The sequence below is a fragment of the Monodon monoceros genome, unplaced genomic scaffold, assembly GCF_005190385.1.
Source record: "Monodon monoceros isolate NGI ecotype Baffin Bay Population unplaced genomic scaffold, NGI_Narwhal_1 Super_Scaffold_14, whole genome shotgun sequence".
NCBI classification, from domain to species: domain Eukaryota; kingdom Metazoa; phylum Chordata; class Mammalia; order Artiodactyla; family Monodontidae; genus Monodon; species Monodon monoceros.
This window is the reverse complement of record NW_021703770.1, coordinates 42094753-42166841: the sequence shown is the minus strand read 5'-3', so window position 1 is coordinate 42166841 and position 72089 is coordinate 42094753.

The window sequence follows — 72089 nt, the reverse complement described above, 5'->3', positions numbered from 1 at the left end:
AAATGCAGTGACGATCATTCTGCCAAAGATAAATAGACATCAAGGCTACAAGGTAGTAAAAGTGAGAAACAAAGAAGAAAATAGAGAGCAGAAACAGATTTCAGATATTAGAATTATCCAAAGATTATAAAACATCTATAGTTTCTATGTTAAAAGAAAATAATTATCAGACTTCTTTCGATTATGAGAGATTAATTTCTACAGGACTTAAACCTTATCATTATATATCACTATAAAACTGGAAAAAATGTATGAAACAACTGTTTTCAGACACTGAACAATGGTGAGTTCAGAACTGTGTGATCTGAGAGAAGGGAAACAAAAATAGTGAGCCCTACAATTACAACAACTGTAGGTCTGGTGGCAATTTCTGAATTGATACAGAGGTAGGGAACCCAAACAGAGTGCAGCAATTTTACGGAGTTGAGGAGACAGAATTTACAGGTAGGGTATCCTAGAGGAAGGAGCTATGCAGAGAAAGAGCTACAGAAATCTGCATAGAGATTTCCCTGAGTCTTTGTTTTAATACCCATCTGTGTATACGTAAGGTGAAGCTCCAAAGAATATGCAAAAGAAAAGCTTAAAAATAATAATTATTAAGGAACAGTAAACTGAACACAAAGATTTGGAATCATTTGTGTTTGCACTAGCCAGAGTGGAGAGACCTTGTTGAATATACAACCTCTAAGTAGAGATATAAAAGGGGCACATATTAGCAGTGGGACTAAACAAAGGCCAGAGCAAAGCTTCTCTGACCTGGCCTTACAAAAGCTTAAAAAGAGTCCTAGAAAAGATCAAGCTGATTCACAAGTACCCTAAGTCCCTGCCAGAACAAAGCCCATATATCTAAAGAGAAAGAACAAAACCCAATATTCAAAAATAAGATTTATGATGTCTGGTATCTAATATAAGTTACTAGAAATGTGAAGAAGCAGGAAAAAAAAAAAGACCCATAACTGGTAGAAAAAGCGGTCAATGAAAACAGGCCCAGAAATTACAGAAATGATTAAAGTAGCTAATAAAGATTTTAAAAGACCTCTTATAAATATGCTCAATGATTTAATGGAAAAAACAAAAAAAGCACCAGAGTAAAAGATATTATAAAACAGTAGGAAATTTAACTCTGGATACTTGGTGACAGTAAAGACTTTTCACATTTAATTTGTGATAATATTACTGTGATTATTTTGAAAACAATTATTTCTGTTGGAAAACACATTGAAATATTTACAGATGAAGTGAAATGCTACCTGGGAATAGCTTCAAAATGTTATGGGTATAAAAAAATGTTATGGGTATGAGAGAAGTGAGAAAAGGTATAAATGAAGCAAGATTGGCTGCGAGCTAATAATTGTTGAAGCTGTGTGAGTATTATGTTTGTTGTATTACTGTATCTACTTCTGAATTAATAGTTAAACAAAGAAAACTTAATGGAAGTGTTTAGCAGCAGATAGAATAAAGAAATAGGGAATGTGTAAACTGAAAAATTGATCAGAGAAATTTACTCAATATATACACCAAGAGGGAAAAAGATGGAAATAAGGGGCAAGAAATGTGGGGGGAACTCTAAGGAGGTTAACAAACATTTGATGAGTCACAGAAGGAGGAGCAGATATAATAATGAGAAATAAGAAATTCTTCCATGTACAGGGTGAAGTGTCCCAGAGGATTCCAACTACAATAAAATTAAAAACTCCACACCTAGTCATACCATAATAAAATTACATAAAACTAAAAAGAGAAAAAAATCTTTAAAAATTTGAAGAGACCAAACCTAACCCAAATTCTGTTTAAGCTACTGACATCTGACTGAACCATAAAAATGGAAGGTGGAAGTAAGTGTAATGATATTTTCTATTTGCTGTGGAAAGGAATTGACCACTTAGAATTCCAAAACCATCAAAAATATTTTTCAAAATAAAGATATTTTCAAAGAAATGAAACTAAAAGAATTTATTAATAGCATTATTTCAATAGGATATTCAAAAGATGCTTAAGGAAGAATTAAAGTGATCCCAGATGGAAGGTGTGAGATGCAAAAGCAAATTAAGAGGGAAAAAGTGTAAATATGTGGGCAAATGTAAATGAACAATGATATACAAAACAGTTAGAATAATCTCTAAGAGAGTTAAAAATTATTGATTCAAAATAAGTGGAAAACTGTGAAATATCAGTCAAGAGTAAGAGTAAATTGCAGGTGAAATATTCTCAGGCCCTTGTGTTATCTGAGAGGAAGGTAAATGTTGATTATACATGTTTTAATGTTGATATTTTTAGTATGCATATTTTAATTCCTAGGATAAACATTAAAATATTGAAACCAGAAAGGAAAATGCTACAAATATTCAGCAATATAAAAGTAAGCAATATAGAAGAGAAAAAAGAATATTTATTAAGCAGGACAAATAGATAATAGATTTAAACCCAAATATACCAGTATTTATACATATGCAAGTAGAATAAAAGGAAGGTAAAGATTTTCTGAATGAATTTTTAAAAATACAATTACACTATTTAAAAGAGAAACACCCCAAACCTAAGAATATGGAAAGGTTGAAAATCTGAGGAAGGGAAAAGATACACTAGGCAAATACAGAGAAAGCTTTTATAGCTGCACTAATAATAGACAAATTAGATTTTAGACAAAACATTAAGGGAGGTAAAGAGATCCTCTTCATACTGATAAAAGGATTAAATTCATCAGAAAAATATATTAATTTAAAATTTGTATGAACCTAATAATATCACCTCAAGAAATAGAAAATAAGAATTTCCTATATATTGAGACATAAAAGTGTCAACAATTTCAAAGAACTGACATCATATAGGGACTGTTAACTGATAAAAAGGGAAATGAAATCTAAAAGTTAATACCAAAAAGAGAACTAGAATATTCCCAAATGTTTGAAAATTAAATCTTCCATGAGTTAAAAATAAATTAAAATGGGAATAACATATTTTAGACTGAATGATAGCAAAATCTTAGAAACATGCATGTTGGAACTATAGTAGTACTTAGAAAGCAGTATATAGCTTTAAATACCTATACTAGAAAATAAGATTAAAACAAATAAAATGAGCATCCATCTCAGACGTTAGTAAAGGAAAGTAAAGTAGAAGAAAAGATAAAGATAAGATCAGAAGATAAAGATCAGAAATTAGTGATATAGAACAGGAATATACAAAGATGAAGATCACCAAAACCAAGAGTTCGTTCTTTGAAAAAAAATTAATACAATTAAGAAATATTTGCATGTATGAAATATATCAGTCAGAGTCCAGGCAGGAGACAGAAACCATATCACTAATTTCAAAATCTAATAAAAGAGATAATTAATAGCAGAGGATAAACTACTAAGAGAGGGAAAGAGAATTCTAACCAATATAGAAAAAGCAGATACAGGGATAGCCTAGAGCTGAGAGAAAGTACCTAAGGAAGGAAGAAGCTTGAAGAAGGGTCCCTACAAGGATGAGGTTCACACCTCAAGGGGAGGGTGAGGCTGTGTCCTACTGCATGTCAGAGAAATTTGCTGAGGTGCAACAGGCCAGGGTTGGTATACAGGAAACCATGAACTGGGATGCCAGTGCAACTCACTAGGAACCTGCCTGCAGGGGTGCTGTGAAACTCCCTGAACAGTCATCCACTGAGGTGTCACTGAAATGCATGACATGAGTGTCACCAGGTGTCCCCGATGAAGCTGGCAGCTATGAACCACAAAAACAAGAAGAAAACACGCTAGGACCAGGAAGATAAAGCCTCTTCTTCCTATAGATCCTCTCCAGCGTGCTCTACTAACAAATCTCAATATTGTGTGAGTTGGCAGAAAAGAAATATGTGCAAGATTTAGCTCCAGTATCACAAAGCTAAGGCAAGGAAGGGTAAGAGAAAAAAATAAATCAATAATTGGCACACATGGAATATTATATGATAATGAAAGTGAACAAATTGCAGCTGGCTGCAACAAATATAATGTTACTTTAAAGGAGCAAATCACAAAGAAATGTATATACTATGATTCTGTTTCACATAGAGTTGAAAAACAATGATGGTAAAAATATAATGTATAGCAAGAACATTCTTGCCATAAAGTTACTGTTGTATCTCAAGGAGGGAAGGAAAGCATTGTGCTTAGTAAGACACGCACAGTGGTTTCAGGTGGGGGCCAGTCCTGCCAATAACCCTCCCTTTCTTGATCTGTGTGGTGGGTACAAGGTGTGCACTTTATAACAATTTGTTAAATTATGTTATGTTTAATAATGTTCTTAATGTACCTATACAAGCTTATTGTTATTGTTTGCCTAACATATCTTTCCATTCTTTATTTTCAACCATCTTGAATATTTAGATGTGTTATATCTCTGTCTAGAGAGCTCAGGGGATTCACTAAAGTGGTGACATGGGCTGAGTAACTGAAGAAACAATAGTCTTAAGGGACAACTCTAATTCCTTATTCTGAGGTGTTATATTTTGAATAATGAATCTCTGACTTTTAGTGCTAGAGCCTTTGAAGTTTAAATTGCTTGTTGAATAGATGAATAAACTAGAACTCAGCTAAATGATAAGCCTAAGTTACGTGACAACTTGGGGCTAACAACTCATCTACAGGAGGTCTCCTGGCTCTCAGTTCAGTGTTATTTCTATTACCTCATATATTACATATTACGTACCTTCATAGAATGCATCCTAGCATCAGCTGGAGTCTAACTGGGGAAAATGTGTTGATCCTATGTAGTCCTATACATAACATATATTCTAAAAAGTCCTAGTAGAACAGGCTATAGAAGTGAGCTACTTTGATCACTTTTCTTTTAGGTTTTAGTTAAGCAACAGGAAATATGCATGTATCAATTTTGTCAAACTAGGTTAGTAACTCTTTGAAACGAGGGCCATGTTTTCTACTCATTGTATTCTTCCCTCTTCAGTGACTATCATGACATGGGATATGAGTTGGAGCTTTCTTATTTCATATTTATAGGAAAAAAAGCACATAGTGTGTAAGAATTAATGAATAGGGGCTTCTCTGGTCGTCCAGTGGTAAAGAATCCACCTTACAATGCAGGGACGCGGATTCGATCCCTGGTCGGGGAATTAAGATCCCACATGCTGCAGGGCAAGTAAGCCCACGTGCCACAACTGCTGAGCTCTCATGCCTCAACTAGAGAGGCTGTGTGCCGCAAACTACAGAGCCAACACACTGTGGAATCTGTGTGCCACAACTACAGAGCCCACATATCCTGGAGCCTGCACGCCACAACTAAAGAGAAAACCCGTACACCACAACTAGAGAGAAGCCCGTACGCCACAAGGAAAGATCCCGCATGCCTCAGTGAAGATCCTGCATGATGCAACTAAGATGTGAGGCAGCCAAAATTAATTAAATAAATAAATTAATAAATAAATCTTTTTTAAGAAAAGAACTAATGAATACATTTCTTTCTTTCTTTTTTTTTTTTTGCAGTACGCGGGCCTCTCACTGTTGTGGCCTCTCCCGTTGTGCAGCACAGGCTCCGGACGCGCAGGCTCAGCGGCCATGGCTCACAGGCCCAGCCGCTCCACGGCATGTGGGGTCTTCCCAGACCGGGGCACGAACCCATGTCCCCCGCATTGGCAGGCGGGCTCTCAACCACTGTGCCACCAGGGAAGCCCCATGAATACATTTCTAAATGCCCTTTCAATTTATTTAACCTGAGAATTGGTTCCATTCTTTAGATATGTAGTTCTGATCAAACTGATAAATTCTTCCACCAGTCCTCCGAACCTCATTCTAGTCAATGTGGCTCAGACTTGGCCTTAGATTTTATATATCCTATAGCTCTGTGGGATAGTTTGGAGTTGTATGTTCAAATAGGTTTTGTTTTTTCAGTGTTTTTGGTTTGAAAGTATCAAAAAAATCTACAGCCAGTCTGAGCTAAATAGTAATTACTGTCTCATGAAACTTAGAATTCTAGGAACAAAGCCAACTTCAGATATAGCTACAACCTGGAAATCAGAGATTATCATTAGGGTTCTCTTTTACTGTTTTGCTTGTCTCTCTACTTGATTTCATTCTGCAGGCAGGGGCTCTCCTTGTGGCCGTCAGAATGGCTTCTTGTACATCTTCCTAGACTCCTTGTTAGTTCAAGTAAAAAGCCTTAGGAAATACTATGACTGGCTCTAGGAGAATCATGTGACCATATTGGAATGGCCAGCCTTGGGTCATATCCCCTATGACCTTGTCACTAGCTATGCTACAATGACAATATAACTAACTCCATCCCACAGAGCTCAGTGCGACAGAGAACAGCTAAGAACCACTCAGACATCAAGGGGTACACGTGTGTTGGTAAACAAGCAGGGAGAAAGCCACTTGGACTCCTAAATGGTGCCAAAGGATGTCAGCTTCCCGAAGGCAGGGTCAGTGTCCACTGTCCCCAGCACAGTGGCTGACACATACTAGATGCTCACGAAATGCTCATCAAACGCATCATTTTCTCACCCATGTAAAATGACAACTCAACTAACTACACCTGTTAGCTATGAAAACAACTCACTGGTCACCTCTGTCTTTGAAATCTTTAAATGCTGGCACATATGAAGAGAGGCTTGTCAGTGAGCATTTATGGAGAAAAGGATTATACAATATGAGGTCTGGAGGTTCTCCTGGTGATTCCCACCTTTTCTGTTGCTGTGAAATGATTGTTATTCAAACGGCACTGGAACAATAACTGAACCATGCTAACATCAAACAAAAGCAGCCCCTGGATTTCCTGACAAACCAGAAATAATTTGCCAGGTGCAGGCAGCATACTTATGCTGGCATTTGTAAGTTCTTACCTGTGGCAATAAATATTGGGAGGGAGACATGTCAGTGGTCTTGGGGGTGGTTGAACCATAGTTATTTGATTTATGGTGTTCCAAACCCAAGCAGAAACTACCTCATTGCCTCAAGTACATGCAGGGATTCTTGGCAATATGTATGGACAGAATGGAGCTTACCTAAACCTGCTTTCCATTGACTTTTACTCTCATATTTGCTTCTGCTAAGAAATTGAAAATGACTAAAGGCAACAAATAAAACCTGTGGCCAGATCATAGTTCTGCAGTTGTTTGGCAAAGGTTAGGCGCAGTGAGTGAATAGCCAAAGGAAAACAACTTAAGAATCCACAGTCGAAAAGATTTAAACGCATTTGTTTCAGCATGTACCCTCATATGCCTCCTAGTAGACAGTTGCTGTTCAAGGGTGCATGCCATAGGGATATTTGGTATATATGACAATTAAGGGAAATGTCACCAAACCCTTCTTGGACTAAAGCCCAATACTCATTCTCTGTATTTAACATTCTCAGTGGGCATAGCAGAGCTGAGACGTCTCAACCATCGTGTGTCAGGGAAGCATTATCTAGGGGTTTGGAACAAAATTGAGAATGGGATCATTAGAAATAAACAGGGTATAAGGAAAGCAGAGCAGCCTAGATCCCAGGGGTGCACTATGCGTTGCATGACCTATATTTAAACCACAGCATCCTGCTGGTCAGGCCATAAAGGGGATGCCTGGAGGAATCCTGAACAGGAAGGGGAGGGGAGGTGTGAATGACATGAATGCAAATGTCCAAAGTCAACAAAATTAATTTTCTCACAAGGCTCATGATCATGAGGTAGGGCAAAGAAGACAGAAGGCAAAGGTGGAAGTTACTTTGGCAGGTAATGGATCATGGGGAGAAAAGCATCATGCCTCTTCTATAGGAATGCTGCTTCCTAAAGGAAACCCCTAAGAACAACTGATGGACACTGTGGTCCCTGTGGCTTTTGCCACACAGGGGATGCTAATTCAATGACAGCCAAGCAGGCAGGGGAAAAAGTGAGTATACTCAGCCTAGAGTTTTCCATGAGCTGTCCTTGCCTTGCTCAGAATCACTCTATCATCTCTTTTGAGAGGTTCCCACCTTGGAAAATTTGAGTGGTTCCTTTATACCAGTGGTTCTCAAACTGAAGTGCTTCAGAGTGACCTGGGTGACTTGTTAAAACACCCATTTCTGGGCCCTCCCCTTAAAGTTTTTGATTAAATAGCTCTGGAGTGGGACTTGAGAATTTGCTTTTTTTTTTTTTTTTTTTTTTGCGGTACGCAGGCCTCTCACTGTTGTGGCCTCTCCCATTGCAGAGCACAAGCTCCGGACGCGCAGGCCCAGCAGCCATGGCTCACGGGCCCAGCTGCTCCATGGCATGTGGGATCTTCCCGGACCGGGGCACGAACCCGTGTCCCCTGCATCGGCAGGCGGACTCTCAACCACTGCGCCACCAGGAAAGCCCAAGAATTTGCATTTCTAAATTGCCAGCTGATACTGGTCCTGCTTGTCCCTGCAGCAAACTTTAAGACCCACTGCCTTACAGTACACAGCCATATATATGTGGCTTTGATTCAGTAGAGATTTGTTTTTTGCCTCAGCTTCCCTGATTTCATGAAAAGGCTAGTAGGAAAAAGTAAGTAAAAAGTAAACATGTTAATGTTCACTAATTCCCTGGAGTATGACTACTGGCAGCTTTGCCTGTGATATATTTTTTTTTTCTGTTTCATTTGTCCATAGGGAATATGAACTTAGGTATTCTGCATGTCTCCCCTCTCTATCATGACAGTTTTCCTTGCCTCCCAACTCAAATGGCAGAACCAGGTTACAAGCCTTTGGTTGTCATGTCAAGCCTCCAATCTTCCCTGTAGTGCTACTGTTATACCACCAGGGCAACAAGGCAAATTCATAGTGAATGACTGGCAAAGATTATACATTTCTCAAGAGACTCTGATGCCTTTTTTGTACAACCAGCTTAATTAAGAATCCTTGACAGTATATTAACCACAAGCTTATGGATCTCAATATGCCAGTCAAACATAATGAGATAAATGCAAATGTCAAAGTACAGACTCTTTGCCTAGGAGCATCTAAAGGCTTAAAGCTGTACCTTCAGTCAGTTGTCAGAAAGCAATGGGAATAGCTGGGCCTGGGGAGGCCAGGGTTTGCACGTTAAAATGTAAATATCTATGGCAAGACCTCCAGGACTGAGCTATGCTATATCCACGTGGGATTTCAGGGTATGAAAATGAAGATAAAAATCTTTGGCTTACAAACTCACATTAAGATAACAACAGCAACAACAGCAATAATAATATATTCCAAGACACTTCTAAAGAATAGGGCTTGAAGTCAGGAGCCAAAATCAAAACTTGTATTCAGGGCTTCCCTGGTGGCGCAGTGGTTGAGAGTCCGCCTGCCGATGCAGGGTACACGGGTTCATGCCCGGGTTCAGGAAGATCCCACATGCTGCGGAGCGGCTAGGCCCGTGAGCCATGGCCGCTGAGCCTGAGCGTCTGGAGCCTGTGCTCTGCAACGGGAGAGGTCACAACAGTGAGAGGCCCGCGTACCGCAAAAGAAAAAAAACTTGTATCCAGGTCTGTCACTATAACAGACAAGCCAAATGACGGCTCAGTGTCTGAATAGCTAATGAAGTAGGAATGATAGTAGCTGCTTGTATTTGTTTCATATTTAATGACTGGGATAATAAAATGGCTAAAATATAGGACTGTTACCTACTTGGTCTATCTGGCTCTGGGCCAGATTCGATGATATTGTAACAGTTGAACAAGTTGTAACTTAAAGCTGACTAACAGATGGTTGGGAACCTGAAACACGTGTTGCAGTGGCTGAAGGGCTCTGTCTTGCTAGGTTTGGTGGTGTTTGCCATTTTTACTCAAGACCTGAATTGAAAGTACAGCTATCACATATATGTGACACAAATTTGGAAGAGATAGCTAATATCGTCTATGAATAGATCAAGAGCCAAATATATTTTCTTTTCAGTTTGACGATAAGGTGACTTTAATAAGTCACACATTAACAGAGGTAAATATAAGGCTCTCTACCAAGACAAAAAAAAGAAAGATCTACACAGCAAATTCTACCCGTAGGATAGGTGACTTAAAAATAATATGTGCAGAAGAGACTTTAAGATTTCACTATGAAGCATTAATGTGTTTTGGATTCTAAGATAGTTAATGTGATCTTTGTTGCCTTTAATGGATTATAATGTACAGAATGAAAGAAGTGATAATGTTGCTGTAAATTAGCCAGACTTATCTCCAGAGTGTCTTCCTCAGCTCCAGATACCTCTCCATTGAGTACAGAGAAAAGCAATCAAGTCAGGGAAGCAAATGGTTTCACATAAAGTGCGGTTGAATGAAACAGGAGATTTTAGCCCTTATAAATGCAAACTGAAGGAAGAATAAGAGCTCTGGTTTAAAGTACTTGAAGGATAGTCATGGTGAAGAGAAAGTCTTAATTTTTTTATATGTTGAGTCACAGAGAGTGTAATTAGGACCAGAAGGTAGAGAGACAGATATTAGGTCAGAACAAGAAAGAAATTTTATTTTAAATGTTTATTTTTTAAAAAATGTTTATCAAAGTAATTCATACACACACAGTTTACAGAGACAAATAACACTGCAAAGCATGTAATTTAAAACAACAGTTATCTTCTCTCTTCCCACCATAATCTATACTCCCAGAGCAACCTTTAGGGACTATTTTCACTTATGTTTCCAGTATTTCCTTCTCTTTTCTAAATATCATGCATATTCTGCTTTAAAAACATTAAATCTAATGACTTCTACTATAGAAAATGGGAATTTATTTCTCTATCACCTTGTCCCTCTTCTCCCCTTCTCTCAGCTAGTTAAATAACTGTTTCTGGTTAAATCAATATTCAGAATGTACTTTATATAAATAGCTCATGATTGAGTCACATAAAGTATTAAGATGATATTTTCTGTCTTATACAATGTTTTGTTTTCCTTAGAATTAATGATTATCCTATTTTTGCTATTTCTCCTGGGTGCTTTTATTAATTCATCCTCAAACTCTCCATCAGAGATGCAAGGCTTCAATCAATGCAGTAAAATATGTTGGTCAATCTTTCAGTGCCCTTTTCTCTTAGCAAAATTCTCTTTGGGGTCTTCAGCTCACTGGCTCCTATCTTGATGCACCTGTGGTCCTTTCAATACCCTTTACCTATTTCCTGAATTTTACAGTTTCCTCTTTCTTGTTCTATTTCCCTATTTTAATGGAACATTTTTTCCAGTAAGCTTCCTCATGTATAATAAATAAAATTTTTGAAACTTGACCAGCTGAAAATGTCCCTATTCTTTCCTAAATTTGATCCAGGGTATTCCTGGGCCTAGAATTCTGGATTGGAAATTACACTCCCTCAAATTTTAAAGACATGGGTTTCATCATTGTTTTCTAACTTTCAGGATTGTTGGTAAGAAGCCGAAGACTATCCTTTGCATATATGTTGCATTTATTTGTTTATTCTCCTTCTGGAAAGTTTTCAGTAAATTCTCTTTATACTTTCTAGTCTGAAATTTCTCAGCGATTTGCATTAATGTGGAATTTTTTATTGATTGTGTGGATACTTTAGAAACTCTTGGCCTTCAGTTCTGAGAGATTTTCTCATGTTCTCTATTAGTTTTTTAAAGAACTTTTCTATTTTTAAAATTACTTTTCTAGTAAAATGTTGTGCCTCCCAGATCGAAGTTTCTCATGCTGTCTTTCTTATTCTCCATCTCTCTGTATTTTGTTCTATATTCTGAAGAGTTCCACAATTCTATCTTTCAGTCTATCAAAATTTTTATTTCTGTTACTGTATTTTTAATTCTCAAGAGCTTGTCTTTGTTCTCTGAAAGTTCTGTTCTTAGAGCAACCTGCTTTTCATTTTATGAATGAAGTATTATCTCTTTGAGAATAATTTAGTATTAATATTCTCTGTATTGCCTTTCTCCTTCAAGTTCCTTTTTTTCCTCCTCACTGTGCATTGATTTGTACTCAGTGTTTCATGTTAGAGTCTTTCCTAAAAACTAAAGGCTGGGACATCCTTTCATATTCTAGAGTGAGTCTGTTAGATTAGGTTCCCTGGAAAATAGATTGTGCAGCAGGTTTACTCAGGATTTTCTTGGGATCAACACCTGAAGGGGAGAGAGAGAAATTGGGTGGGAATATGGTTTCAATCAGTTATCAGGCAAACACAAGGAAAGCTCTGGTATTGGGATAACACATGAGAGATGGACTGAATTGAGGCAAGAGGGCCAGACCTCTTTGCCTCACATCTACAAATTGTTGGATTTGGGATGTGCTCCGGGAAAGACTGTAATCATCTACAAATCAATGGATTTGGGCTAGTCCTCTGGGCAAGGCAACTCTCTTCATTTGGGGTGATTTCCTAAGAGGAAATCAGCTATGATCCATAAGCCACTGATACAGCCAGCAACTAGGAGCATCACCTCAGTCCTAAAGAAAGAATCTAGATAATACACTACAGAATCCACAACAGCAAGGCAATTAAATTCTGTGATGTGCGTGAGGTTAGGCAAATGGTAGACCTTACCACAAGGTGATTATTTGGGGAGAGTGATCACTTAGGGAGATCCTTAAGTATCAGTATCAGAGATATTTCTCTTGGGCTGGTAACTTTCCACAGATGAAATTGGGGAAGGAGTTGGGTGGTGACTACTGTGCTGGAAGGCCCTTTGAGAGGCTCAGTGTTCAATATACAGAACCACACTTAATCCCCTTGTTTTCAGAAGGTGCTTCACCTCCACCATCCCCTCTGCCTGGTGTCCAGGTGTTGACAATCTTTATGGTTCAACATCTTCAGAAAGGAATTCAATATGCCTGGGTGAGAGGGAGGGCAGTTCTCTGGCTTTATGAGGTGAGGGAGAGAATCTGGGTGTCTGACTCTTTTTAAACAGCCTTTCAATAAGTTCTCATTTTCAGCCCCACATCACACTTCAGATGTACCTGAGCCTTTCCATGGTTTGTCTTCCGCCTTGCAGACTTGAGTTTCTCATTTCTCTATTCTGCCAAATCAGCTTCCAAAGTTTAATTAACATCCCTGGCTCTTTGCTCTTGTGGAATTTTAAAAAAAGCAATTCTTTACTTGTTTTACTTGGATTTTGGAGATGAAGAAAGGAGATAAATGGGTTGCTCAATATTTCATGTTTGACTTTAGTTACAGTAATTACTTTCTAAAAGGCATAATGTGATATCTCAAGAGGTGATGGTTCTCAGTCACAGGAGGTGTTCAAGCAGAGAACGGACAATCACTCAAGAGGAATGTTGACAGGATTCCTGCCTCAGATTGGAATTAGGAGCTCGTTTCACCCAATCCTGAGCTTCTACTTTTCCACGTGATATAGGAGAAAGGGCTTTATGTCCATTACAGGAAACGCTACATGAAAGACACAGAACAAGAGTCTATGCATTACAACTTTCCCATTTGATAGATAAGCTTAATACTCAAGGCCATTTTTGATTTGGCTTCTATTTACCATCTAGGTCCAACTCACAATACTACCCCAATGCAATTTCTTCCTGTCAGCCAGAGATATCCAGTGATGTCTGAATCCCAACAGTGAGCATAATTTAGGCCCAAGGTGAGATCATATATACATAAGAAGGAAAAATCAATTACACATTTCAGTTGAGTCATATACTCATCAATGGGTAAGCAAGCTGAAGTGATCAGTGGCAGTGGCCACGGAATTCTCTTCTGGGCTATTTGTACTTTAGGAGTCAAATTTAGATCAACTTCTCCACTCTCATCCACTGAAATTATTTGGAATAGTAGACCAAGTGTTCTCTTTGTTTCCTGTGTTATTACATTTTAGATAATGCAATACTAAGAGGTAATATTTATAAAGCTCTTACCTTCTGCCAGGCAGTGCTCTAAAGCTTCACATGCATAAACACATTTAATCCTCACAATAAGTTCTCATAATAAAACTGTATGAGGTAAGATAAAGTTTTATCCTCATTTTATAACTGATGAAACTGGGTCACTGAAAAATTAAGTAACTTTCCCAAGACCACACAGTAAATGACAGAGCCAACATTTGAACCACATTCTGATTTTGCTCTAGACTCCAAGCTCTCAAGTGCTGTGTAGCTCTGACCTTTGTACTTAAGGTCAGAAATTTTTACACAAAAATAAATATGTGACACAACATACTGTGTTACACCATGTGTTATACAACGTGTGACATAGAAAGGGAGTAATAAGAGTAATCATAACTGTTACAAATAAGCATTATTTTCCAGTCACTCTGCTAAAGTGTTTTACATATATTTTTCCATTCATACTTACAACAACTCAGTTGCACTTTTGTCCCCATTTTACTAATGGGGATACATAGAAATTAAATGACTTAATCAATTTGAAACCAGGATTCTAACCCAGTTCTGTGGGAATCCAAGTCTAAGATCTAAACTACCTCTTAAGAACCATGTAACCTAGACGAGATCTTTGGCTTTATTTGACTTAGAATTTGCAATACACAGTAGCTACAAGTGACTCACATTCCAGGACATGTAGTACAATTAGTAATCATGGAAACATTTACCCTTTGTGGCTGCTATGTGGGCACCAGGCTAGACCATCATTCAGTACTATAATTTATGACTACTTCATGGCTCAATATTCATACTCAATTATAAATTAATTTAAAAATTATATACTACACAGGCATTTGAATATTTGCAAGTTCATTATGGTCTGGGTTAAGCCCTCTTGAGCATTATAAAAGCATGTTTCACTTTTCTCCAGGTTACCTGACCTCACAAATTATGTTTTTATATTGTATATATAATTATATTAAATATATAAAGTGTAAATATATAATTAATATTAATATATAATCAATATATGTATGTACATATAATTATACATAATTATATATGTGTATGCACATATTAGATACACATATACTATATAATTAATATAATGTAATAATATAACATATATAATTAATATATACATAAGCATATAATATATACATACACATATATGCACATGTACATATACAAGTATGTTTACATATCTCTGTACATACCATATTGCTTGTGACTTTCAGATTGTATTGCTAAAATGGCTAGAATGATAGAAGACTCAAATCCTTGTAATCAGTTTTTGGTTTTTTTTTTAAGATTTATTGCTGTGGACATTAACTGAAGAATCTCCATGTTTTTTATTTTAAGAAGGGAATTAGTTACTGGTATTGGAACCATAATATAACATCATGATATATAGCAGATGCCAGTTCCATTACAAAGGCACATTTGTTCTCCAGGGAAAGAATGTATATTTTAAACATTTATTTTGAGGGAGTAGAAATGTTAATGACTAGGCTTTTAGATAAAAATATTCCACCAGATGTCACTATTTCCTTTTCAGTGAAAATGGTTTGCCATCAAATGGTTTCTAAGATATTTTAAATAAATTAAAATGAAGTAAATAATTCCCTTGTGTATAGGTGATTCAACCGGCACAACATGTCTACAAAGAAACACATTTTGATATTCAACCCAGTCTTGCATCTCAACTTTGATACTAGCACAGTGCAGCTTTCTTAGCAAAAAAAGCATGGTATTGCTACATATTAAAGAGAGGGATTCAAGTATAGTTCAAGGGTCTGTTTAGTTCTAAAGAAAAATGTGGGTAAAAGTAATTTTCCTGTTAAAAAGTAAGGATTTCAATTATAGTCTACAAAGCCCCACAACCACCTTATTACTTTCTCCTTTATTCTTGGGAGTTGTTGACCCTTCCCAACTTTGTTGACCCAAATGTAGAAGATTAAGTTCTAAAAATACCAGAAAAAAGATTGAGAGAAATATACAAATTCTTCCTACCTTGTCATTGGGAGCCCAAAATTTATTTATTAGTATCATCTTTCTGTGGGATTATCTGCCATCCATTTCAATAACCCGATCAGATATGGAGGGCTTAATTTGTTTGTTTGTTTGTTTGTTTTTTTAACATCTTTATTGGGGTATAATTGCTTTACAGTGGTGTGTTAGTTTCTGCTTTATAATAAAGTGAATCAGTTATACATATACATATGTTCCCATATCTCTTCCCTCTTGAGTCTCCCTCCCTCCCACCCTCCCTATCCCACCCCTCCAGGCGGTCACAAAGCACCGAGCCAATATCCCTGTGCCATGCGGCTGCTTCCCACTAGCTATCTACCTTACGTTTGTTAGTGTATATATGTGTGGAGGACTTAATTTGATTTTGCATGGGCTAAGTGTGAGGGTCAGTTTTATCTCAAACTATCTTCATTTTCATGGTATGTTCTATTTTCCTGTCTAAAATGCCTTAGCCATGAGTCCTTGAGAACAGATAAACAGAGTGGTGATAAAATAGAACATTTCAAATAGTGTTACATTTTTTTAGGGGTTGGTATTCTTTCTAACAGACATGTTTGAAGACATATACTCACTAAGTCAAAAAAAAAGTAGTTTGATGACCTGGTGTGAATGAATGACATATATTAATTCATTTAGCAAATATTTGTTCAACTTTGCTACACTTCCATTGTTTTGATAGGAAGTGAAGATGACATGAAGGCATGAAAGATAAGATCCCAATCCTCAGGGAGCTTCCAATCTAATGAGGAAGAAGGATAGGCATAGGGGGTGTGATATGCTCTTAGGGCAATGGCAGATATACTCACATATGTTAGCACTGTAGGCTGACATATTAAAGTGAGAGGGATTGAGTTCATATTCCAGAAGTCCTGGTTGCCCACTGACTTTGACTTATGACAGTTCACTAACATTTAGACCACGAAGGTAACACCCCGTTCAGGATATACTTGAAGTAAGTAAATAAATAAATAGGTAAAATAAAATTTAAGACATGTACATAATATAATTGCACATCTAAGAGATTTATTTCACAATAATGTTTTATTCAAGCAGAAATGAGAATAAGCTTATTTTTAAAGGTTTCCTAATAAGCTCCTAGGCTTAATACTACCCAATCAGATTGAATTTGGAAACACAAGACAAATTCTCCACTGTAAGTAATCTGTTTATTTTAATAACATAAACCTGAATGTGGAAAAAAAAGAGGATGTTGAGTCTTCTTTTCCTCTGTAATGCCTAATGGGTATTAATATAAAGTAGAGAGAGCATTATTGGTCATCTTACTGAATTTTTATTCTTACTAGATAATTGCATATATTGTTTAGTATTTCAATCAAAAGAAATGACTATTTTTCTTCCCGTAGGAGTATTGTTTTAATTCTTTGCCAAGATGAGGACAGTCTTTGTTTTAGTTTTGCATTGTCTATGTATACAGATTAGTGTTTTCCCTTGCTACCCTTTGCAGCTTTGATAAATTAAAAAATTGAGAGAAAATATCTGAAACCAGCTCTATTGATTATGAAAGAAATAAATGAAAGGGGGGAGTAAAAGGAAGCCAAGTATCTGACTCTTTACTCTTGATGATATATAAGTATAAATGAAAAAGCAGATTAAAAAGCTAGGTATGATGTGATTCAAAGTTTTTTTTTAAACTGTGTACAGTTTTCCTAACCTGTACTTCCTTAATTTTGTAAAAGGAATTTATAATCTATTTGTAATTAAAAAATGTAGTAGAGTTTGTGTATCTTCCCTTTTTTATTTTTAAGAAATAACTGCTCTTGGGCTTCCCTGGTGGCACAGTGGTTGAGAGTCCTTCTGCCGATGCAGGGGACACGGGTTCGTGCCCTGGTCCGGGAAGATCCCACATGCCGCGGGGCGGCTGGGCCCATGAGACATGGCTGCTGAGCCTGCGCATCCGGAGCCTGTGCTCCGCAACGGGAGAGGCCACAACAGTGAGAGGCCCGCGTACAAAGAAATAACTGCTCTTTATTCTGCTTTTTAAAAATTCTGTTATTTCAAAGAGAAACATTCTATCCTAGAGCCATTATATATAGATAACTAGTGAATACTTTAAAAATATTTGTTAGTTATATTTCAGTAATAATAATGTTAATTATGTCCCTGAGGGAAAGAGGAATGACTGAAGCCTCAAGTCACAGAATCCTCAACCACTTGGATTTTCAGGGAATATATGCCTCTGCATAAAATTAAATTAAATTATAGATAAATGCCCATTTTTTTTTCATACTTATGTTTGTCCCCAAACTTCTAGCCCAGTAAAATCCATTGCCCATATGTGCTTCTCAAAGGCTTCCAGTTCTCTTTAAACCCTAACTTGCTTCCTCCTGACCTTCTTTACTTTAGGCCTCAACCTTTTCCTCTTAGTAAAAGCTGTACTCCCTACAACTGTGACTTTGATATTAAAGTCAATTGTGTTTCCTTCTGGAGGGCGGAGGAGCTCCCATAAGATGTTTGAGAATATTTTGTCAAAAATGATGGCTGACTTGCTTCCTGAATAATTTTCTCTCATCTCATGGATATAAAACAAAAGCACAGTACACAGGCTGCCAAAATATATGGAATATGCTTAATAAGAAAAAGCATAAGCAGCAATAAAACCTCTATGTGAAAACACACAGCTTGTACACCACTAGAGTAAGAAACACAGTTCTTTTGATGCAGTCCTGGTATGGATCAGAAAATGTCCTGAATCAATCCTGTTTTGTTTCTTAACTCTCATTGTTCAGATTTCAAAGGCAGTTATTGTCTTCAAATGAGTGTTATTTTGACCAGAATTTAAGCAATCTACTCTATTTTAGTGAAACCCACTTCAGGTCTCTTTTTATTGGCCTGGCTACCTTGATATGTGCTGTGATTGTGAAAAGGCCATTTACTTCCTGACTTGGTCCTGGGACACATTCTTCCCAATAAGTATCACCTGAAGCCACAGCACATGCACCCTGTGGGTCACTAATCCTACCTTGTTAAATGTGAACATCCAACATCCATGACTTTCATAGTGAGAAAATAGTTCATAAATGCTCTTAATGTGACTTCGGTCTTGCAAATCTATAGCTAATTCTTCAACATGTTTGAACACTATAGGAACTATCTTTACTCAGTGTGATCCCATTTGCTTTCCAACATTTTTCTTGCTTTGTGGATTTTTTATGTAAAGTTTTATTTCTCCATTCACATTTTTTTGTTCTCTTTTCTCATTTTTTAAAAAAAACATTGGAACATCCAAATTCCCTATGTTTGGACATGGATTCAGAACTGTTTCATGTTGAATAGCTCAGGTTTGAGGAGTCCATTCCTGCAGCAAGGATTTTCTGAACTGCTCTCTTTCTTTTTGGTGTATTTTTCTCACGTGAATTGAGATCTTTCACAATGTAGTCACACAGAACACTTTATCAGAATGTGAAATGGTCTCCTCACTTCTTGACAAAGCTATTCCCTCAGCCTGGAAAATTTTCCCTACTGCTCACTTTGACTTGACTAACTCCTACTCCAAACTGAAATGTTGATTCCTTTATTAAAAGTGTCTCTCCTCATCCCTCCTTGATGAATTCCCTCCCACAATGCGAGCATAGACTTGGAAATTTGCAGAAAATGTTACTCTAGATCCAGGCCATTTTGGCCGATTCTGTTTCAGAATCTAGTCTCTTTCTCCTCTAGGCGATAGGGCCCGGGTGAAGGGTGAAGATGGCAGGGGTAGAGAAGGAAAGCTCTTTAGCATCCCTCCTCCTTCATTCTGAATCACCCACAAGAAAGTTCCTTTCCAACCAGCAAAAGTGATTAGAAAAAAAGTACCTTGGGAGTGGCCTAATCGGAAATATAAAATAAATTTCTACCATGGTCATCTTAGAAGCACAAGATAAAATTCTCTCAACTGGTAATAACTTCTGCTTCAAAATAACTTTTTCTTACTTCTGCCCATTCTTGATTCTTTCTTTTTTTTTAACTTTAAATTTTATTTTATTTATTTTTTATACAGCAGGTTCTTATTAGTTCTTATTACTTACCTATTTTATACATATTAGTGTATATAGGTCAGTCCCAATTTCCCAATTCATGCCCCCCAAATCCCCCCTTGGTGTCCATACATTTGTTCTGTACATCCGTGTCTCTATTTCTGCCTTGCAAATCGGTTCATCTGTACCATTTTTCTAGATTCCACATATATGCATTAATATACGATATTCGTTTTTCTCTTTCTGACTTAACTTCACTCTGTATGACAGTCTGTCCATTCATGTCTCTACAAATGACCAAATTTCATTCCTTTTTATGGCTGAGTAATATTCCATTGTACATATGTACCACATCTTCTTTATCCATTCATCTGTCGATGGACATTTAGGTTGTTTCCATGACCTGGCTATTGTAAATAGTGTTGCATGAACATCGGGGGAGCATGTGTCTTTTTGAATTATGGTTTTCTTTGGGTATATGCCCAGTAGTGGGATTGTTGGGTCACATGGTAATTCTATTTTTAGTTTTTTAAGGAACCTCCATACTGTTCTCCATAGTGGCTGTATCAATTTACATTCTCACCAACAGTGCAAGAGGGTTCCCTTTTCTCCACACCCTCTCCAGCATTTGTCATTTATAGATTTTCTGATGATGACCATTCTAAATGATGCGAGGTGATACCTCATTGTAGTTTTGATTTGCATTTCTCTATTAGTGATGTTAGCTTTTCATGTGCCTCTTGGCCATCTGTACATCTTCTTTGGAAAGATGTTTGTTTAGATCTTCTGCCCATTTTTTGATTGGGTTGTTTGTTTTTCTTAATATTGAACTGCATGAGCTGTTTATATATTTTGGAGATTAATCCTTTGTCTGTTGATTCATTTGCAAATATTTTCTCCCATTCTGAGGTTTGTCTTTTCGTTTTGTTTATAGTTTCCTTTGCTGTGCAAAATCTTTTAAGTTTCATTAGGTCCCATTTGTTTATTTGTGTTTTTATTTCCATTACTCTAGGAGGTGGATCAAAAAAGATCTTGCTGTAATTTATGTCAAAGAGTGTTCTTCCTAAGTTTTCCTCTAGCAGTTTTATAGTGTCTGGTCTTACATTTAGGTCTTTAATCCATTTTGAGTTTATTTTTGTGTATGGTGCTAGAGAGTGTTCTAATTTCATTCTTTTACATGTAGTTGTCTAGTTTTCCCAGCACCACTTATTGAAAAGACTGTCTTCTTCCATTGTATATCCTTACCTCTTTTGTCATAAATTAGTTGACCATAGGTGTGTGGGTTTATATCTGGGCTTTCTATCCTGTTTCATTGATTTATATTTCTGTTTTTGTGCCAGTATTATATTGTCTTTATTACTGTAGCTTTGTACTATAGTCTGAAGTCAGGGAGTCTGATTCCTCCAACTCTGTTTTTTTCCCTCAAGGCTGCTTTGGCAATTCAGGGTCTTTTGTGTCTCCATACAAATTTTAAGATTTTTTGTTCAGGTTCTGTGAAAAATGTCACTGGTAATTTGATAGGTATTGCATTGGATCTCTAGATTGCTTTGTGTAGTATAATCATTTGCACAATATTGATTCTTCTAATCCTAGAACATGGTATATCTCTTGATCTGTTTATGTCATCTTTGATTTCTTTCATCAAAGTCTTATAGTTTTCTGAGTACAGGTATTTAACCTCCTTAGGTAGGTTTATTCCTAGGTATTTTATTCTTTTTGTTGCAATGGTGAATGGGATTGTTTCCCTAATTTCTCTTTCTGATCTTTCATTGTTAGTGTATAGGATTGCAAGAGATTTCTGTGCATTATCTTTGTATCCTGCAAATTTACCCATTTCATTGATTAGCTCTAGTAGTTTTCTGGTGGCATCTTTAGGATTATCTACGTGTAGTATTATGTCATCTGCAGTGACAGTTCTACTTCTTCTTTTCCAATTTGTATTCCATTTATTTCTTTTTCTTCTCTGATTGCCATGGCTAGGACTTCCAAAAATATGTTGAATAATAGTGGTGAGAGTGGACATTTTTGTCCTTTTCCTGATCTTAGAGGAAATGATTACAGTTTTTCGCCATTGAGAATAATGTTTGCTGTGGGTTTGTTGTATATGGCCTTTACTATGCTGAGGTAGTTTCCCTCTATGCCCACCTTCTGGAGTGATTTTATCATAAATCGGTGTTGAATTTTGTCAAAGGCATTTTCTGCATCTAATGAGATATTTATATGGTTTTTATTCTTCAGTTTGTGATGGTTTTTCATGTTGATTGATTTGCATATAGTGAAGAAACATGCGTCCCTGGGATAACTCCCAATTGATCATGGTTTATGATCCTTTTAATGTGTTGTTTTCTAGTATTTTTTGAGGATTTTTTGCATCTATATTCATCAGTGATATTTGTCTGTAATTTTCTTTTTTTTGTAGTATCTCTGTCTGGTTTTGTTATCAAAGTGATGGTGGCCTCGTAGAATGAGTTTGGGAGTGTTCCTTCCTCTGCAGTTTTTTAGAAGAGTTTGAGAAAAATGGGTGTTAGCTCTTTTCTAAATGTCTGTTGAAATTCACCTGTGAAGCCATCTGGTTTTGGATTTTTGTTTGTTGGAAGACTGTTAATCACAGTTTCAATTTCATTACTTGTGATTGGTCTGTTCATATTTTCCATTTCTTCCTGGTTCAGTCTTGGAAAGTTATACCTTTCTAAGAATTTGTCCACTTCTTCCATTTTCCTGGCATAGAGTTTCTTGTAGTAGTCTCTTATGATGCTTTGTACTTCTGTGGTGTCAATTGTAACTTCTCCTTTTTCATTTCTAATTTTATTGATTTGATTCCTCTCCCTTTTTCTCTTGATGAGTCTGGCTAAAGGTTTATCAATTTTGTGTATCTTCTCAAAACACCAGCTTTTACTTTTATTGATCTTTGCTATTGTTTCCTTTGTTTTTATTTCTTCTCTGATCTTTATGATTTCTTTCCTTCTACTAACTTTGAGTTTTGTTTTTATTTCTTTCTTCAGTTCCTTTAAGTATAAATGTAGATTGTTTGATATTTTTCTTGTTTCTTGAGGTAGGATTGTATTGCTATAAACTTCCCTCTTAGAACTGCTTTTGCTGCATCCCATAGGTTTAGGATCATTAAGTTTTGTCATTTTTCTCTAGGTATTTTTTGATTTCCTCTTTGATTTCTTCAGTGGTCTCTTGGTTATTTAGTAACGTAGTGTTTAGCTTCCATGTGTTTGTGTTTTTTACATTTTTACCCCTGTAATTGATTTCTACTCTCATAGTGTTGTGGTTGGAAAAGATGCTTGATATGATTTCAATTTTCTTAAATTTACTGAGGCTTGATCTGTGACCCAAGATGTGATCTATCCTGGAGAATGTTCCATGTGCACTTGAGAAGAAAGTGTAATCAGCTGTTTTTGGATGGAATGTCTTATAAATATCAATTAAATCTATCTGGCCTATTGTGTCATTTAAAGCTTACATTTCCACATTAATTTTCTGTCTGGATGATCTGTCGATTGGTGTAAGTGAGGTGTTAAATTCCCCCACGATTATTGTGTTACTGTCGATTTCCTCTTTTATAGTGGTTAGCAGTTGCCTTATGTATTGGGGTGCTCCTAGGTAGGGTACATATATATTTATAATTGTTATATCTTCTTTTTGGATTAATCCCTTGATCATTGTGTAGAGTCCTTCCTTGTGTCTTATAACATTCTTTATTTTAAAGTCCATTTTGTCCCATATGAGTATTGCTACTCCAGCTTTCTTTTGATTTCCATTTGCATGGAATATCTTTTTCCATCCCCTCACTTTCAGTCTGTATGTGTCCCTAAGTCTGAAGTGGGTCTCTTGTAGACAGCATATATATGGGTCTCTCTCTTTTTTTTTTTTTTGCGGTACGTGGGCCTCTCACTGTTGTGGCCTCTCCTGTTGCGGAGCACAGACTCTGGACATGCAGGCTCAGCAGCCATGGCTCACTGGCCCAGCCTCTCCGTGGCATGTGGTGTCTTCTCAGACCGGGGCATGAACCCGTGTCCCCTGTATCGGCAGGCGGACTCTCAACCACTGCACCACCAGGGAAGCCCCATGGGTCTCTTTTTTGTATCCATTCAGTGAGCCTTTTTCTTTTGGTTGGAGCATTTAATCCATTCACATTTAGGGTAATTATTAATATGTATGCTCCTATTACCATTTTCATAATTGTTATGGGTTTGTTTTTGTAGTTCCTTTTCTTCTCTTGTGTTTCCCACTTAGAGAAGTTCCTTTAGCATTTGTTGTAAAGCTGGTTTGGTGGTGCTGAATTCTCTTAGCTTATGCTTTTCTGTAAAGGTTTTGATTTCTCCATCAAATCTGAATGACATCCTTGCCAGGTAGAGTAATCTTGGTTGTAGGTTCTTCCCTGTCATCACTTTAAATATATCATGCCCCTCCTTTCTAGCTTGTAGAGTTTTTGTTGAGAAATCGGCTGTTAACCTTATGGGAGTTTACTTGTATGTTATTTGTCATTTTTCCCTTCTTGCTTTTAATAATTTTTCTTTGTCTTTAATCTTGTCAATTTTAATACTATGTATCTTGGCATGTTTCTCCTTGGGTTTATCCTACCTAGAACTCTCTGTGCTTCCTGGACTTCAGTGGCTATTTCCCTTCCCATGTTAAGGAATTTTTCGACTATAATCTCTTTAAATATTTTCTTGGACCCCTTTTCTCTCTCTTCTTCTTCTGGTAACCCTATAATGCAAATGTTGTTGCATTTAATGCTGTCCCAGAGGTCTCTTAGGCTGTCTTCTTTTCTTTTCATTCTTTTTTTTTTTTTTTTTAATTCTGTTCCATGGCAGTGATTTACATAATTCTGTCTTCCAGGTCACTTATCCGTTCTTCTGCCTCAGTTATTCTGCTATTGATTCCTCCTAGTGTATTTTTTATTTCAGTTATTGTATTGTTCATCTCTGTTTTTTTCGTTCTTTAATTCTTCTAAGTCTTTGTTAAACATTTCTTGCACCTTCTCAATCTTTGTCTCCATTCTTTTTCTGAGGTCCTGGATCATCTTCACCATCATTATTCTGAATTCTTTTTCTGGAAGTTTGCTTATCTCTACTTCATTTAGTTGTTTTTCTGGGGCTTTATTTTGTTCTTTCATCTGGTACATAGCCCTCTGCCTTTTCATTTTGTCTATCTTTCTGTGAATGTGGTTTTCATTCCACACGCTGCAGAATAAAAGGTCTTCTTGCTTCTGCTGCCTGCCTTCTTGTGGATGAGACTGTCTAAGAGGCTTTTGCAAGCTTCCTAATGAGAGGGACTGCTGATGGGTAGAGCTGGGTGCTGCTCTGGTGGGCAGAGCTCAGTAAAACTTTAATCTGCTTCTCTGCTGATGGGTGGGGCTGAGTTCCCTTCCTGCTGTTTTTTTGGCCTGAGGTGACCCAGCACTGGAGCTTACCTGGCTCTTTAGTTGGGCTAATGATGGACTCTGGGAGGGCTCATGCCAAGGAGCACTTTCCAGAACTTCTGCTGCCAGTGTCCTTGTGCCCATGGTGAGCCACAGCCACCCTCTGCCTGCAGGAGACCCCCCAACACTAGCAGGTAGGTCTGGTCACTGCTCCTTTCCCTGGGTCCTGATGTGCACACTACTTTGTGTGTGCCCTCTAAGAGTGGAGTCTCTGTTTTCCCCAATCCTGTTGAAGTCCTGTAATCAAATCCTGCTAGACTTCTAAGTCTGATTCTCTAAGAATTCTTCCTCCCATTGCCAGACCCCCATGTTGGGAAGCCTTATGTGGGGCTTAGTACCTTTACTCCAGTGGGTGGACTCTTGTGGTATGTGTTCTCCAGTTTGTGAGTCACCACCCCTGCCCAGCAGTTATAGGATTTGATTTTTTGTGATTGTGCCCCTCCTACCGTCTCACTGTGGCTTGTCCTTTGTCTTTGGATGTGGGGTATCTTTTTTGGGGAGTTCCAGTGTCTTCCTGTTGTTGATTGTTCAGCAGTTAGTTGTGATTACGGTGCTCTTGCAAGAGGGAGTGAGTGCATGTCCTTCTACTCCACCAACTTGAACCAATCTCCTCCCCAATATACTCTAACCAAACCATTAATTTCCCTTTCTGAAATATCCATTCTCTCCCATTCCCCAAGAAAATGACTTAAAGTAATCCTCTTTCCTTCTTTTTTTTCTTTACAAACATGCCATCATTTCTTACATTTTAATGAGTAAGCTTTTTCCTTAGTGAATTTTATGCAGTTCTTCCTCAAGGTTCTCAGGGCCTGGGGCACAGACATCTTCCTGGGATGGCCTATTACTGCTCTCTTGGGTTTCAGTTGTGGTTTCCTGAAACCTGTTTCTTCCTCTCTACTTACTCATTTGTTTTTGCTGTAGTACACTCTCAAGGAACTCCCTAAGAAAGGTGACATATCAGATAAAGTTTCAGAGGCCATAGTTGTCTGTAAATGTCTTCATTCTACTGTCTATTGGTTAAGAGTTTGTCTGGGTATAAATTTTTTAGCATTGACACTTGCTGTTAAAATACCTTATGTCAGATAATTCTCCATCCCTTTGTAGGTGATATTTATTCTTTCTAAAATCTCTGGTTACTATTCCTCACTCCTATTGTGAGATTTCAAAAAGATGAGCTTTGGTGAGATATTTTTTTCATCTGTTGTACTGGGCACTTGATGAGCTCTTTTAATCAGTAGAATAATGTATATTCACTCTGGGAAATTTTCTTCTACAAGTGATTTATGAGGTTTATGAGGAATTATATTTAATGGTTAAGAGTGAGAGTTCTGGAGTTCTGATGCATGCTATTTGATATTCAGCAATTTAAAAATATTTTCTATTCAGCCATAAAAAAATGGAATAATGCCATTTGTAACAACATGAATGGACTTAGACATTATCATACTAAATGAAGTAAGTCTGACAGAAAAAGACAAATATTATATCACTTATATGTGGAATCTAAAAAATAGTACAAATGAACTTATTTACAGAACTGAAACAGACTCACAGACATAGAAAACAAACTGATGGTTACCAATGGGGAAAAGAGTAAGGGATAAATTGGGAGTATAGGATTAACAGATGCATACTACCATATATAAAATAGATAAACAACAAGGATTTACTGTATAGCACAGGGAACTACATTCACTCTCTTGTAAATAGACTATGATGGAAAAGAATTATATATATATATATATATATATATATATATATATATGTATATAAAACCAAATCATTTTGTAGTACACCTGAAACTAACACAATATTGTAAATCAACTATACTTCAGTTTTAAAAAAGCAGCCACAGACAATATGTAAACAAAACAAAAAATATATTTATTTCTCAGTTTTCTTGTCTAAAAGTGGGACAATAATATAACCTATCTCATTGATGTCTTATAGAATTAAATAATTTTAATTTTATTTAAAATTAATTTAAAATGGATGACTACTATTGTTCTAGAGAACTCTACAATGGTTGTCATCCATTTTTATCTTAGAGTTGAGTTTACACAAAATGGATTGTGTCTTGTATGGAAGATATTATAGTTCATCAAAAAGAGATTAAGCATTACAAATTAATGCAAAATATTATGTATAATAGGAAATATTGTTAAGGAAATGAGGAAACTTGTGGTTTTTAATTTCCTTGTCATTGTTGCAAAACACAGTGATTGAGCTAAACAACATCAACCAAGTGAAGGAGCCTTAGACTTCCAAATCTAGCCTCTTTCATTAAATGATTTCATAGGGACTAGTAAGGAAACAAGAGGTTCTTTTTATCTGAGGCCATATTTACCCATCTGCCATTTATTTCCTTGCTTTTTATAATCTTTGCAGCTGAACAAAGACATTTCCTGATAGTCTCATGAAACTTTTCTATGAAAGATTCTTTCAGTGCTTCAATGATTTGCCAAAGGGGAACCCTCATTCTGCATAAGGATCTCACACATTTTTTAACCATGTCTGAGAAGAGAACATAAAATCCATCACTCAGTGACATTATTTGGATTTGTGACTCTCTATGGAGGCCACTCTGCTCATAAAACAATGAGTGGATTAAATCCATTCAAAAGTGGAGTTTTTCATTTATGACAGATGTAATATTGATCATATCCTTCATTTAATAAGTCATCCAAGTACAATTCAATGCAAGTTACCAGTATAAATTACCAGCCATATTCATCTTGCTTGACTGTTTTATAATACCAAAGAGGAGCAAGCAAAACAGCATAAAAATTCCATGTTGAAATCTAAAAGGAGGGCTGCTTCTGCAGCAGGACTGGATACTTTTCTTTGAGAAGTTAGAGAAGTCTGGCCTTTGCCAGAAAATCAGATCATGCAAATCTAGTTCCATCTGGCTGTGAGTGATTTGTGATCAGACAGGTAACAGTAGGGAAAAGACAAAATTCCTTTAAAAAGCTCTACCAAGTCTGTCCTCTTTCCTTTATCACTACACTGATCTTTCCCACTGTTTCCCCATTAAGGGATTTCTGCATGTTCTAAGTCACTGGGATTTAGAACATAGAGAGCAACGTCTCTTCTTTTTGGAGCATGGAGGTGCTTATGAGCTGACAGATGACCTGAGAATAATTGAGAGAACCAGTGAGCAAAGGACCAAAGTCTAAATGAAGTGAATATTCTGATTAGAGTTTCAAATATAGAAATATAAATTATATGCAGTTATGATTATATGATACAGAAGCAGATGAAGAAAAAAATCCATGTGAAGGTTTCTATTTCTGTACCTTTATCTTTCTATTTCACCACCACAGGCTTGCTCCACATTGCTAAGTAACTGCACTCACTAAGGTGCCCATAGTATCATAATGGCCAAATCTATTTTTTCACAATTGTACCTTGATTTTTTGTTGCCTTAGACCTGAGTAATTAAATCCATCTTCTTTACACCTCTTCTTCCTGGCTTTCTAAGATACTATATACTTTAAAACATGCCATTTCTAAGTCTTCCAATTTCTCTGAGTTTCCTTTTTCTACCCTGTTATTAGTTCTTTTTTTCTGTGCAGGACCTCATTGTGGGTATAGATACTTAAGATCTTGTCTTTGTTCTATATTCCTCACTTCATTACCACAGCGTGAGAACTGCCCCATGCCCTTCTCAAAGGATACACAATCATCTCTGTACCAATGATTTAAAAATACATATGTACACCCTTACTTTGGAAGTAATGACTGTTTCACCTCCTTCAGGGCCTATATGTCACTGAGTCATGTTGGTCACTGAGTCATGTTGGTTACTCCTCCAAAGTATCTTCAGGAAGACAGGACAATGGGAGATGTCATTATTGAGAGGATGAGCCTGGAAGACAGCTGAGTCTTGACTTCACTACCAGCCCTGACCCTTGGTAGTTCTGGGACTTTAGGTAAAGCCATTAAACCTTCTCGTTGAGCACCCAAACAAGTGTTGTGAGAATCAAATTTGATAGTATCTGTAAATAAATCACTTATCGTAGTTCTTAGCCCTTACTATATGCTCTATAACTAGTTCATTTTTATTTTCTGGCCACGCCACACAGCATGTGGGATCTTAGTTGCCCCACACCTCCTGCAGTGGAAGTGCAGAGTCTTAACCACTGGACCACCAGGGAAGTCCCCTATAACTAGTTCTACTGGACAATTTTCCTGTGTGATTTGCTATACTCAGAAACTCAACATTCTCTGGGTGTATACTTTTAAAACAGAACTGATGGTATTTCTCCAAAACTGGCATTCTTATTTAATTTTTCTGTTTTAGTCAGTGGTACCATATCTCCATTTTTTCACCTGAAATCTAAGTGCATATGACTTTTCCTTACTTTGGAACTCTATATGGAATGCTTTTAATTACTATAATTCTTATACAGGGCCAGTTTCCTAGCCCAAGCCCACTCTGATAACACCCTGCATGATTCCATTTTTTATTTTCCCACAAAGATGCTTATTTATCTTCTAATTACCCAATTTTCAGTTCTGAATCAGAATTTAAATATAGAGAAAAGAAATTTTGATAAAATGATCTCTATATATTCCTAACTCTAAAGTTTCACAAATTCTTACTTGTTTTATGATTCAATATTTCTACTTTTTTTCAAAAATCTTAATGTTCACCTACTGTCCACAGAAGAAATCTCACACTAATTTTTCCAACTTTAAAAATATTTTCTGATATGGCCACACCTTACTGAGCAACAACATCTTCCTTTAAGCCTCTGCCCTCTCTGCTGCCAACCAGGCCAGCATCTTCTGCACACGCTCCCCTCCATTGTTTATATACTTGTCCTCATTATTAATTATCTCTTTTCTCTTCTTGCTGCTCATTCTTTAGGAACCACACCAGAGAGAGTACAAGTAAGAAGGACATGTGATAAATGAAGATGAGAAAATAAAATAACTTTGGGCTAGGTCTTCTCCAATGGTCTCTGAGGCTTTCTAATGAATACTCTTATGAAGGGCATGATAGCTGCTGGCAGCCCTATATTTACATCCTTTAAGCTACTAAATCCTGTGGAGAACCCAGATTGGTTCATGAGCCAATTACAGCTACCAGAGGAATGGTCAAGTCCACTCTGAATCACAAGGCCTGATCAATGTGTTCCTGAATTGGCAGTGGGTTTTGTGGCTCTAGCCAAACCATAAAAAATGTGTTACCAGTAGGAAGGAATATCCCACAAACTAAAACAACTGATGTTCACTGTAGTCTCTATAGGTTCAATTAACACATATATCCTCAAATATGTAAACATGCACATAAATACACTCATTCATTCATTCAATAACTGTCATATGATTTTGTCTATCTGAGGCCAAATGTCCAGCTATTGGAAACTGTGACAGACACATTCAGCTGTCTAGTAAATATACATGCTCCCATTCCATAAAGGAGAATATTTTCTAGGAAGCTGCTGTCCAAATGACTACATTTTCTGCTCTGCATATTAGTAGGTGGGGGAGGGACATAAAATTACCTCTTGTAAATGGAATATGAGTAGAGATGTACCACTTCTTAACCAAATTGATAAAGAAGTAGATGTGCTTTCTCTACTTTCACTTCCGTTTTCTCCCAAGCTGTAAACAAAACACCATGAGACCCTTAGGGGATGTGGTAGACAGAACATGGAAAGATTCTTTGTCCTGAATCATTACATGGAAAGTTATGTGCCAAATGTTCTCATTGAATTGTTATGTGAGAAAAAACACACTTTTATTATGTTAAACCATTGAAATTTGGAGATTTATATGTTGTAACAGCTATTGATAACCTTAAGGAAACAAGAAATGCCAAAATAACTGACATCACTCAGAGAAAAAAGAAAAAAGGATTGATTGTATTAAGTTAAACAAAGCATTGATTCCCTTCTTTCATGCATAATAGAATCTTTCTTTTAACCAATGCAAATACTTCTTTTATTTATTGAAATATAGTTGGTGTACAATATTCAGTTAGTTTCAGGTGTACTACATGATGATTTGACATTTGCATACATTATGAAATGATCGACATGATAATTCTAGTAACCATCTGTTCCCATACAAGGTTATTGCAATATTATTAACCATGCTTCTTATGCTGTAAAATACATCCCTGTGACTTATTTATTATATAACTGGAGGTTTGTACCTCTTAATTCCCTTCACCTATTTAGCACATCCCACCACTCCCTTCCTTCTGGCAACCATCTGATTGTTCTCTGTATCTATGAGTCTGTTTCCATTTTGTTTTGTTTCTTTGTTGCCTTTGTTTTTTTGGATTCCACATCTAAGTGAAAGCATTTGGTATTTGTGTTTCTCTGATTTATTTCACTTAGCATAATACCCTCTAGATACAACCATGTTTTGCAAAAGACAAGATTTCATTCTCTTTTATGGTTGAATAATATTCCACTGTATTCCAGATCTTCTTTATCCATTCATCTATTGATGGACAGTTATGTTGCTTCCATATCTTGGCTATTGTAAATAATGTGGAAATGAACATTGACATGTATATATATCTTTTCAAATTAGTAGGATTTTTTTGAGTAAATACCCAAGTGAAATTGCTGGATCACATGACATTTTTATTTTTAATTTTTTGAGGAAACTCCATAACTGTTTCCATAGTGACCAAACAGATTTACAATCCCACCAATAGTGCATGAGGATTTCCTTCTCTCCTCATCCTAGCCAACACTTGTTATTTGTTGTCTTTTTGATGATAGCTATTCTGACAGATGTGAGGTGATATCTCATTGTGGTTTTATTTTGCATTTCCCTGATGATTAGTGATGCTGAGTATCTTTTCACGTGTCTGCTGGCCATCTGTATATATTCTTTGGAAAAATTTCTATTCAGGTTCTATACTCATTTTATAATCAGATTGTTTGGCTTTTTGACTTTGAGTTATATGTGTTCTTTATATATTTTAGATATTAACCCCTTATGAGATATATCATTTGCAAATATCATCTCCCATTTAGTATGTGGCCTTTTTCTCTTGTTGATAGTTTCCTTCATTGTGTAAAACCTTTTTAGTTTGATGAATCCTATTTGCTTATTTTTGTTTTTATTTCCCTTGCCTGAAGAGACATATCCAAAAAAATATTGCTAGAACCAATGTCAAAGAGCATATTGCCTATGTTTTCTACTAGGAGTTTTATGGTTTCAGGTCTCATATTTAAGTCTTTAATCCATTTTGAGTTTATTTTTGTACATGGTATAAGAAAGTAGCTTATTCTGAATCTTTTACATGTAGATATCCAGTTTTCCCAACACCATTTATTGAAGAGGCTGCCTTTTCCCCATTGTATAGTCTTGCCTCCTTTGTCATAGGTTAATTGACCATGTGTGCAGGATTATTTCTGGGCTGTCTGTTCTGTTCCATTGATCTATGTGTCTCTTGTTTGTGTCAGTACCAAAATGTTTTGATGACTATAGCTTTGTAGTACAGTTCAAAATCAGGGAGCATGAGACAGCCAGCTTTGTTCTTCTTTCTCAAGATTGTTTTGGCTATTTGTGTTTCCATATGAATTTTACAATTATTTGTTCTAGTTCTAGGAAAAATACCATTGGTGTTTTGATGAAGATTGCATTGAATCTGTAGGTTGCCTTGGCTAGTAGAGTCTTTTTTTTTTTTTAATGTATTTATTAGTTATTTATTTTTTGGCTGTGTTGGGTCTTTGTTGCTGTGCACGGACTTTCTCTAGTTGTGGTGAGTGGGGGCCACACTTCATTGCAGTGCACAGGCTTCTCATTGTGGTGGCTTCTCTTTCTTGCAGTGCACGGGCTCTAGGCTCATGGGCTCTAGAGTGCAGGCTCAGTAGTTGTGGCACACAGGTTTATTTGCTTCATGGCATGTAGGATCTTCCTGGCCCAGGGATGTCCCCTGAATTGGCAGGCAGATTCTTAACCACTGCACCATGAAGGAAGTCCCTAGAGTCATTTTAACAATACTATTTCTTCTAATCCATGAGCGTGGTATATCTTTCCTTTCATTTGTATTATCTTCAATTTCTTTCACCAATGTCTTATAGTTTTCTGAGTATAGGTCTTTTAGGTCATTTAGATTTATTCCTAGGTATTTTAAAATTCTTTTTGATGCAATTGTAAATAAGATTATTTTTTTAATTTCTCTTTCTGATAGATTGAGTTGTTCATAGAAACACAGCAGCTTTCTTTATATTAATTTTATATCTGACTTTACTGAATTTATTAGTTCTAATAGTTTTTTGGTAGGTTCTTTAGGACTGTCTATGCATGTTATCATGTCAATGCAAATAGTGACAGTTTTACTTATTCCTTTCCTTTTCTTTCTTTTTCTTGTCTGATTGTTGTGGCTTGGAATTCCAATACTACATTGAGTAAAAGTGGTGAGGGTGGGCATCCTTCTTGTTACTGATCTTAGAAGATATGCTTTCAGCTTTTAACCATTGAGTATGACATAGGTTTGTCACAGCCTTTATTACTTTGAGATATATTCCCTCTATACTTATTGTTGAAACCTTTTATCATAAATGGATGTTGAATTTTATCAAAAATTTTTCTGCATCTATTGAGGTGATCATATGATTTTTATTCTTCAATTTTTAAACATGGTATATCACATTGATTGATTTGCAGCTATCTTTACATCCCTGAGATAAAGCCCACTTAATCATGATGTATGATACTTTTAATGTATTGTTGAATTAGGTTTGCTAATATTTTGTTGACTATTTTTTCATCATTGTTCATCAGTAATATTGGTCTGTAATTTTCTTTTCTGTGTGTGTTTTTGGTTTGGATATCAGAGTGATGATAACCTGAATGAATGAATTTGGATGTGTTCTTTCCTTTAATATTTTTGGAAGACTTTGAGAAGGATGAGTGTGAACTCCTCTTTAAATGTTTGATAAAATTTATCTGTGAAGCCATCTGGTCCTGGACTTTTGTTGAGTTTTTAAATTACTGATTTAATTTCATTATTGGTAATCAATCTGTTTACATTATGTAGTTCTTCCTGATTAAGTCTTGGGAGATTGTACATTTCTAGGAATTTGTCTATTTCTTCTAGGTTGGAGATTTATCATTTGTAGTAATCTCTTATGGTCTTTTATATGTCTATGGTGTTTTTTGTAACTCCTCCTTTCTTATTTCTGATTTTCTTTATGTGGACCCCTCTGTTTTTTTTTTTTTTGATGAATCTGGGTAAAAGTTTATCAATTTTGTATATCTTTTCAAAGAACCAGCTCTTATTTTATTGATTTTTTTCTATTTTTTAGTCTCTATTTATTTTTGCTCTGATCTTTATTTTTCTTTCATTCTACTAACTTTGGTTTTTACTTGTGGTTCTTTCTTTAGTTCCTTTAGGTATAAGGTTAGATTGTTTATTGAGATTTTTCTTGTTTCCTGAGGTAGGCTTGTATCACTATAAACATCTCTCTTACAACTGTTTTGCTGAATCCCATAGGTTTTGGATCATTTTGTTTCCATTTTCATTTCTCTCCAGGTCATTTTGATATGATTTTGGTTTCTTCAGTGACCCCTAGGTGGTTTAGTATCATATAGCTTACCCTCCACATGTTTATGTTTTTTACGGTTTTTTCTTTTTTTTAATTGTTTTTTTTTTTTTTTTTTTTGCGGTACATGGACCTCTCACTGTTGTGGCCTCTCCCATTGCAGAGCACAGGCTCTGGACGCGCAGGCTCAGTGGCCATGGCTCATGGGCCTAGCCGCTCCACGGCATGTGGGATCTTCCTGAACCAGGACACAAACCCGTGTCCCCTGCATCGGCAGGCAGACTCTCAACCACTGCGCCACCAGGGAAGTCCCCCAAGAGATTTTTTCTTGTCATTGATTTCTAGTTTCATACCATTGTGGTCAGAAGAAATTCCTGACATGATTTCAGTATTCTTAAATTTATTGAGACTTGTGGCCTAGAATATGATGTATCCTTGAGAATATTCTATGTATACTTGAAAAGAATGTGTATTCTGCTGCTATTGGTTGGAATGTTCTATACTTATCTATTAATTCCATCTGGTAATGTGTTGTATAAGGCCAAGTTTCCTTATTGATTTTCTGTCTGGATGAACTGTCCATTGAGGTAAATGGGATGTTCAAATCCCCTACTATAAGTGTATTACTGTGAATTTCTCCCTGTATGTTTGTTAATATTTGTTTTTTTTTGTATTTAAGTCCTTCTATGTTTGGTGTACATATATTTAAAATTTTTTTAAATTTGTTTTATCTTCCTGCTGGATTGATTCTGTTTTCATCATGCAATGACCTTCTTTGTCTCTTATTAGAATCTTTGTTTTAAAGTCTATTTTGTCTGGTATAAGTATTGCTACCCAGCTTTCTTTTTGTTTCCTTTTGCATGGAATGATTTTTCCATACCCTCACATTCAGTCTGTGAGTATCTTGAGATCTGAAGTGAGTCTCATGTAGGCAGCATGTATATGGATCTTGCTTTTTATCCATTCAGCCATTCTAGCTCTTTTTAAAAAATTGGAGTATAGTTGATTTACAATGATATATTAGTTTCAGATGTACAGCATAGTTATTCTATGTTTTTCTAGATTATATTCCATTTAAAGTTATAAAATATTCATTATATTCCCTGTTGTACATTACTTCCTTGTATCTTATTTATTTTATACCTATTATTTTGTATTTCTTAATCCCCTTCCCTATCTTGCCCCTCCCCACATCCCTTTTATCACTAGTAACCTCAAGTTTGTTCTCTATCTATGAGTCTGTTCCTGTTTTTGTTATATATAATTGTTTGATTATTTAGATTCCACAAAGAAGTGAAAACCCATACTATTTGTCTTTCTCTGTGTGACTTACTTCACTAAGCCTAATACTATCTAGGTCCATCCGTGTTAATGCAAATGGCAAGATTATATTCTTCTTAATGGGTGAATAATATTCTCTCTCCATGTCTCTTTATATCTATATCTATAGGTATGTATCTATCTATCATCTATCTATCTATCTATCACAATTTCTTTATCCATTGATCAGTTGATGGACACTTAGTTACTTCCATATCTTGGCTATTATAAATAATGCTTTTATGAACATTGGGGTGAATATATATATTTTCTAATCAGTGTTTTTGTTTTTTGGGGCATAATCCAGGAATGGGATTGCTGGATCATATAGTTGTTCTATTTTTAATGTTCTGAGAAACCTCAATAATGTTTCCATAGTGGCTGTACCAGTTTACATTCCCACCAACAATGAACTGGGGTTTCCTCTTCTCCTCATTGTCACCAGCATTTTTTATTTGTTCTCTTGATGATAGCCATTCTGACAAGTATGAGGTGATATTTCATTGTGGTTTTGATTTGCATTTTCCTAATGTTTAGTGATATTAAGCATCTTTTCATGTTTCCCATCTGTATGTTTTCTTTGGAAAAATGCCTATTCAGATCTTTAGCCATTTCATAATCTGGTTATTTGTATTTGTTATATGAGTTTTAAATTTTTTTGTATGAACCTTTTTTCAGACATATCATTTGCAAATATCTTCTCTCATTTAGTAGGTTGTCTTTTCGTCTTGTTGATGGTTTCCTTCACTGTGAAAAAGCTACTAAGTTTAATTAGGCTCCATTTTTTGTTTTTGCTTTTGTTTCCCTTGCCTGAGGTGACAGATCCAAAAATATTGCTAAGACTTATGTCAGAGTGCAGTCTTTATTTTCTTGTAAGAATTTTATGCTTTAAGGTCTTACATTTAGGTCTTTAATCCATTTTGAGTTTATTTTTGTATGTGGTATGAGGAAATGCTCTAATTTCATTCTTTAATATGTAGCTCCTTGGTTTTCCCACCAACACTTATTAAAGAGACTATCTTTTCCCAATTGTATATTTTTGCCCCCTTTATCATAGATGAAAAGACATATATGCATGGGTTTATTTCTGGTCTCTCTATTCTGTTCAATGTATCTACATGTCTGTTTTTGTGCAAGTACCATGCTTTGTTGAGTACTGTAGCTTTGCAGTAGAGTCCGAAGTCAGGGATCCTCATTCCTCTTGCTCCATTTTTCTTTCTCAAGATTGCTTTGGCTATTCCAGGTCTTTTGTGGTTCCACACAAATTTTGGGATTGTTTGTTCTAGTTATGTGAAAAATGTCATGGATATTTTGATGGGGATTGCATTAAATCTATAGATTTCTTTGGGCAGTAAGGACACTTTAACAATACTAATTCTTCCAATCCATAAACATGGTATATCTTTCCATTTATTAGCATCATATTCAATTTTCTTCATAATGTCTTATAGTTTTCAAAGTACAGATCTTTCACCTCCTTAGTTCAGATTATTCCTAAGTATTTTATTATTTTTGATGTGATTTTGAAAGGTACTGTTTTCTTGATTTATCTTTCTGTTAGTTCATTATTAGTGTATATAAAAGCAACAGACTGTACAATTAATATACAACTGTATATTAATCTTGTATCCTGCAACTTTACCAAATTCATTTGTTAGTTCTAATAGTTTGTTGGTGGAGACTTCAGAGTTTCGCCATATAATATCATGTTATATACAAATAGTGATAATTTTACTTCTTCCCTTCCAATTTGGATGGACTTTGTTTTTTTTTCTTGTCTGATTGCTATGGCTAGGAATTCCAAAACAATATTAAATAGAAATGTTGAGAGTGGACATGCTTGTCTTGTTCCTGATTTTCAAAGTTGAGTATGATGTTAGATGTGGATTTGTCATAAATGGCCTTTATTATATTGAGGTATGTTCCCTTTTTACCCACTTTGTTGAGAGTTTTTATCATGAATGGATGTTGAATTTTGTCAAGTGCTTTTTCTGCATCTATTAGATGATCATGTGGTTTTTATTCTTTGTTTTTTAAATGTTATGTATCACAAAAATTGATTTATGGCTATTGAACAACTATGCAGCCCTGGAATAAATCCTATTTCATCATGTTTTATGTTATTTTATGTGTTGTTGAATTCGATTTGCTAATTTTGTTGAGAATTTTTGAATCTATGTTCACCAGTAATATTGGCCTGTAATTTGCTTTTCTTTTTTTCTGTTTTTTTGTTGTCTGGTTTTGGTATCAGGGTAATGGTGGCTGCATAGAATGAATTTGAAAGTATTCCTTCCTATTCCAGTTTGTAGAATAGTTTGAGAAGTATAGGCAAGAAAGCTGCCCTCTTAGCATACCCAGCAGCATGCCAGTTTCATAATATCTCTTCTTTATATGTTTGATAGAATTTCCATGTGAAGCCTTTTGATCTTGGACTTTTGTTTGTTGGGAGTTGTTTTCTTTTATTATTACTGATTCAGTTTCAATACTAGTAATTTAATTTACCTGCCCAAATTATCTATTTCTTCCTGATTTGGTGGTCTTGGAGTATTGTATGTTTCTTTGAGTTTATCCATTTCTTCTAAGTTGTCCAATTTGTTGGCATATAATATTCATAGTATTCCCTTATGATGGTTTGTGTTTCTGTGCTATCAGTTTTAATTTCTCATTTTGCATGTCATATTTTATTGTTTCAGTTCTCTCTCTTTGCTTGTTAATGAACCTGGTTAAAGGCTTATCAATTTTGTTTAACTTTTCAAAAAAACACCTCTTGGTTTCACTGATTTTTTTCTTTCAATCTATATTTTATTTATTTTCTCTCTGATCTTTATTATTTTCTTCATTCTGCTGACTTTGCAAGTTTTTTTTCTGATTCCTTTAGATGGTAGTTTAGATTATTTATTTGAGATTTTTCTTGTTTCTTGAAGTAAACTAGTATCGTTATAAACTTCTGTCTTAGAACTGCTTTTGCTGTGTCCCATAGATTTTGAAAATTAATGTTTTTTTTCATTTGTCTCAAGGTATTTTCCAAAGTCTTCTTTGATTTCTTCACAGACCCATTGTTTTTATTTAGTAGAATGTTGTTTAATCTCCATGTGTTTGTGTTTTTCCAATTTTTCTTGTTGTAATTGATTTCTAGCTTCATACCATTGTGGTTGGAAAAGATGCTTGATGTAATTTTTATCCTCTTAAATTTGTTGAGATTGTTTTGTATGATCTATACTAGAGAAATTCCATGTGCACTTGAAAAGAATGTGTATTCTGCTGTTTTTGGATGGAGTTTCCTGTAGATATCTATTAAGTTCAACTGGCTATTCTGTCATTTAAGGTCACTATTTTCTTATTGATTTCTGTCTCTATTAGGTGTCTATTGGTGTAAGTATGGTGTTAAAATGCCCTAGTATTATTGTTTTATTGTCAGTTTCTCCCTTTATTTCTTTTGTTTTATATATTTAGGTGCTCCTATATTAGTTGTATATATGTTTACAAATCTTATATCTTCTTTTTAAATTGATCCTCTTATTATTATATGAAACCCTTCTTTGTCTTTTATTATAGACTTTGTTTTAAAGTATACTTTGAAACAAAGACAGTTTAAGATACCTCTGGGACAACGTAAAACACAACAACATTCACATCATAGGGGTCCCAGAAGGAGAAGAGAAAGTGAAAGTGTCCGAGAAAAACATTTGAAGAGATAATAGCTAAAACACGTCCCTAACATGGGAAAGAAAACAGTCACCCAAGTCCAGGAAGCACAGAGAGGTCCATACAGGATTAACCCCAGGAGATACACAAAAAGACACATAGTAATCAGACTGAAAAAATTAAAGAAAAAAGAAACTATTAAAAGCAACAAGGAAAATCAACAAATAACATACAAAGGAATCTCCATAAGGTTATCGCAAATTTTTCAGCAGAAACTCTGCAGGCCAGAAGGGAGTGGCACAATATATTAAAAGTGATAAAATGGAAAAACCTACAATTAAGAATACTCTACCCAGCAAGGTTCTCATACAGATTTGATGGAGAAATAAAAGGCTTTACAGACAAGCAAAAGTTAAAAGAATTCAGCACCACCAAACTAGCTTTACAAAACATACTAAAGGGTCTTCTCTAGGCAGAAAAGAAGAGGCCACAACTAGTAACAAGAAAAATACAAAATGGGAAAGCTCACTAGTAGAAGCAAACATACACTAAAGATAGGAAAGCATCAACACAGAAAATGATATCAAAAACTGTAAGCATGAGGAGAGGAGAGGATATTTGCAGGATATTTAAAATACATTTGAAATTAAGAGATCAGCAACTTGAAACAATCAGGTTTACATATAGTTTGCTATACCAAAACATTAAGGTAACTGCAAACCAAAAATCTATGATACACACATACAAAAAAGAGAAAAGAATCCAAACATAATGCTAAAGATGGTCATCAAGTCACAGGAAAAGAAAAAAAAAAAAAAAGGAAAGGATGAAAAAATACCTTAAAAAAATTCCAAAACAATGAACAAAATGACAATAAGAACATACATATGGATAATTACCTTAAATTTAAATGGATTAAATGCTCCTACCAAAGGATGAAGACTGGTTGAATGGATAAAAAACAAGACCCGTATATAAGCTGTCTTCAGGAGACCCGATTCAAACATAGAGACACACACAAACTGAAAGTGAAGGAATAGAAAAAGTATTCAGTGAAACTGGAAATCAAAAGACAGCTGAAGTAACAATACTCATGTGAGACAGAAAAGATTTTGAAAAAAAGTCTGTTACAAGAGACAAAGAAGAACAGTACGTAATGATCAAAATATCAATACAGGAAGAAGATATAACAATTATACATATATATGCACCCAACAGGGGAGAATCTCAATACATTAGGCAAATGCTAACAGCCTTAAAAGGAGAAACTGACAGTAACACAATAATAGGGGACTTTAAAACCCCATTTACATCAATGGACAGCTCATCCACAGAGAAAATCAATAAGGAAACACAGGCTTTAAATGACATATTAGACCTAACGAACTTAATTGTTACTTATAGAGCTTTCTATCCAAAAGCAGCAAAATTCACATCCTTTTCAAGTGTACATGGAACATTCTCTAGGATAGATCACATGCTGGGTCACAAAGCAAGCCTTGGTAAATTTAAGGAAATTGAAATCATATCAAACATCATTTGCAACCACAACACTATGAGGTTAGGAGTCAACTACAAGGAAAAAATTGTACAAAACACAAACACGTGAAGGCTAAACAATATGTTATTAAGCAAACAATGGACCACTGAAGAAATCAAAGAGGAAATAAAAAAATACCTAGATACAAACAACAAAGAAAACACGATGATCCAAAACTATGTGATGCAGAAAAAGCAGTTCTAAGAGGGAAGTTTAAAGCAATAAAATCTTACCTCAGAAAAACCTCAAATAAACAACCTAACCTTACCCCTAAAGCAACTAGAGAAAGAAGAACAAACAAAACCCAAAGTTACTAGAAGGAAAGAAATCATACAGATCAGAGCAGAAATAAATGAAATAGAGACAAGAAAATAATAGAAAAGAACAATTAAACTAAAAGCTTGTTCTTTGAAAACACAAAACAATTGTTAAACCTTTAGCCAGATTTATCAAGAAAAAAAAGGGAGAGGGCTCAAATCAATAAAATTAGAAATGAAAAAGGAGAAGTTGCAATGGACACCACAGAAATACAAAGGATCATAAGAGATTATGACAAATAACTATAATCCAATAAAATGGACAACTTAGAAGGAATGGACAAATTCTTAGAAAGGGAAAATCTCTGAACCAGGAATAAACAGGAAATATGAATATACCAATCACAAGTGATGAAATTGAAACTGTGATTAAAAAAACCCAACAAACAAAAGTTCAGAACTAGATGGCTTCACAGGCAAATTCTATCAAACATTTAGATAAGAGTTAATACCTATCCTTCTGAAACTAGTCTAAAAAATTTCAGAGGAAGGAACAATCCCAAACTCATTCTATGAGGCCACCATAATGCTGATACCAAAACCAGATACAACAAAAAAAGAAAATTGAAGGTCAATATCACTGATAAACATATATTCAAAATCCTCAATAAAATACTAGCAAACTGAATCCAATAATACTTTAAAAGAATCATACACCATGATTAAGTTGGACTTATCCCAGGAATGCAAGGAATTTTCAATACCCTCAAATCAATCAGAGTAATACACCACATTAACAAGTTGAAGAATAAAAACCACATGATCATCTCAATAGATGTGGAAAAAGCTTTTGACAATATTTAACATCCTTTTTTTTTTTTTTTGGCAGTATGCGGGCCTCTCACTGTTGTGGCCTCTCCCGTTGTGGAGCACAGGCTCCGGTAGCGCAGGCTCAGCGGCCATGGCTTACGGGCCAAGCCGCTCCGCGGCATGTGGGATCTTCCTGGACCGGGGCATGAACCCGTGTCCCCTGCATCAGCAGGCAGACTCTCAACCACTGCACCACCAGGGAAGCCCTAACATCCATTTTTAATAAAAACTCTCCAGAATGTGGGCATAGAGGGACCTACCTCAACATAATAAAGGCCATATATGAAAAATCCACAGCTAACATCATACTCAATGGTGAAAAGCTGAAAGCATTTCCTCTAAGATCAGGAACCAAGCGAACGATGTCCATTCTCACCAGTTTTATTCAACATAGTACTTGAAGTCCTAGCCAAAGCAATCAGAGAAGAAAAAGAAATTAAAGGAGTCTAAATTGGAAAAGAAGACGTAAAACTGTCACTCTTTGCAGATGACATGATATTGGCTTCGTCAAAAAGTTAATTCAAGTTTTCTGTAAGAATTTATGAAAAAACCCAAATGAAACTTTGGCAAATTCAGTACCATACATAAAAAATCTTAAAGATGAAGCTTTGGCCAATCCAATTCTATACATAAAAAATCTTAAAGATGCTACCAGAAAACTACTAGAACTCATTAATGAATTTGGTAAAGTTGCAGTATATAAAATTAATACACAGAAATCTGTTGCATTTCTATACACTAACAATGAAAGGTCAGAAAGAGAAATTAACGAAACAACCCCATTTACCATAACATCAAAAATAATAAAATACCTAGGAATAAATCTAAGGAGGCAAAAGACCTGTACTCTGAAAGCCATAATACCCTGATGAAACAAAGAGAAGATAACACAAACAAATGGAAAGTTATATCATGTCCTTGGATTGGAAAAATCAATATTGTCGTAATGACTATAGTAACCAAGGCAATGTACATATTCAATGTAATTCCTATCAAATAGCCAATGGTACTTTTCACAGAGCTAGAACAAAAAAAATTAAAAATTGTATGGAAACACAAAAGACCCCAAATAGACAAAGCAATTTTGAGAAAGTAAAACGGAGCTGGAGGAATCATGCTCCTTGACCTCAGACTATACTACAAAACTACCATCATCAAAACAGTATGGTACTGGCACAAAAACAGAAATATACATCAATGGAACAGGATAGAAAGCCCAGAAATAAACCCATACTCCTATGATCAATTAATCTACAACAAAGGAGGCAAGAATATACAATTAAAATAGTCTCTTCAATAAGTGGTGCTGGGAAAACTGTACAGCTAAAAATATTTGCAAAAGATGCAACTGACAAGGGATTATTAATCTCCAAAATATACAAACAGCTCAGGAGCTCAATATAAAGAAAAAAAGCAAAAAGAAAAGAACTAAAAGAAAACAAAACAAAAAACACAGTCAAAAAATGGGCAGAAGATCTAAATAGACATTTCTCCAAGGAAAGCATGCAGATGGCCAAAAAACACATGAAAAGGTGCTCAACATTTCTAATTATTAGAGAAATACAAACCAAAACTTCACTGAGGTATCATCTCACACCATTCAGAATGGCCATCATCAAAAAATCTACAAACAATAAATGCTAGAGAGGGTGTGGAGAAAAGGGAATCCTCTTACACTGTTGGTGGGAATGTAAATTGGTAAAACCATTATGGAGAACAGTATGGAGGTTCCTTAAGAAACTAAAAATGGAGCTGCTGTATGATCCAGCAATCCCACTCCTGAGCATATATCTAGAGAAAACCAGAATTTGAAAGATGCATGCACCCCAATGTTCATTGCAGCACTATTTATAATAGCCAGCACATGGGAGCAACCTAAATGTCCATTGACAGAGGAATGGATAAAGCAGATGTGGTACATATATACAATGTAATATTACTTAGCCATAAATAGGAACAAAATAGTGCCACTTGCAGAGACATGGATGGACCTAGGGATTGTCATACAGAGTGAAGTAAGTCAGAAAGAGAAAAACAAATATTGTGTAGTATCACTTATATGTGAAATCTAGAAAAATTGTACAGATGAACTTATTTGCAAAGAAGAAATAGAGTCACAGATGTAGAGAACAAACATATAGTTACCAAGGGGGGAAGGGTGGTAGGATTAAACGGTAGATTGGGATTGACATATATACACTACTATGTATAAAACAGATAACTAATGAGAACATAGTGCATAGCATAGGGAACTATACTCAATGCTATGTGGTGACCGAAATGGGAAGGAAATCTAAAAAAGAATGGATATATGTATATGTACAACTGATTCACTTTGCTGCACAGCAGAAACTAACACAACATTGTAAAGCAACTATACTCCAATAAAAATTTATTTAAAAAAAAGAATGAAATAATGCCATTTGCAGCAACATGGATGGACCTAGAGATTATCATCCTAAGTGAAGTAAGTCAGACAGAGAAAGACAAATATCGTATGATATCACTTAAATGTGAAATCTACAAACATGATACAAATGAACTTATTACAAACATACTCACCAATGTAGAAAACAAACTTATGGTTGCCAAAGGGAAAAGGTGGGGAGGAGGAATAAATTAGGAGTTTGGGATTAACATATATACACTATATACATAGAAAATAGATAATCAATGAAGACCTAGTATTGTACAGGGAGCCCTACTTATTATTCAGTAATAACTTATATGGGAAAAAAATCTGAAAGAGAATATATATATATATATATATATATAACTGAATCACTTTGCTGTACACCTGTAACTAACACAACATAGTGAACTGCCTATACTCCAATGTAAAATAAAAAAAATTTTTAAGTTATTAAAACAACCTTTCACTCTTCACAAATATTAACTCAAAATGGATCATACACCTGAATGGAAAACACAAAACTACTGAACTATAAATCTCCTAGTAGAGAACACAGGAGAAAACCAAAATAATCTTGGGAATGGTGATGCACTTTTAGATGCATCGCTATGAAAGAAATAATGGATAAGCTAAACTTCATTAAAATTAAAAAATTTCTGGAGAATGGGGATCAAGATGGTGGAGGAGTAGGAAACATGGATAAAGAAGATGTGGTACATATATACAATGGAATATTACTCAGCCACAAAATAGAACAAAATAATTCCCTTTGCAACAACATGGATGGACCTAGAGATTGTCATATTGAGTGAAGTTAAGTCAGACACAGAAAGGCAAATATCATATGATATTGCTTATATGTGGAATCTAAAAAAAGGGGTATAAATGAACTTAGTTACAAAAGAGAAGTAGAATCACAGATGTAACAAAAAAACTTAAGGTTACAGGGGATAACAGGGGGGGCAGGGGAGGGAGAGATATATTGAGAGATTGGGATTGACATATACACACTACTATATATAAAATAGTAACTAATAAGAGCCTACTGTATGGCACAGGGAACTCTACTCAATACTCTGTAATGGCCTATATGGGAAAAGAATCTATAAAGAGAGTCAATATATGTATATGTATAACTGATTCACTTTGTTGTATACCTGAAACTAACACAACATTGTAAAGCAACTATACCTCAATAAAATTTTTTTTAAAAGAATTAAAAATTTTCCCCTGTGAAAGAAATGCCAACAGTTCAAGAAGACAAGTCAGAGTGGAAGAAACTATTTACAAAAGACACATCTGATGAATATTATCCAAAATATACAAAGAACTTTTAAAGCTCAACAATAAACAAACGTACAATCCAATTAAAGAATGGGCCAAAGATCTCAACAGACACCTGACCAAGGAAGAAATACAGATGGGAAATAAGCGTAGGTAAAGATGCTCCACATCATATGTGACCAGGGAAATGCAAATCAAAACAACAATGAAATACCACTACACACCCTTTAGATTGGCCATAATCCATAACACTGACAATACCATATGCTGACAAGGATGTGGAGCAACAGGAACTCTCATTCATTGCTGGTGGGAATGCAAAATCATATAGCCATTTTGGAAGACAGTTTGATGGTTTCTCACAAAACGAAGCATATTTTTATGATATAATTCTGCAATTATCTTCCTTGGTATCAACCCAAAAGAGTTGAAAACTTAGGTCCACGACAAAAACCTGCACACAGATATTTATAGCTGCTTCATCCATAATTACCAAAACTCAGAAGCAACCAAGATATCCTTAAATAGATGAATAGATAAATAAACTGTGGAACATTCAGACAATGGAACTAAAAAAGAAATGAGCTGTCAAGCAATGAAAATACATGGAAAGCATTTTACAAAGTGAAAGAAGCCAGTGTGAAAAGTAGTACTTTTCATACTGTATGATTCCAACTATATGACATTCTGGAAAAGGCAAAAATAAGGAGACTATATATATCAGTGGTTGTGAGGGATTGGGGGAAGGGGAGAGATTAATAAGCAGTGTATAGAAGTTTTTTAGGGCAGTGAAAAAATTCTGTATAATACTGCAATGAGGGATATATGTCATTATACATTTGTCCAAGCCCATAGAATGGACAACATCAAGAATGAACCCTAATGTAAATAAAGGATTTTGGGTGATTATGTTATGTCAGTGTAGGTTTATCAATTCTAACAAATGTACCACCCACTCTGGTGGGTGATGCTGGTAATAGGGGAAGCTATGTGAGTGTCAGGGCAGGGAGTATATGGAAAATCTCTGTCTTTTCCTCTTGATTTTGTTGTGAACCTAGAACTGTTCTAAAATGCTGACTTTTAAAAAGTTACTAGAACTTAATTTCTGTTTTTTAGGATGGAGATTTTTTTTCTTTTCCACTTGTGAAAGATTTTTTTCTTTATCCTGGGAAGGTTTATCTTTTGAGGATTTTTAAAGTTATTCAGACATACAGAAAGTTACCTACATTTTCTTCTTGAGAATATCTTGATATCAGAAAAGTAATCTACATACAGACACTTAAGACTAAGTTAGCAAATGTTCTCTTTGGTAATGTGGCTCTGATTTAGATTGCCCTTGGTTAGCATTATTATTTCTTCATTTGTTTGTATGCTTCCCATGCAAGCATTTGCTCACAAAATGCTGGAAACAGAAACTAAAGTGTTACTACTTAGCCCCAACCTTGTTGATTTCATTTATGTTTTTCAATGTACAGTATTCTACACTTTGGGAAATACACAGGGAATTCTGTATTGTGGAATTGTCCTTAAGGGTGCCTGGGTAGACCAACACCTGTGGGAAGGGGGTGAATTTCTTCCTGAAGAGAATGCATGTGCACCATGAATCAGGCTGGGACAGGTCAATCAAGGGCAGAAATTGAGATCTCCTGGGGGTGTCAACAGGAAAGCTATTTCTTTTCCTTTTAGCCTCAGGGAGTTGGCATCTAGCCTACAGAGGAAGAGGTGTAGTTAGGAAATTCTCCTTGCCCATTTACCAGGAATTAAGCTGAACTCTATGAGACAGGAAAGACAAGAGATGGCACAGAAGTTGATTTTTACCACAGTGAGGGAGGCCAAAATCTAATGGAAAAAATGGTCCCAGGAGACCTTTGACCTGTGGCTTGAGATTATAGATTCTATAAACAACCACATCCAAATATATGTTTTCTGTATTACAGTTCCCTTCTCTTGTTTCTTTTTGGAACAGCCTTGTTAAACACATTGCATACGCCTGTTGTGCTTCAGAGAATTGAGACATGAGCTTGCCACTATGCTTGAGGTGAAGTCAAAGAAGAAGGGGAACCCTTCCAGAGATATATATGAATTGAAGCTCAGCATGGAACTGGGGAACAAGGTCTAGAATCAGGGTCCTGGATCCAAGTGACTAGTGAGTACCAGAAAAGATTTTGAAAGCCTATGTTTTGAGAGCATAACAAATGCTCTCAGGATTTCCAGAGGCACCTGGGAGAAGGAAACTTAATAAAAGACAAGCATCTCTAAGTCAAACAGGATAAGTGTCTGTACCAAGATAAATCAGTAAAACAAAGGAAGAACTACTTTATTTTGAAGTCACAGACTTCTGAGGACTGGAGAATATGACTTAAAATGTATTTTCAATTTTTCTCTTTTCAATTTTTCTTGTGCTTTACCCAGTTCCTGATAAAACAAATGTTTTAAAATATCCACCTGTAGGTAGAAATACATAGTTTTATCTTTCTGGTGAAGTACTTGATTACATCTGAGAAAAAGGCAAAAGACAGAGGAAGAACAGAGATGTTTAGAACACCCGAAGAATAGCATAACTTAATACTGAAAATATTGGGTTGGTCAAACTTTTGTTTGGGTTTTTCCGTAAGATGTTATGGAAAAATCCAAACGAACTTTTTGGCCAACTTAATATTGTTTTTATAAATTAATCTCTGAACCTGAAACTAATATGCTATATATGCATTAATTTTATGTATAAAACAAACCCAACTATACTTGTCACAACCTTAAAAAACAGAATTATTTTTAACGTCTTTATTAGAGTATAATTGCTTTACAATGGTGTGTTAGTCGCTTCTTTATAACAAAGTGAATCAGGTATACATATACATATGTCCCCATCTCTCTTCCCTTTTGCATCTCCCTCCCTCCCACCCTCCCTATGCCACCCCTCTATGTGGTCACAAAGCACTGAGCTGATCTCCCTGTGCTATGCGGCTGCTTCCCACTAGCTATCTATTTTACATTTGATAGTGTATATATATCCATGCCACGCTCTCACTTTGTCCCAGCCTACCAATCCCCCTCCCCGTATCCTCAAGTCCATTCTCTACTAGGTCTGAATCTTTATTCCCCTGCATTCTTGCCCCTAGGTTATTCTGATCTTTTTTTTTTCTTTTTTTAGATTCCATATATATGTGTTAGCATATGGTATTTGTTTTCTTCTTTCTGACTTACTTCACTCTGTATGACAGTCTCTAGGTCTATGCACCTCACTACAAATAACTCAGTTTCATTCCTTTTTATGGCTGAGTAATATTCCATTGTATATATGTCTGACATCAACTTTTTCCTTTCATCTCTGCTGATGGACACTTCAGTTGCTTCCATGTCCTGGCTATTTTAAATAGAGCTGCAATGAACATTTTGGTACATGACTCTTTTTGAATTATGGTTTTCTCCAGGTATATGCCCAGTAGTGGAATTGCTGGGTCATATGGTAGTTCTATTTTTAGTTTTTTAAGGAACCTCCAAACTGTTCTCCATACTGGCTGTATCAATTTACATTCCCACCAACAGTGCAAGAGGGTTCCCTTTTCTCCACACCCTCTTCAGCATTTGTTGTTTGTTGATTTTTTAATGATGGCTATTCTGACCAGTGTGAGATGATATCTCATTGTAGTTTTGATTTGTATTTTTCTAATGATTAATGATGTTGAACATTCCTTCATGTGTTTGTTGGCAATCTGTATATCTTCTTTGGAGAAATGTCTATTTAGGTCTTCTGCCCATTTTTAGATTGGGTTGTTTGGTTTTTTTGATATTGAGTGGCATGAGTTGCTTGGATGTTTTGGGGATTAATCCTTTGTCAGTAGCTTCATTTGCAAATATTTTCTCCCATTCTGAGGGTTGTCTTTTGGTCTTGTTTATGGTTTCCTTTGCTGTGCAAAAGCTTTGAAGTTTCATTAGTTCCCATTTGTTTATTTATGTTTTTGTTTCTATTTCTCTAGGAGGTGGGTCAAAAAGGATCTTGCGGTGATTTATGTCATAGAGTGTTCTGCCTATGTTTTCCTCTAAGAGTTTGATGGTGTCTGGCCTTACATTTAGGTCTTTAATCCATTTTGAGTTTATTTTTGTGTATGGTGTTAGGAAGTGTTCTAATTTCATTCTTTTACATGTAGCTGTCTACTTTTCCCAGCACTGGTTATTGAAGAGGCTGTCTTTTCTCCACTGTATATTCTTGCCTCCTTTATCAAAGATAAGGTGACCATATGTGCGTGGGTTTATCTCTGGGCTTTCTATCCTGTTCCACTGATCTATATTTCTGTTTCTGTGCCAGTACCATACTGTCTTGATTACTGTAACTCTGTAGTATAGTCTGAAGTCAGGGTGCCTGATTCCTCCAGCTCTGTTTTTATTTCTCAAGACTGCTTTGGCTATTTGGGGTCTTTGTGTTTCTATACAAATTGTGAAATATTTTGTTCTAGTTCTGTGAAAAATGTCAGTGGTAGTTTGATAGGGATTGCATTGAATCCGTAGATTGCTTTGGGTAGTAGAGTCATTTTTCACAATGTTGATTCTTCCAATCCAAGAACATGGTATATCTCTGCATCTATTTGTATCATCTTTAAATTCTTTCATCAGTGTCTTAGAGTTGTCTGCATACAGGTCTTTTGTCTCCTTAGGTAGGTTTATTCCTAGATATTTTATACTTTTTGTTGCAGTTGTAAATGGGACTGTTTTCTAAATTTCACTTTCAGATTTTTTCATCATTAATGTATAGGAATGCAAAAGATTTCTGTGCATTAATTTTGTATCCTGCTAATTTACCAAATTCGTTGATTAGCTCTAGTAGTTTTCTGGTAGCATTTTTAGGATACTCTATGTATAGTATCATGTCATCTGCAAACAGTGACAGCTTTACTTCATCTTTTCCAATTTGGATTACTTTTATTTCTTTTTCTTCTCTGATTGCTGTGGCTGAAACTTCCAAAATTATGTTGAATAATAGTGGTGAGAGTGCGCAACCTTTTCTTGTCCCTGATCTTAGTGGAAATGGTTTCAGTTTTTCACCATTGAGGACGATGTTGGCTGTGGGTTTGTCATATATGGCCTTTATTATGTTGAGGAATTTTCCCTCTATGCCTACTCTCTGGAGGGTTTTTATAATCAATGGGTGTTGAGTTTTGTTGAAAGCTTTCTCTGCATCTATTGAGGCGATCATATGGGTTTTCTCCTTCAGGTTGTTAATATGGTGTATCACGTTGATTGATTTGCGTATATTGAAGAAGTCTTGCATTCCTGGGAAAAACCCGACTTGATCATAGAGGATGATCCTTTTAATGTGCTGTTGGATTCTGTTTCCTAGTATTTTCTTCAGGACTTTGGCATCTAGGTTCATCAGTGTTATTGGCCTTTAGTTTTCCTTCTTTCTGATATCTTTGTCTGGTTTTGGTATCAGAGTGATGGTGGCCTCCTAGAATGAGTTTGGGAGTGTTCCTCCCTCTGATATATTTTGGAAGTGTTTGAGAAGGATAGGTGTTAGCTCTTCTCTAAATGTTTGATGGAATTCGCCTGTGAAGCCGTCTGGTCCCAGACTTTTGTTTGTTGGAAGATTTTTAATCACAGTTTCAATTTCAGTGCTTGTGTTTGGTCTGTTCATATTTTCTATTTCTTCCTGGTTTATTCTCCGAAGGTTGTGCATTTCTAAGAATTTGTCCATCTTTTCCAGGTTGTCCATTTTATTGGCATAGCATTGCTTGTAGTAATCTCTCATGAGCCTTTGTATTTCTGCAGTGTCAGTTGTTGCTTCTCCTTTTTCATTTCTAATTTTATTGATTTGAGTCTTCTCCTTTATTTTCTTGATAAGTCTGGCTAATGGTTTATTGATTCTGTTTATCTTCTCAAAGAACCAGCTTTTAGTTTTATTGATCTTTGCTACCATTTCCTTCATTTCTTTTTCATTTAATCCTGATCTGATATTTATGATTTCTTTCCTTCTGCTAACTTTGGGGTTTTTTGGTTCTTCTTTCTCTAATTGCTTTATATGTAAGGTTATGTTGTTTATTTGAGATGTTTATTGTTTCTTAAGGTAGGCTTGTATAGCTATAAACTTCCCTCTTAGAACTGCTTTTGCTGCATCCCAAAGGTTTTGGGTCATTGTGTTTTCATTGTCATTTATTTCTAGGTACATTTTGATTTTCTATTTGATTTCTTCAGTGATCTCTTGGTTATTAAGTAGTGTGTTGTTTAGCCACTATGTGTTTGTATTTCTTACAGATTTTTTTCCTGTAATTAATATCTAGTCTCATACAGTTGTGGTCGGAAAAGATACTTGATACGATTTCAATTTTCATAAATTTACCGAGGCTTGATTTGTGACCCAAGATATGATCTATCCTGGAGAATGTTCCATGAGCACTTGAGAAGAATGTGTATTCTGTTGTTTTTGAATGAAATGTCCTATAAATATCAATTAAGTCCATCTTGTTTAATATATCATTTAAAGCTTGTGTTTCCTTATTTATTTTCATTTTGGATGATCTGTCCACTGGTGAAAGTGAGGTGTTAAAGTCCCACTTGATTCTGTTACTGTCAAATTCCCTTTTAAAGGCTGTTAGTATTTGCCTTATGTATTGAGGCACTCCTATGTTGGGTGCATAAATAATTACAATTGTTATATCTGCTTCTTGGATTGATCCCTTGATCATTTTTAGTGTTCTTCTTTGTCTCTTGTAATAGTCTTTGTTTTAAAGTCTATTTTGTCTGATATGAGAATTGCTACTCCAGCTTTCTTTTGATTTCCATTTTCATGGGATATATTTTTCCATCCCCTCACTTTCAGTCTGTATGTGTCCCTAGGTCTGAAGTGGGTCTCTTATAGACAGCATATATATGGGTCTTGTTGTATCCATTCAGCCAGTCTATGTCTTTTGGTTGGAGCATTTAATCCATTTACATTTAAGGTAATTATCGATATGTATGTTCCTATTACCATTTTCTTAGTTGTTTTGGGTTTATTATTGTAGGTCTTTTCCTTCTCTTGTGTTTCCTGCCTAGAGCATTTCCTTTAGCATTTGTTGTAAAGCTGGTTTGGTGGTGCTGAATTCTCTTAGTTTTTACTTGTCTGTAAATCTTTTAATTTCTCTGTCAAATCTGAATGAGATCCTTGCTGGGTAGAGTAATTTTGGTTGTGGATTTTTCCCTTTCATTACTTTAATTATGTCCTGCCACTCCCTTCTGGCTTGCAGAGTTTCTGCTAAAAGATCAGCTGTTCACCTTATGGGGATTCCCTTATGTGTTATTTGTTGTTTTACCCTTGCTGTTTTTAATATTTGTTCTTTGTATTTAATTTTTGCGAGTTTGATTAATATGTGTCTTGGTTTGTTTCTCCTTGGATTTATTCTGTATAGGACTCTGTGCTTCCTGGACTTGATTAGCTATACCTTCCCATATTAGGGAAGTTTTCAACTATAAGCTCTTCAAATATTTTCTCAGTTCCTTTCTTTTTCTCTTCTTCTTCTGGGACCCCTATAATTCGAATGTTGTTTGTTTAATGTTGTCCCAGAGGTCTCTGAGACTGTCCTCAAGCCTTTTCATTCTTTTTTCTTTCTTCTGCTCTGCAGTAGTTATTTCCACTGTTTTATCATCCAGGTCACTTATCCGTTCTTTTGCCTCAGTTATTCTGCTATTGACCACTTCTAGAGAATTTTTAATTTCATTTTTTGTGTTGTTCATCCCTATTTGTTTCCTCTTTAGTTCTTCTAGGTCCTTGTTAAAACTTTCTTGTATTTTCTCCATTCTATTTCCAAGATTTTGGATCATCTGTACTATCATTATTCTTAATTTTTTTCAGGTAGACTGCCTATTTCCTCTTCATTTGTTAGGTCTGGTGGGTTTTTACCTTGCTCCTTCACATCTGCTGTGTGTTTCTCTGTCTTCTCATTTTGCTTAACTTACTTTGTTTGGGGTCTCCTTTTTGCAGGATGCAAGTTCGTATTTTCCGTTTTTTTTTTATGTCCGTCCCCAGTGGCTAAGGTTGTTTCAGTGGGTTGTGTAGGCTTCCCGGTGGAGGGGACTGCTGCCTGTGTTCTGGTGGATCAGGTTGCATCTTGTCTGTCTGGTGGGGAGGTCCACGTCTGGTGGTGTGTTTTGAGGTGTCTGTGGCCTTATTATGATTTCAGGCAGCCTCTGTGCTAATGGATGGGGTTGTGTTCCTGTCTTGCTAGTTGTTTGGCGTAGGGTGTCCTGCACTGTAGCTTGCTGGTCAGTGAGTGGAGCTGGGTTTTGGCGTTGAGATGGAGATCTCTGGGAGATTTTTGCCATTTGATATTACGTGCAGTTGGGAGGTCTCTTGTGGACCAGTGTCCTGAAGCTGGCTCTCCCACCTCAGTGGCACAGCCCTGACGCCTGGCTGGAGTACCAAGAGCCTGTCCTCCACATGGCTCAGAATAAAAAAGAAAGAAAGAAAGAAGATAAAATAAAGTAAAATGAAATAAAATAAGTTATTAAAATAAAAAATAATTACAAAGAAAAAAACACTTTTTAAGTAAAAAAAAAAAACAAAACTGACAGACAGAACCCTAGGACAAATGGTACAAGCAAAGCTCTACAGACAAAATCACACACAGAAGCATACACATACACACTCACAAAAAGAAAAAAAGGGTAAAAAAAAATATATATCGTTGCTCCCAAGTCCACCTCCTCAATTTGGGATGATTCTTTGTCTATTCAAGCATTCCACAGATGCAGGGTACATCAAGTTGATTTTAGAGATTTAATCCGCTGCTCTTGAGGCTGCTGGGAGAGATTTCCCTTTCCCTTAATTTTTTACACAGCTCCCGGGGTTCAGCTTTGGATTTGGATCCGGCTTTGCATGAAGGTCACCTGAGGGTGTCTGTTCTTCGCTCAGACAGGACGGGTTTAAAGGAGCAGCTGAGGGCTTTCCTGGTGGCGCAGTGGTTGTGAGTCCACCTGCCAATGCAGGGGACACGGGTTTGTGCCCCGGTCTGGGAAGATCCCACATGCCGTGGAGCAGCTGGGCCCATGAGCCATGGCCACTGAGCCTGCGCATCTGGAGCTTGTACTCCGCAACGGGAGAGGCCACAGCAGTGAGAGGCCCACGTACCGCAAAAACAAAAACAAAAACAATAAAGGAGCAGCTGATTTGGGAGGTCTAGCTCACTCAGGCTGATGGGAGGGAGGGGTACAGATGCAGGGGGAGCCTGCGGCGGCAGAGGCCAGCATGTCATTGCACCAGCTGAGGTGCACTGTGCGTGTTCCTGGGGAAGGTGTCCCTGGATCACAGGACTCTGGCAGTGACGGACTGCACAGACGCCCATGAGGGGAGGTGTGGATAATAACCTGTGCTTGCACACAGCCTTCTTGGTGGCTGCAGCAGCAGCCTTAGCATCTCATGACTGTCTCTGGGGTCCAAGCTGATAGCCGTAGCTCACGTCTGTCTCTGGAGCTCCTTTAAGTGGCACTCTGAATCCCCTCTCCTCACGCACCAGGAAACAAAGTAGCAAGAAAAAGTCTCTTCAGTGGCAGGGACATATATACACTAACAAACGTAAAATAGGTAGCTAGTGGGAAGCAGCCGCATAACACAGGGAGATCAGCTCAGTGCTTTGTGACCACGTAGAGGGATAGGGAGGGTGGGAGGGAGGGAGATGCAAGAGGGAAGAGATATGGGTACATATTTATATGTATAACTGATTCACTTTGTTATAAAGCAGAAACTAACACACCATTTTAAAGCAATTATACTCCACTGAAGATGTTAATAAAAATAAAAAATAAATAAAATTTTAAAAATGAAATAGTCTCTTGCCTCTTTGGCAGTTTCAGACTTTCCTGGACTCCCCCCGTGGCTAGCTGTTGAGCTCTAATCCCTTCACGCTCTGTTCACCCAGCCAACCCCAGTCCTCTCCCTGGGATCTGACCTCTGAAGCCCGAACCTCAGCTCCCAGCCCCCACTCGTCCCGGCAGGTGAGCAGACAAGCCTCTCGGGCTGGTGAGTGCTGGTCAGCAGTGATCCTCTGTGCCACCCTTTGTGATGTGGGCCCTTTGGTGTTAGGTGGTTCCTGCTGGGTTCCTCATCCCCTTTGAATCTCTCAGCTTTACCCTTTGCACCTCTGTTGCTGAGCTCTCCTCCATGGCTCTGAAGCATACCCCCTCCGCCACCCACAGTCTCCACCCGCAAAGGGCCTTCCTAGTGTGTGGAAACCTTTCCTCATTCACAACTCCCTCCCCCTGGTGCAGGTCCTGTCCCTATTCTTTTGTCTCTGTTTTGTCTTTTTTCTGTTGCCCTACCCAGGTATGTGTGGCATTTCTTGCCTTTTGAGAGGTCTGAGGTCTTCTGCCAGCATTCAGTAGGTGTTCTGTAGGAGTTGTTCCACATGTAGATGTATTTCTGATGTATTTGTGGGGAGGAAGGTGATCTCCGAGTCTTACTCTTCTGCCATCTTGAAGCTCCTCTTAATAAACAGATTTGAAAATACCTAATAGAGTAAAACTATCAGAATATCTACTAAAAAAAAAAAGCTTGTTTAATTAGAAAATTGTATAGATGCATAGAGATATTAACAAACAGAAATGAAATGTATTTTATTTAGGATTGTGTAAATATATGTTAGACTGAAATTTCGAAACTATTTAGCACTTTAAAAGTCATCTTAATAGCAGGCAAAAGAGGTTGTTTTCATTGCCACTCAGTCCTTCCACCCCTAAATGGTTCTCTGAGATCTTTCACCAAGAGCTGACATAATAATTTGTGATAACTTCCCAGAAAAAAATCTGGAGAAATCTAGACTATCTATTATTCCACTTGAGGAATGACTGTGAAACCAGGCAACACATAGCTGTAGAGTGGAGAAGAAAAACTTGACTGCTGGAATGTAATGAAAAGGATCTGGCTGGTTCTAAAATGGTAGAGAGGATTCTCTCATGAGGTAAAGAGGTAGAGAATTCAGTTTCTAAGCTCTCTTCCAGATCTTAAGATTCTATGAATTTGACAATCTTTTCCACCATTACATATTGAATGACACTGGAGCAGGTTTATTTGTTTAGTTATTAATATGATTGCCATCTTTGCAAGGCACCTTTTATTTTTTGTGAATTTTTCAGGCTTTTCTTTTGATTGACCAATTGCAAATACATATATATATAGATTCTGCCCTCACGGCACTAACATTCAAAAGAAAATAAATAATTAAATCAATCATGCAGGTGCTTTATCTAACTTGACACCAAATATTCACAAGAGGGTGGGACTTTAAACACCTGTATTTTTAAAGGGCAGTGATTGAGTTGTGGCTATGCTGGGTACATGAAAATGTGCGATAGCTCTAAGCCCATTTGCTTTCAGGTAATATGAATAACAATAACAAAGATGTCAGTGATGTGGGCTGCCAATTTTTATTTTATTTTATTGTTTTGGCATTTTGTGGTTTACAGAGAATATTTCTATCTCTTATTTCATTTAATCTCACCACAGAAGGGCAAAGCAGATATTAATATTTGTATTTTATAAATGAGAGAATTAGAGTCAGAAAACTAAAACAGCCCAAGGTGACATAACTAGTTAATGATAGAGCAGAACTGGTTAATGAGGTAGCAGAGACTTGAGTCCAAGTCTTCTGGCTCCAAGACTTATTTCCCTTTAGCATTAGATACTGGTTTTACCTTAGCAGTTTTTTGGAAAATGGGTGTTAGAGTTTATAATTTAATGTTTTCACACCTCAAAGGAAACTGTCAGAATCTGAATTATTATCAAACACAGAAAAAAATATGGTGTAATTAGAATATGGCAGGACATATTGATGACTGCTTAGTTTAGTACAATTTTCTGTGCTTTTTCACAAAGGAAAAATATTAAATGGTGGCATTTCTGATCAAAAAGTGGTCTGTTTCCTCCTCTGAACCAATTCATCATGCTTTCAGTATCACAACAGTTTTCAGATGAGCTTTTATTTGTAAAGGTAGAAGCTCCTTGAGACAATTTCTGTTTGTGATCAATAAAGCATCTCCCCCTCTTCATCAGCAGATTTCAACTAGATCCGACAGTGGTAAAACATCTCTCCCTTAAGCCAGAAGTCCTCCATAGGTTTAATAGAGTGACAAGGGGCCTCCTTGCAGACACAAAATAATACTCATGTTTTTCCAGACTCAGTCTAAATTTGAGGGACTATGATATAAACTTTAAAAATATCAGTTAATATGGCTGTTTCCATTAAAAATGTCAAATACCGTCAAGTATAGGAAAGAAATCTTGTTGATTTTCACCCCGATGTGTCAGTTGACTGCTAAGGTAAGCATTTTGACATCATGTAGACATTACCATTGTCTACATGATGACAAATGTCTTGTTGACAAAAGAAAAATGCAAAAAAAATTAGTCATATGATATTTTATAGCCACAACTTTAATTTTCCTGATGCTAGCTATTATGTATTTTTTTCTGAAGCAGAAAAATCATATCATGCTTTATAATTTCTTTCTTACAGATATAAAATTAGGGGTATTTTTCTTGATTCTTTAAGTAGTCAGAGCTTATTTGTTTAGGCATCTAATCTGAAAATAAGCTGCAGTATTAAAGAATTTGAGTTAAAATGACCAATTCTCTATAAAGTTGCATTGTACTGACCATAATAAATTAAAGAAAAATTAGTAAGAAGACAGTAGGTAAAATATACACATATATAAACTTTATATATGATCATATAATGAATAATAGTAGAAGTTGAGGTCACACTATTTTTATCTATGAGTAAAATAAGAAATGGATTTAAATAACAAGAAAAGCAATATAATTAGATGTTTCTTTAGGATTCACTAGAATATATAAACCCAATCAAAATGAATCACTGAGAAATATTTAACACAGTTACAGGGATAGTGGGGGACACCATTCTCTCTTCAGTTGAGGAAAAAATAATATTTATTAAACAATGTTGAAAAATATGTAACAGAATATAAGTGCTAAGCAGTACATTCTATAATTGCTTTAGGTGTTCCAAGGAATAAAAGATTGATGAAGACTCTGTTAGAGGTGTGGTGTTCCAGCTGAGCCTTAAAGCAAAGTTCAAGCTTGAATTGATAGAGGTGAGAAAGGAAGACGTTCCAGATGAGAAAGGCATTGTGAGGGAAATCCTAAGGGTGAAAGTAAGCAAGGTGTACATTTTCCTTTTGTTCGTGAAAATATGGCACCGAGTGTCTTAACCTAAATGGCTTGGGTATGGTTTTAGTAAATGCCTTGAATTTCCATTTTTCTTCTGACTTTGGTGACTCTGTCATTGTTGACTTAAGAGCATTAGTAATAGTAATGTTCATTAGACAATAATAAAAATAATACTGATATCTCAGTAATCTACTTGCCATATTATTCGTGTAATCAGCATTTATATTCTTCAGTGTCAATATGTGTCAGTTAAGAACCATCCTTAAATGCAATTTTCCAAATCCATTACTTACCACTAATATAGTAGTAACATGATGAAGAGAACATGGACTTCTAGGATTCAGAATAATGATTTAGTGGCAGAGGTAAGGGGAAGAGAGGGTGCAGTGCTATTCTAAGTCATAGTGTGAAAGCTGAGTTTTCTGTGTTAGTGAATGTTGGACACTTTATTTTCCCTAGGTTTCTTGAGGCAAAATTTTTGTTCCCAGCAACTAATGGGCAACTGATAACCCTCTATGCTGGGTGTATGGAGTATACCAAGTGACATTCTATCTTTAGTCAGGTAACATAATAGGCATTCAGAATTTTAAAATCAAAGGAGAAAAACAGAGAAGAAGTAAGAATAATCAGATAGAGGATTATTCATCAGGAAAATCAAGTGAGATCTGCTAGACAATTCCTCCTAAAAAAGTGTGATAGGTGAGAAAATTTGTTGGTGGTTCATGAAACAAATTTTTGATTTTAATAATTATATATTGAATATCTATAACTGCATTAGAAAACGTGTGTGGATATATGTGTGTTTGCATAATTAACACAACAAAACCACAATGGTGAGGTTCTTAATATGTGGTTCCCAAACAAACAACATCAGTATCACCTGGGGCCTTATTAGAAATGCAAATTATCAAACCCTACCCTAGACCTCCTGAATCAGAAACTTTGGGGGTGAGGCCCAGCAGTCTGTTTTATTTGACAAGCCTTCTAGGTGATTCCAATGTGTGCTAAAGATTGAGAACCACTAATCTGATGAATATAATTGCTTAAGATAAGGCTAAGTAAAAAATCTACTTAAATTTAGTTAAAAAGTAAATTTTGGTATAAGTGGTATGTAAATAAGAAAAATATCATGAAGGTAATATTTAAATTCTTAAAGTTTAAATATAGTGCTTTCCTGTGGAGAAATGTAAAAACTATGTTTTGGCAAGAATTTACAATGGACAACAAATGAAAAAATGAAGGAAGGAGTAAACAGGGTTTAATGAAAACTAACATGTATCCAAAGGACCATTTTGGAAGATCCACTATAAAAAAGATTAGTAAATGATAGTTTGGGATAATCTTGCCTAATATTGACTATCTGAACCTCATCATTACAAATAATCTGGTTAAAAACCACAGAGCAGAAAGATCCCTGACTTTATGACCCAAACACAGAAGCACTTGCCAGATGGCCTAAATTAATGGACATTTTGTTTGTTAAACTCCAAAAACCCTGCCTTAGTTTTTTGGGGTTTTTTGTTTTGTTTTGTTTTGTTTTGTTTTTTGTATTTGGAAGCAATCCAGTTTGAACATTCCTGGTGCCACTCTCTATAATCAGGAAATTTGTGCAAATCTCAAGGGATCATTCTCTCCTTTACAGAAAATACCAAAAATAGTTATTTCAGCCCTCATATACAAAGAAGATGTGAAATTCTGCTTTTTTTCCCCCTAGACTTAAATTTAATAGTGCCTGAATTATCATTTTATCATGGAAGTTCCTACAGGTAAACTTAATAAATTAAAATATTTAACAGAGTAGTTTTGGGGGATAAAGCATATTAACATTAAGGAAATAAATGTCTATAAAGGCATTTGGGGCATATGTGGGACACTATAAAACTCTATGAAATACTTGGAATGGTATCCCAAAATGAAATAGGAGAGAAATGGGGGTACAATAATATGTGTAAAGATACTGGCCAAGAATTTTCTCCAAGATTGATTGAAGCCAATGTAAGGGAGGAAAAATAATTATCCTTCTACCCTTCTGAGTTCTTAGAGGCTCCTGTAATAAAAGATAGATTAACAAGAGATAAACAAATAGAAATTTACTAACATTAATACCCCATGTATACATGGGTGATATCCAGGAAAAATGAGTAACTCAAAGAGGTCGCTTTAGAATGTAGGGTTAAATACCATCTTAATAGGGAAAGGGAAGAGGGGATATAAGCCTTGTAGGAAAGAGTAAGTAATTTTTAAGAAAGATGAATTGGTCCTTAGAGGAATAGACAGGAGGTATTTGTGACAAAATTTGTCTGGGTGTGGTGTCAACTTCTGATCTCCTCTCCTGTGATGAGTCAATTTCCCTAGTTTATGAAAATCCCAGGGAGGATATCTATGACAATGGAGTTCCTTTCAGTGGATCTGTCTTTAAGCAGATAAGGGGAATTCAGAGAAACCCTCTCCTTGAATTTTCTGTTTATCCAGTGTCTACAACTCAAAATTAATTAATATATCAAGCAGCATATTTTGAGGTAACATATTCTGCTGCCCTGTACCAATAAAAAATATTTCCAAGAGTCTCAAAGAATCCTAATCAGGCTAAATACACCTAGGAACATCACAGCCACAATGCTAAAGGCCAAAAGTAAAAAAAAAAAAAGAAAATCTTGATGCAATCAGAGAAAAAGAAACATATAGAGAAATAGAGAAGAACAAAGCTAATAATGACAGTAGACTTCTTATCATAAAGTAAGCCAAAAGTCAATGAAATTACATGTTGACTGGGTAAAGAAAAAAAACAACTTGTCAACTGAGACTGTTACAAGCAACAAAAGTCTCTTTAAAAAATAAAGGCAAAATAAATAATTTTCCAGATTAAAAACAAACACTGAGAAAATTTATCACCAGCGTACCTGCACTATAAGAAAGATTAAATTAAGTTTTACAGTCAGAAAGAATATAAACCAGTTGGAAATCTATCTCTACACAAAGAAATGAATTAGTACCAAAAATGGTAAAAATGTGAGTAAACAGAAAAAATTCTCTTTTATTTTTAATCTCTTTAAAAATCATTGATAGTCTAAAACAGAATAGTAAAATATTGTGGGGTTTATAACATATGTAAAAGTAAGATATATGACAATGATAGTATAAATTGTAGGAGACAAAAAATAGAAGCATACAGTTGTAAGGTTCTTAAAATATGCAAGAAATGGTATATTATTATTTGAAGGTAACTATGATAAGTTAAAGATGCATATTATAAAATGCAGGTCAACAATTGAGAAGTGAAACTATGATATATATTAATAGCTAATAAGAATATAGTGGAGACAAAATGCAATTATAAAAATAACTGAATTCAAAAATGGCAGGAAAAGAGAAAGAAAAAACAAAGAAGTGATGGGACACTAGACAGCAAATAGCAAGAGAACAGATTTAAGCCCAACTATATCAATAAATACATTTAATGTAAATGGTCTAAATACTCAATCCAAGGTAGAGATGGTCAAATTGGATTTAAAGAAGACCCAAATATATGCTATCTTCAAGAAATTTACTTTAAATATAAAGAAATAGGTTAAAAATAAAAGGATGAAAAATATATCCTTGCAACACTAAAGTAAAATAAGTATTAACAGAGATAAAGAAATTGCAAGGTGAAAAAAGTTTAATTAAATCAGAAAGATAAAACAATCCTAATAATCCTAAAGATAGGATCTGAAGTATCTCATGACAGTTCTTCAGAGTATATGAAGGAAAATGATAGAACAGCAAGGACAAACAGACAAATCCACAATTACAGTTGGAGATTTTCAACACTCCTTACTCAATTGTAGATAGAACACAAACAAAAAACAAACAAACAGAAAAACACTTACAGCAAAATTATGCTTTTACTTAATGGTGAAAAGTTGTCCTCATCACTTTTAGTCAACATATTTGGAGTTCATTGTCACTTCAATAAATGAAGATAAAGCAAGAAAAAAACATACCAATTGTAAAAATATATATAAAATTTTCTTCATTCACAGCTCACATGATTATCCATATAGAAAATCCTAAATATACATTTACTTTAAAAAACTGCTAAAATCAAGAAGTGGTAAGTGAGTGATGTCATAAGATATAAAATCAATGTAAAATATTAACTGAATTTCTATATACTGGAAATGAATAATTAGTAATGACAAGTTTAAAAAAGTACTATATGATATATGACAGCAACAAAATACATGACATTATCATCAGCTTAACAAAACATATGTAAGATGTGTACATTAAAAATGGCAAAACACTTCTGAATAATAAAGGTATTTCATTGTTTGAAAGACTCAATATTGTTAAGATATTGCTTTCTCCCAAACTGATCTACAGATCCAGTGCAACATCTCTCAAATTCAAACCAAAACACTTTCATAGGAATTAACAAGTTTATTCTAAAATTTATATGGAAACTCCAAGTATTTAGAATAGTCCATACAATGTGGAAAAAGAAGAAAAATCTGTACTCTTATATTCCCTGAGTTAAATACTTATAAAGATACATTACTAAAGACAATGTGGTACTGGCATAAGAACAATCATATAGATCAATGGAACAGATAAGAATCCAGAAATAGACTCACACATGACTTGTTAATTAACTTTAGACAACCTTGACAAGATAATTCAATAGGAAAAGGAAAGTCTATTCAACCAACAGTGTTGGTACAATTTGATACACATATGGAAAAACAATGAACTTTGACAATATTAAAAATTTGATATTATGAAACATGGACCTGAATGTAGGAATCAAAACTATAAAAATTCTAGAAGAAAACATAAGGGAAACTCTTTGTGACCCTGGGTTAGCCAATGATTCCTAGATAGAATATAAGTATCATGAACCATGAGAGAAAAAAATTGACAAATTCAATTTAAGAATAATTAAAAGATTCTGCTCTTCAAAAGATACAGTCAGAAAGAATATAAACCAGTTGGAAATCTATCTCTACACAAAAAATAAAAATCCACAAACTAGAAAAAATATTTTCAAAACACATTCTGATAAAGAACTTATCTACAGAGTTTATAAGGAAATTTTACAACTCAATTATAAGACAATTAACCCAAAACATGGACACAAACTTTGAAACAAAATTTTATCAAAGAAGATACATGAGTAGGTATAAACACATAAAAAAAAGATGCTCAACATCATTAGACATTAGGAAAATACAATTTAGAACCATAAGCAGATACCAATACAAATGCATTAGAATAATTAAAATTTAAAACAAAAAAGACCATATATACCTAGTGTTAGAGAAGTTGTGGGGCAACTGGAACTCTGAAATATTGCTGGTGAGAATGCAAAATGTAAAATGGCACAACAGTTTAGAAAATAGTTTCTTATTAAATTAAACACACACCAATAAAATCCAGCAGATCCACTTCTAGATATTGCCCAAAGATAAATTAATGTGGAAAAATGTTTTTAGTAACTTTATGCATAATAGTCAAATTTTTGAAACAGCTCAGCTCTCTGGCAACTGGTTAATGGTAATCAAGTTGTGATATAACCATACAATGGAATACCTCTCAAAAATAAAAATACATGTACATACTTATACATGAAACAACATGGGTGAATATTGAAATCATTATGTTAAGTAAAAGAAGCAAGTCACAAAATACTTCATATTGTATGGTTTCCTCTATATAAAACATTTTTAAAGGGAAAACTACAAGAAAAGAAGATTCATAAGTGATTATTAAGGGCCAGTTGTAGTAGGAAAGGACTGACCAAAAACCTACATTAGGAAAATTTGGAGGATGATGAAAATGTTCTTTGGTGGTGTGTACATGACCATATACAGTAACCAACACTCACTGAATTGTACAGCTAAAAAGAATGAATTTAATTTTATGTAAACTATACCTCATAAAAATTAGAATAATTCACATAAAAAGTATTTTCAATTCATTTTAATTATCTATTAATATTTGGCCCACATTCTGGAATACTGAAAATTGGCAGAAGCTAAGTAGCAATTACCCTCTTTGGGCATGCTCTCCAGTTTACCACAGTCCCCAACAATTCCTATTGTTTCCCAAATTGAGGGCAAATGTCAGAGAATTATGTATCTTCACCCATGTATTTATCAAAAGTGAAACAAATGAAAGATAACCTGAGATGGTATTTTGTTTTATTTATGGAAATGAACTCCATTCATATATATTTAATCTGTACCCTGTTTCATTCATTCATTTACACTTTCTGTTTAGCCCTTATAGGTATTTGAATGTGCTGACTGACATAGAGTAAATTATAGAGTAAAATATCTATCTTATTAATTTTATTTTTCTCTGAAAGACTCCATCAGCTCATCTTCAGACACATATTTAAGGTTGTTCATATCTGTTTTGCCAGAAGAAAAAGTTACTATTCACTTCTGAGTTGATCCTTACTATACATAAAAAACTGTCTGCAAGTCAAACTAATTCATTGTGATTTTTCAGTCTTTAAGCTCTTTTAAGATATTTTGAGTCTCTACCAAGATTTTGCTCATTTCCATCCCAGTCCACAGGCAGAATAAATAACTCTTTGTTTATTAGACCCTATAGATTCTTACTTTCTATGTATTTGCCTCCCTTGTGGTATGATGAGGTTCTTGGAATCAGGGATCACTTATCATTTATCTATGCAAGGTAGGACCCAGTAGAGTGACTGGTACATTGAACAGAAACATACCCAGGAGATAAATATTATTTCAGGGATCTTAGAGAGCTGGTTCAAGTAGAAGTACTATCTCTCAATTATGCTGGGCTCTTGTCCATTAATTTTTTAATTTTGGAAGAATGGGCCCTTTTTTGATTCTGGACACTCAAGATTTCCACATTCATTTGGAAATGGGGACACAATTTACTACTCGATTTAAATGACATGTATTTATATGTTTCCTTGAGCCCAAGGATTTCCAGGACTGTTTTCAAGTCATCTTTGACTCCACAATAGGAAATATTGGCATGTCATGGTCATTTCATAGACGTGGACATGGGCTTGTGTATGAGAGTCATTGAGCATATGCCAGGCCTTCTGTTAGAATCATACGATTCACAATCTTGTTCTTCTTCCTTTTTTTCTCTCTTCTCTTTTTTTCCCATTCATTTACCTTCTTCTCCCCTGCTTTTTTTCACCTTCCTATTAAAAAGATAAGAAGAAAGTTAAGGGATGAAATAGAAGAAGGAATATGAAAGTGAAGAAAGAATAATTAAATGCAAGAAAATAATGTAGTGAGATAGAGTCTGGAAACAGAATGATACATCTTTCAAGGAAGAGTGAAATCCAAATAAAATTGTTAAAATCTCCATCTGTGAGCATACAAGTTATCCAGAGAGTGGGAGTGAAGTCAGAAGTATTTGGGTGTTTAGAGTCTTTCTATCCATGCAATAATGTACAAAGTAAATTAAAATATTTTATTAGACAGACATTGTTAAATGTCATCCAAAGTCATTTCCCTTGAAAATGGTTTTCCTACAAACAACATTATAAGTAATAAAATTTCAACCTAAAGTCTAGAAAAAACTTATAAGTTCTAAAGATATTCATAGAACCTCAACCATCTTCAGTTCTATTAAGGATTTTGCACATTTTTGGAATTGATTCAGATAACAGTTAGGCACCATCTGTGTGCCATTTACAGTAGAAAAAAAGTATCTTTAAACTATATTCTGAGTTTTTTCATTCTTGTTGGACAAAGTAGAATCTGTTCTGGTTTTAGGAAGCAACTTGGCCTTACTCAACTTATACTCAAAGAATGAATAACTGTGAGAAAAGCTTTGCTGAAGAAGATATCACAGTAAACACTGGTATTTGTCATAAGAATTTAATATATAAAATTTCAGGTTATCTGTTTCAGTCATATGAACCTAAACAATAGGCTAGAGTGATTATTAACCTACTAGTAATCAATAGAAACTAATTCAGAGACTTACTCTTCAGGAAATGAAGTATTTAATTGCTTTCAAATGGTTATAATGATTCAAAGACATGACAAGGTCAAGAAGAAATTACAGTCCATTCAACTGAGAGAAATTAAGAATAAAACAATAACCTGACTTATTAAACAAAATAATTCAAGAATGGAATATAGTTTCAACTGTGAATTGTTACTATTTTGAATGTTTTATATATATATAATATATTTAGCATGAGCAGTAATGTTTCTTCTATTCTTTTAATCTTGTAAGCAGATGATGTTTTTAATGAGATACAAACCATGACAACTACATACACACAGATTAACTCTTTAATCAAATAGTATATATTAAAGAGATAATTCTATATATTTAATAATATCTATATCACTATTACATTGTATAGTAAATAGGAATATAAACAATCACATAAATGGCTTTAATTTTATTTATACATAGTTCATATAGAATCTAAAATTCTTTCTTTCAGTATGCTAGTTCTCCAGCAACTTACATTTACTATCAACCAATGGCTATAGGTTTTCATATATTAGCAATATTCATCCTCACTATTACCATTATCATCAATAACTCAAGCACATATACACGTTATCACTCACTTACATTGAATTCCAGGAATTCATCAAGAGTTAGGATTCTTCATTACAAACACTGTCCCTACCACCTGTACAGGATGTTGGATACAAAACCTAACCTTAGGGGAACCTCAAGCTTATGTCATTCACTCCTTGAGGAGGAGTGCTGGCTGGATCATGGCTAAGAAGCCACCGACCTTGGTTCTGGGAGTGGATCTTTATGTGTTAAAAAGAAAGAGCATTTGTCTCCTTATTAAATGTTATCTTTGTGTCTTGCTCTCCTTGAATTTAATTTTCATTTTTGGAGCACTTGCTTTTAATATATTCAGTGTGTTATGATGGGTTTTGAGTGGGATGTTTTCAAAGTAGGAACCAGAAAAAGAATCAAAGGAAAGAAGAAATTGTCCTGGATAATGCAGGCTTTTCTTGTTTGGGGAAAATTTGTCTTACTGGATCATATCATATGATTAAGCCCAGCCTAATTTCTAAAGGCCAAATACACTATATATGATTTGGCAATACAATGTTGTAGTGATAAACATAGGGCATTTTCCTGGACTTTTCCTTTTTATCTATCTCTTCAGGAATTATTTTTCATGAATGGTCAAATATTGAGGTGTTTGAGATTTTGAATGTTATTCCATCTTGAAGACAGGTCTAATCCTGAGATTTATTTTGCTTTGTCTGTATGGTTCATTCCACTAACTTCAAGTTCCTTGAACAACTTCTTTATGTTTCCCATAGGTGAAGTGTAATAGATGTGGGCACACTTGAGACAGGAAAGCATAAACTAGTCCTAAAAATGTGAATTACATGTCTAAGGTAATGACTTTATGGTCATCTTATAATAATGAAACCAGTTTCACCAGTTGTGATGAAATAATAAGAAGAGGCAACATTTAGCATAGGATCTGAGTTCCTGTTATCTGTACTACTTAAACAAAGCCTAACAAAATCTTACTCTTTACACTGCTGCTCTCCCCACTTAGAAATTCTTCATTTATTCTTTTTGATTTATATGTTATTCTTGAAGATTGTAATCCATTGCTGACATTATACCTTCAAACAGATTTGCCTCATTTTTCTTTGAACATTTACAGCATTTGTTTATAATTATCTTTAAGTAATTATCATATCATCTTGAATTCTTGTTATTCATGTTCATAACTTATATTCTTTTAGTTTAGGAATCATTCTCAACAATTTGCTCAGTGCCTGACATTAGTAAGTGCTCAATAAATTTTGATGATTGGATTGATGAATAAATGAGGAAACAAATGACGACTGAACCTTAATACACCCATTGGTGTAAATGAGTTTAAGCCAAAATGTAAATGATGATATTTGATCACCTTGTGCATATCTCATTGTATTTTGGGAAGGTAGATAAAAACAAAGAAACCATTGAATGACTGAAGAGCAAGTAGGATGACTAAACATGAAAACACACCCAAAGAGGGAATATTTAAGCAAATATATAACAGCCTGGTAGAGACAACATATATCAGTCCCTGCTTTAGAGTCAAGGACTGGTTCTTATTTATCTTGTTATTTCCAGTACTTAACACAGTGCTTGTTATTGATAATCAGTGAATATTTTTTTTGTTGATTAACTACAGCTAACATGTATTGAGCCCTTACTATAAGCCCAAAGCTATGCCAAGTGCTTACACCAATAATATGAAGTCTTATTGTTGTCTTCACTTTATAGATGAGGAAACTGAGGCTTGAAGAAATTTAGAAATATGCTGAGGCTACACAGTAAGTTTTGGGACAAAATTCATTTGAAGAAGTCTATCTATACTGAGAACTTAAACTCATAACTTTGAGGATTAAATAAGATAGCTGCAAGTTTATCTTTATTTGAGTAAGAAACAGAAATTGTGTGAAAGAATACTTGGGTCCTGTAAGGTCTTATTCAGTCTTATCATAGCTAGAGATGGGCAATGAGTGATGAAGATATGCTAGAATATTTTAAAGAAATTGGGGGCCATTCATAAGGCTAGAAACCACATTTTACTCAATTATATATGATAGCCATACTACTCTGCATAATCTCTTTATCTCAGGAGGAAAAGGATTTAGGACACATTGAAAGCTTGTTTTTCAAATGGCTTCTGGGAATGTCCTACACTGAATACAAATATCTAAATTCATTCCCTATAGCAGTTCCCAGTGTTATTTGGAGACTCATGGACATTACTGAGATCATTTCTTAGGATTCAAAATTAAAAAAATAAAAAACAATTTTAGGGTGCCAAAACAATTCAATGGGGGAAAAGATGTTTTTTCAACAAATGGTGCTGGAGCAACTGAATATCCAGATGTGAAATAATGAAGTTGGACCCCCTACCTCATGTCATATAAAAAAATAATTCAAAACAGATTAAATACCTAAATGTAAGGGCTAAAATTATAAAATTCTTAGAAAAACACCCACAGAAGTAAATTTCCATGCCTTGTGATTAGCTAATGGGTTCTTAGATATGATGCCAAAGCCACACACACACAAAACTAAATAATAGATAAACTGGACTTCACTGAACATAAAAATTTTGTGCTCCAGAGCCACCATGAAGAAAGTGACAAAACAGCCCACAGCATGGGAGAAACTTTTTGAAAATCAACATTAGCCATCAAGGAAATGCAAATAAATACCACAGTGTGATATCACTTCACACCCACTACCATGGCTATAATTTAAAAAAAGAGAAATAATAGTCATAGTTTTAGAGAAGTTAGAACACTCATACATTGCTAGTAGGAATGTAAATTGGTATAACCACTATGGAAAATAGTCTGGTAGTTTCTAATATAGTTAAATATATAGCTACCATATAACTCAGCAATTCCATTCCCAGGTATATACCCAAGAGAAATGAAAATACATGTAAATGAAAATTTGTATAAGAATGTTTATATCATCATTATTCATAATACAAATAAGTAAAAATAGCCCACGTGTCCATCAACAAATGAATAGATAAATAAAATGTGGTATAGTCATACAAATGTTGTATTCAGTCATAAATAGGAATGAGATATTGATACATGCTACAACATAGATGAACCTTAAAAACATAATGCTAAGTGAAAGAAGCCAGTCCCAAAGGATGACATATTATGTGATTACTTTTAATGAAATGTCAATAATATGCAAATCTATAGATGCAGGAAGTAAATTAGTGGTGGCCTAGGACTGTAGGGGATGGGGGACTTGGGGTCTGATAGTTAAGGGATGTGGGGTTTCTTTTTAGAGTAATGAAAGTAATCTGAGATTAATTGTGGTGATGGATACACTACTCTGTGAATATACTAAAAGCCATTTTATTGTACACTTTAAATGGGTAAATTGTATGATATGTGAATTACAACTCAATAAAGCACAAAAATAACAATATTAGTACTTTATATGACTTTTCACCTTCATTGTTGCACAAATTTAGACTATCGACAACCAACAAAGTATACATATTGTAATAACCAGCATCCAATTAAGTATTACTATACATGTAAAGAAATAGAGTAATGAAACCCATAACCAGAAGATAAATCAGTTAGCAGAAATGGACTCAGAAATGATATAGATTAAGCATCAACAAAGTTTTTCTGCAAAGGGCCAGAAAGTAAATATTTTAGGCCTCATATTGTTTCTGTCACATTTTTCTTCATTTTATTGTGTTGTGTGTTTTTACAATTCTTTATAAAAATACATAAACAATTCTTTGCTCATGGACCATTCAAATACAGTCCCATGGGCTATAGTTTTGGAGCCCTTAAATAGGGTGATGGGATGAGCAGAAAATGAATTTAAAGTAGGTATAAATATACTCAAGAATTTAAAAGAAAATATGAACATGATTAAGAGGAAAAAAGGAAACCTATTTTAAAAATGAGCAAATGCAACTTCTTGAGATGAAAAATAGAATATCAGAGGCAAAAATTCACTGGATGAGTTTAACTACATGTTAGATGCCATGGAAGAAAATGTTTAGTGCAATGAATCAGGGCAGTAGAATCTACCAAAATTGAAGTACAGAGAGGAAAAATGATAAGTAGAAAAGTGAACAGAGACTCAATGACCTGTTGAACATTAATAAACTTTCTAGCACAAACGTAATTGAAGTCCTTGATGGAGAGGAAGATAGGGCACACAATAATTTTGAATGAATAAGGTAGAAAATTTCCTAAATTTGGTAAAATACATAAATTTATAATTCAAGAAGCTCAATGAAACCAAAACAGGATACATATGAATAAAACCACACCAAGGCACATCATAGTCTAACTATTAAAAACAAATGATGAGCTCTCACACCTGTGGCCACCAGCTTCTCTGCGCACCTCATCACTGAAAGGACCAGATCTCTTGCAGCCACTCGCTCCCTGGTGCACCTGTTGCCACCGGGGCT